The sequence below is a fragment of the Coregonus clupeaformis genome, unplaced genomic scaffold (assembly GCF_020615455.1).
Source record: "Coregonus clupeaformis isolate EN_2021a unplaced genomic scaffold, ASM2061545v1 scaf0603, whole genome shotgun sequence".
Lineage (NCBI taxonomy): Eukaryota > Metazoa > Chordata > Actinopteri > Salmoniformes > Salmonidae > Coregonus > Coregonus clupeaformis.
The window spans coordinates 86,125-158,213 of NW_025534058.1; positions in this window are offsets into that span (position 1 = coordinate 86,125).

Sequence of the window (72,089 nt, forward strand, 5' to 3'; positions counted from 1 at the left end):
ACGTGACACTACTTTGCAACAACTTAGCATGTTAGCTAACCCTTCCCCTAACCTTGACCCTTTTAGCTAACTCTTAACCCTAACCCCTAACTCTACCCCTAGCCTAGCTAACGTTAGCCACCTAGCTAACATTAGCAACAACAAATTGGAATTAGTTTATCATACGTTTAGAAAATTCGTAACATATTGTATATTTTGCAAATTCATAATATATTCTACGAATTGCAATACGTAACATATTGTACAGAATAATACGAAATGCTCTGAGGTTGGTGAGAGAGAGTATGTCTGTTTGTCCTTTGTTCACTGCACAATGAAACAAAAGTTAAGTCTTCCCTTTGCACTGCAGACGTGATTTTCAGAGTTTGGGTTGATTGTGTTTAGTTCTGCTTGTGTAAGCGGTAGTGAGTGTGTGTGTGTGTGTATAGTTAAGCAAGTGTGTGTGTGTGCCCGCGCGCGCAGTGTGCATTGTGTGTGTTTCTGCTTGTGTAAGTGGTCGTGGTGGTGTGTACATGTGTGTGTCTTGGGGTAATTGGCCTAGGCTCTGGCCAGGGAATGTTGCTGACACAAAGAGAAAAACAACCACTTTTCTTCTCTTGCAACAATCAGCATGGCAGCACTTGTACCATCAAACTGTGGTGGGGGGAAGGAAGGAGGTAGAGGGGAGGGGGTGGAGGGGGGGTGGAGAGGAGGGGGTGGAGGGGACTGGTGGAGAGGAGGGGGTGGAGGGGACGGGTGGAGAGGAGGGAGGGGAGGGAGGGGTGGAGAGGAGGGGGTGGAGGGGACTGGTGGAGAGGAGGGGGTGGAGGGGACGGGTGGAGAGGAGGGTGGAGAGGAGGGAGGGGAGGGAGGGGTGGGAGAGGAGGGTGTGGAGGGGACGGGTGGAGGGGGTTGAGGGGGAAGGGTGGAGGGGGGGGAGGGTGGAGAGGAGGGAGGGGAGGGAGGGGTGGAGGGGGAAGGGTGGAGAGGAGGGGTGGAGGGGAGGGAGGGGTGGAGGGGAAGGGTGGAGGGGTGGAGAGGAGGGAGGGAGGGGTGGAGGGGAAGGGTGGAGAGGAGGGGGTGGAGGGGACGGGTGGAGAGGAGGGGGTGGAGGGGAAGGGTGGAGAGGAGGGGGTGGAGGGGACGGGTGGGGAGGAGGGGGTGGAGGGGGATGAGGGGAGGAGCCTTCAGAGCGATTATAGCGTTCAAAGACTCCTGTGTTAAGACTGTGTTGGTGCATATTGAGTTAGGCTGGACTCTAGATCTAAATGATGGAGAATCATCAATTCGGTTGTTCTATGTGTCAGAGAATACTATGGCGTCACATAGCCCTATGACAGAACACTCAGTCCGAAATATCATACTTTCATACAATAGCAATAGGGTGTTTTTAGAGGAAGATGACCTGCAGTGAAATGTAGACTGTCACCCAAGGGACAGAGAATGCTGGGAAAATGGCTCTATTTTTAGTGAAGCTCTCTGAAAGCATCTGTAGAGCATCTGTAGAATCCTGTAGACCTATGTGTATATCTCTGGAAGCTCGATTGTACAACGAGACCAACCCAGGATCATATCAACAATCCTGATTTGTAATTCTCATAGTCAGAGAGAGTCTACCTCTGTGGAAATCGATTATGTTTGCATGGCGTAAGCATTTATGTGGTGATGGCGTCCTTCGAGAGACAGACAGTAAACCATGAATAAAGAACACCAGGTTCTAATCTAGTTGTTTTTATTTTCCCCTAGTTTCCGTGGTGTCACTGGTGACCACGGCGACCCCTCTTCATCATGACCACACCAGCCAGCGTAGGGTATCCTCCAACTCTGATTCAATGGCAATTATTTCCCCAAACGCAGTTCTAATCACTAATCAGGGGAACGTCCAGGAGCGCAATTAGATGGCCCGTGTTTCATTAGAACTGGAATAGTCAGGCTGCAGTATGCAGTCACTTATTAGAGGACCGGAGATTGTATGCTGGGTGATGAGATTTGAGTTGGTCATTATGTTTGAATGGAAGACGGCTCTGATCGTTGCCTTCCCTCCGTGGATCAACTAATTGGCGATTATTTCTCAACATCGTGCAAGGGTTTTGTATTGGGACATTGGAATGAGATGAAGTGTGTATTTATGTTCTGACTTAATGTGTGTGATAGGCCTACAGCCGAGCACACTCAGAGCTGGTTTCCCGGACTCAGATTAAGCCTATTCCTCAACTAAGAAGCACTTGTAATGTATAATGTATCATTTTTACATTGACATTAAAGTAGTGACTGCACACCCTTTTCCAGGAGTAAGATGAATCTGTGTCCGGGAAACCTGCCCGCTGTGTTGATTGTGTGTCTGGTGGCACCTGGGCTGACTGTCTAAGACAAGAGTATTACCAGCCTGTGGCTGGTCTGTAGCAGAATAACATATTGACTGCTGAATCAATGCTGGGAGAGGCAGTCAGCCACTAGGCTCCCCGATGTCTCCACCCAGTTTGACTGAATATGGAATTTCCACAGAGCGGATGGCAACCCCAGCCTTTTCCCCCTTAGAGGATGCTGGATTTATTTGTTTATGATAATGGCCCTGAACAAAGGATAATCAAGCCATTATGAGTTATTGGTCTCTCAACATCAATGACAGTCCCTGTAGACAACCACATTAGAAGCAGCCGTGACTGAAGACACCAAACAGGGAGCGAGGAAGCCTCTGCCAAGTGGGCGTATGCCAACCTGTTAGGAGCCTTAAAGATTCGGCCCACCAAGACATTTATTGGGCAATTGAACTAATAAACAACAGTATAGACTCTCTCTTCTAGTTTCTCTCTCTCTCTCTCTCTCTCCCTCTCTCTCTCTCTCTCTCTCTCTCTCTCTCTTTGAATCTTTTATCCCCCCTTCTCTCTCTCTTTGTCCGTCAATGTCTCAGACGACTATCGTTGCTCATCTCATCTGGACTTCCTCGCCCTCGGGCCTCCGTGGTTCCTTCTCTGGTGGTTTAGGAAATTACACACTTGCCCTTTTTTTCTTGTGAAAGTGGGTGGTTGAGCGAGATGCTTTCCATTACAGTATCCATCACCACACGCAGTCATTTTGATGGCGGGCAGATTTCTCCCCTCTAACACATGCAAGCCACCATCAGGACTAAACACCAACAACACAGGAACAACAAGGGCTGGACGTTCCATGGTTTGTGCACGTCTGTGTTCCCCGATGAAGGAAGCCACAATTATTTGTAATAGATTATGGCCCTCTGGACTTCTCTAAGATTGGATAAGTACATCTAGTTAGTGATGGCATACAGGGTGTGTTTTCATACCCTTCTGTAGGTCAGTCCTATAAGTCAGCCATGTCAATCATTCAGCCCCGAATAGAGCTCCTCAAATACTTTTCATAAAGATTAGGGAAAAAACTATAATACATAGAAAAGTAGTGAATTCAGAAATTAGATATCTGATATTGCATTATATTATTTAGTACCTGATAGTAGAGGATATCTGCTATTGCGTTATATTATTTAGTACCTGATAGTAGAGGATATCTGCTATTGCGTTATATTATTTAGTACCTGATAGTAGAGGATATCTGATATTGCATTATATTATTTAGTACCTGATAGTAGAGGATATCTGCTATTGCGTTATATTATTTAGTACCTGATAGTAGAGGATATCTGCTATTGCATTATATTATTTAGTACCTGATAGTAGAGGATATCTGCTATTGCATTATATTATTTAGTACCTGATAGTAGAGGATATCTGCTATTGCGTTATATTAGTTAGTACCTGATAGTAGAGGATATCTGCTATTGCGTTATATTAGTTAGTACCTGATAGTAGAGGATATCTGCTATTGCGTTATATTAGTTAGTACCTGATAGTAGAGGTGTTTTTTGTCTTATTGTTTTTCAATCAAAGTCATTCCAGACATTTGCCTTCATAGAAATGGCTAAATGACTTTGACAACTCCCATCATTAACCATCCCCAACATGTCCACCACACATAGGACCACAACCCTCTGTCCTTCCATCCTGTTGAAGTAGTCCACTCTGACACCCTTTCCTCCTGTACCCATTCATCCCCCCCTTCTCCTCTCCTTCATCTACCCCCTCTCCTTCATCTACCTCCTCTCCTTCATCTATCTCCTCTCCTTCATCTACCTCCTCTCCTTCCTCTCTTCATCTAACTCCTCTCCTTCATCTACCTCCTCTACTTCATCTACCTCCCCTCCTTCATCTACCCCCTCTCCTTCATCTATCTCCTCTCCTTCCTCTCCATCTACCTCCTCTCCTTCATCTATCTCCTCTCCATCTACCTCCTCTCCTTCATCTACTTCATCTACCTCCCCTCCTTCATCTACCTCCTCTCCTTCATCTATCTCCTCTCCTTCCTCTCCTTCATCTACCTCCTCTCCTTCATCTACCTCCTCTTCTTCCTCTCCTTCATCTACCTCCTCTCCTTCATCTACCTCCTCTCCTTCCTCTCCTTCATCTACCTCCTCTCCTTCCTCTCCTTCACCTACCTCCTCTCCCTCATCTACCTCCTCTCATTTCTCTACCTCCTTTCCTTCATCTACCTCTTCTCCTTCCTTTCCAGGCCGCTGCAGAAAGTAATGAATGTAATTTGCATCCTCTCCCCAGCAGAGATAAGCTGTGTCCCAAATGGCACCCTATTCCCTACACAGTGCACTGCATAGTGCACCTAACACACGTCCCTGGTCAAAAGTAGTGCCCTATATAGGGTGTATGGTACATTATTGACGCAGCCGTACTGTATTGTTGAGAAGGTTTTGATTTATGCGGACACCCCAGGAGTTGGGATTATTGAGGAAAAGAGGGAGGGGTTCTGCAGTAGGGGAGGGAGGAACCAGAAGATGCTGTGTGTCATCCTAGCTCATAACAGGCACAACAGAGCATCCTGTGGATGTGGGCTTGACCTTTGACCCCGTAATCCGTCTGAGGCACGTTTCTGGTTCTCCTCCCCCTCCCTCTCTTCAACCTCAGTCACAGAGCGCTCAGCTATTGACGCTGTTGTTTGATGCATAATTTATTGAAGGCAGCTCGTTTGTAGAGCACACTACACACTACACACTACACACACATACACATACACACATACACACTACACACACACACTACACACATACACACTACACATACACTGCACATACACTACACATACACATACACATACACATACACACATACACAATACACACATACACACTACACACACTACACACATACATACACACTACACACACTACACACATACACACTACACACATACACACACATACATACTACACACGTAAACACTACACACGTACACACTACACACTACACACCCATACCGGCTGACTGATACTTGGAATTATTTTGGAGCCATTGCCCTCCGGGAGTGTGTGTTCGCTCAAGCGCTGTTCATCATCTGCCAAACACAGCCCTGTCTCCCATCACACCTCGACAGAGAGGTGGACCCCAATCTGTCAGGATCAGGTGTGTACTGCTGTGTCTTCTACACTACACCACCCCCTGAACAACAGGTCCTACATCTGTGGCCTGTTCTGTTCACCCGAGAGAAGCTGAACTACAAGCACAACCAGTAGACGGATCGGGCTTCTTCATGGAATGTTTGACTTTATGAATAACGGCCTTGTAATAAGGTTTTGTCAACAGGCGTAGTCGGAGGCATGTCATGTCTGGTAGACAGACCTCATGGAGCAGGGAAACGTACTCCCTGCGCGCCTGCACCAGGATTGTGCAATCCGTTTCGGCAGATAGTTTGTTATTTAAAGATGGTGGCTGTCATCTTTCTGCAAACCCCTGGGAAACGCTGCCAGAACCAGGAGAATGAAGTCATAAATCCTCAGACACATCCTTAATTAGCCAGGCTTGGAAACAGCTGACGTTGCCTTTGGTGTCCAATTTGTCCATTGATGAAAAGCAGCAATGGCTCCCAACCTTCCTCCCTCCTCGACTTGTCAGATTTTCCTTGTCGCACCCGTCTCTCTCCTCTCTCTCTCTCTCTCTCTCTCTCTCTCTCTCTCTCTCTCGCTGTCACACGCTTTCTCTCTCTCTCTCTCTCTCGCACTCTCGCACTCTCTCTCTCTCTCCATCTCGCTCTCTCTCGCACTCTCTCTCTCTCGCACTCTCTCTGTCTCGCTCTCTCTCTCTCTCTCGCACGCTCTCTCTCCCACTTACTTACTCACTCGCTCACTCTTTCATTCTCTCTCTAACATATTTGCCATGGTACTCATCTGGCAGGGAGAGCCAGCCAAGCAATTTGTCCTGACCTCGAGTCGGCGGCCATATTCGCCCTGCCACAGTTTCTGTTGGCAGAGGGGCAGGGCCCATCTGTGACAGGATGTTTATAATGGTGGCCACAAGGCGTCCGTCAACCATCTCCGTACAGTGTTTACAAGGCAGCCGTGTCATTTGGACGTGTACGGGGGACGCTGGTCATCGCTGGGGAAACAGCCGAAATCGTACCCATGTCCGTTCACTCACTCCCCCCGCTCCCATCCCTTTTCTCTGCACTGGAAAAAGCAACTAGCCTCCTCCGTGTTGTCTGCCTAAGCCCTGGGCCTCTGGGATCAGTGGAAGCTTGCTGTAGACACGTCCAAGTCCTCACTGTCACTGAGCCAGAGTGACTCCTACAGGGTTGGATCCAGACACTGAGCCAGAGTGACTCCTACAGGGTTGGATCCAGACACTGAGACAGAGTGACTCCTACAGTGTTGGATCCAGACACTGAGACAGAGTGACTCCTACAGGGTTGGATCCAGACACTGAGACAGAGTGACTTCTACAGGGTTGGATCAGTCACTGAGCCAGACTGACTCCTACAGTGTTGGATCAGTCACTGAGCCAGAGTGACTCCTACACAGTGGTGTAAAGTACTTAAGTAAAAATACTTTAAAGTACTACTTAAGTAGTTTTTTGGGGTATCTGTACTTTACTTTACTATTTATATTTTTGACAACTTCTACTTTTACTTCACTACATTCCTAAAGAAAATAGTGTAATTTTTACTCCATACATTTTCCCTGACACCCAAAAGTACTTGTTACATTTTGAATTCTTAGCAGGACAGGAAAATGGTCCAATTCACACACTTATCAAGAGAACATCCCTGGTCATCCCTACTGCCTCTGATCTGGCTGACTCACTAAACACATGCTTTGTTTGTAAATGATGTCTGAATGTTGGAGTGTGTCCCTGGCTATCCATAAATTACAAATCAAGAAAATTGTGCTCTCTAGTTTGCTTAATGTAAGGAATTTGAAATGATTTATACTTTTACTTTTAATACTTAAGTATATTTTAGCAATTACATTTACTTTTGATACTTAAGTATATTTAAAACCAAATACTTTTAGACTTTTACTCAAGTAGTATTTTACTGGATGACTTTCACTTTTACTTGATTCATTTTCTATGAAGGTATCTTTACTTTTACTCAAGTATGACAATTGGGTACTTTTTCCACCACTGCTCCTACAGGGTTGGATCCAGACCCTGTAGGGGTATTTCCACTGAGGGTTTTTGAAACACTTTTGTTCTAATATATCTCGGAGGGCTGAGAGGATTAGCTAAATATGTTTTGCAGTTTAAAAGCAGCATTCCAGTGCATTGGAGCTGACGATTCAATACGTGCTCTCCAAGTACAGGTGCAGCTCAATAAATTAGAATATTGTGGAAAAGTTAAGTAATTTCAATAATTCAATTGACAAAGTGAAACTCGTATATATCGTGGATTAATTACACAAAAAGTGAAATAGTTCAAGCCTGTATTTGTTTTAATCTTGATGATTACGGCTTACAGCTGATGAAAACCCCAAATTCAGTAGCTCAGAAAATTTGAATATTGTGAAAAAGTTCAATATTGTAGACTCAAGGTGTCACACTCTAATCAGCTAACTAACTCAAAACACCTGCAAAGGTTTCCTGAGCCTTTAAATGGTCTCTCAGTCCAGTTCAGTAGGCTTCACAATCATGGGGAAGACTGCTGACTTGACAGTTGTGCAGAAGACAGTCATCAACACCCGCCACAAGGAGGGAAAGACTCAAAATATCATTGCTAAAGAAGCTGGCTGTTCACAGAGTGCTGTATCCAAGCATATTCATGGAAAGTCGAGTGGAAGGAAGAAGTGTGGTAGGAAAAGGTGCACAAGCAACAGGGATAACCGGAGCCTTGAGAGGATTGTCAAGCAAAGGCCATTCAAAAATGTGGGGGAGCTTCACAAGGAGTGGACTGAGGCAGGAGTCAGTGCATCAAGAGCCACCACGCACAGACGTATCCAGGAAATGGGCTACAACTGTTGCATTCCTCGCGTCAAGCCACTCCTGAACCAGAGGCACCGTCAGAAGCGTCTTACCTGGTCTAAGGAGAAAAATAACTGGTCTGTCGTTCAGTGGACCTAAGTCCTCTTTTCAGATGAAAGTACATTTTGCATTTCATTTGGCAATCAAGGTCCCAGAGTCTGGAGGAAGAGTGGAGAGGTACAGAATCCAAGTTGCTTGAAGTCCAGTGTGAAGTTTCCACAGTCAGTGATGATTTGGGGAGCCATGTCATCTTCTGGTGTTGGTCCACTGTGTTTCATCAAGTCCAAAGTAAACTCAGCTGTCTACCAGGAAATGTTAGAGCACTTCATGCTTCCTTCAGCTGACAAGCTTTATGGAGATGCTGATTTCATTTTCCAGCAGGACTTGGCACCTCAGATCATACGTTTCCTGTAGGTCTTGACCAGGTTTGCACACACTGCAGCAGGGATTTTGGCCCACTCCTCCATACAGACCTTCTCCAGATCCTTCAGGTTTCGGGGCTGTCGCTGGGCAATACGGACTTTCAGCTCCCTCCAAAGATTTTCTATTGGGTTCAGGTCTGGAGACTGGCTAGGCCACTCCAGGACCTTGAGATGCTTCTTACGGAGCCACTCCTTAGTTGCCCTGGCTGTGTGTTTCGGGTCGTTGTCATGCTGGAAGACCCAGCCACGACCCATCTTCAATGCTCTTACTGAGGGAAGGAGGTTGTTGGCCAAGATCTTGCGATACATGGCCCCATCCATCCTCCCCTCAATACGGTACAGTCGTCCTGTCCCCTTTTGCAGAACAGCATCCCCAAATAATGATGTTTCCACCTCCATGCTTCACGGTTTGGATGGTGTTCTTGGGGTTGTACTCATCCTTCTTCTTCCTCATAACACGGCGAGTGGAGTTTAGACCAAAAAGCTCTATTTTTGTCTCATCAGACCACATTACCTTCTCCCATTCCTCCTCTGGATCATCCAGATGGTCATTGGCAAACTTCAGACGGGCCTGGACATGCGCTGGCTTGAGCAGGGGGACCTTGTGTGCGCTGCAGGATTTTAATCCATGATGGCGTAGTGTGTTACTAATGGTTTTCTTTGAGACTGTGGTCCCAGCTCTCTTCAGGTCATTTGACCAGGTCCTGCCGTGTAGTTCTGGGCTGATCCCTCACCTTCCTTATGATCATTGATGCCCCACGAGGTGAGATCTTGCATGGAGCCCCAGACGGAGGGTGATTGACCGTCGTCTTGAACTTCTTCCATTTTCTAATAATTGCGCCAACAGTTGTTGCCTTCTCACTTGCCTATTGTCCTGTAGCCCATCCCAGCCTTGTGCAGGTCTACAATTTTATCCCTGATGTCCTTACACAGCTCTCTGGTCTTGGCCATTGTGGAGAGGTTGGAGTCTGTTTGATTGAGTGTGTGGACAGGTGTCTTTTATACAGGTAACGAGTTCAAACAGGTGCAGTTAATACAGGTAATGAGTGGAGAACAGGAGGGCTTCTTAAAGAAAAATTAACAGGTCTGTGAGAGCCGGAATTCTTACTGGTTGGTAGGTGATCAAATACTTATGTCATGCAATAAAATGCAAATTAATTACTTAAAAATCATACAATGTAATTATCTGGATTTTTGTTTTAGATTCCGTCTCTCACAGTTGAAGTGTACCTATGATAAAAATTACAGACCTCTACATGCTTTGTAAGTAGGAAAACCTGCAAAATCGGCAGTGTATCAAATACTTGTTCTCCCCACTGTACATGCGTACCACTTTGAAGATGCAAAATATTTTTTATTGTGAAACAAACAAGAAATAAGACAGAAAAACAGAAAACTTGAGCGTGCATAACTAGTCACCCCCCCAAAGTCAATACTTTGTAGAGCCACCTTTTGCAACAATTACAGCTGCAAGTCTCTTGGGGTATGTCTCTATAAGATTGGCACATCTAGCCACTGGGAGTTTTACCCATTCTTCAAGGCAAAACTGCTCCAGTTCCTTCAAGTTGGATGGGTTCCGCTGGTGTACAGCAATCTTTAAGTCATACCACAGATTCTCAATTGGATTGAAGTCTGGGCTTTGACTAGGCCATTCCAAGACATTTAAATATTTCCCCTTAAACCACTCAAGTGTTACTTTAGCAGTATGCTTAGGGTCATTCCCAGCTCCATCCCAGTCTCAAATCTCTGGAAGACCGAAACAGGTTTCCCTCAAGACTTTCCCTGTATTTAGCGCCATCCATCATTCCTTCAATTCTGACCAGTTTCCCAGTCCCTGCTGATGAAAAACATCCCCACAGCCCGATGCTGCCACCACCATGCTTCACTGTGGGGATGGTGTTCTCGGGGTGATGAGAGGTGTTGGGTTTGCGCCAGACATAGCATTTTGCTTGATGGCCAAAAAGCTCAATTTTAGTCTCATCTGACCAGAGTACCTTCTTCCATATGTTTGGGGAGTCTCCCACATGCCTTTTGGCGAACACCAAACATGTTTGCTTATTTTTTTCTTTAAGCAATGGCTTTTTTTCTGGCCACTCTTCAGTAAAGCCCAGCTCTGTGGAGTGTACGGCTTAAAGTGGTCCTATGGACAGATACTCCAATCTCCGCTGTGGAGTTTTGCAGCTCCTTCAGGGTTATCTTTGGTCTCTTTGTTGCCTCTCTGATTAATGCCCTCCTTGCCTGGTCCGTGAGTTTTGGTGGGCGGCCCTCTCTTGGCAGGTTTGTTGTGGTGCCATATTCTTTCAATTTTTTAATAATGGATTTAATGGTGCTCCGTGGGATGTTCAAAGTTTCTGATTTTTTTTTACAACCCAACCCTGATCTGTACCTCTCCACAACTTTGTCCCTGACCTGTTTGGAGAGCTCCTTGGTCTTCATGGTGCTGCTTACTTGGTGGTGCCCCTTGCTTAGTTGTGTTGCAGACTCTGGGGCCTTTCAGAACAGGTGTATATATACACTGAGATCATGTGACACTTAAATAAAGTCCACCTGTGTGCAATCTAACTAATTATGTGACTTCTGAAGGTAATTGGTTGCACCAGATCTTATTTAGGGGCTTCATAGCAAAGGGGGTGAATACATATGCACACACCACTTTTCCGTTATTTATTTTTTAGATTTTCTTTTAACAAGTTATTTTTTTTATTTCACTTCACCAATTTTGACTATTTTGTGTATGTCCATTACATGAAATCCAAATAAAAATCAATTTAAATTACAGGTTGTAATGCAACAAAATAGGAAAAATGCCAAAGGGGATGAATACTTTTGCAAGGCACTGTTGTGCTCTACATTGAGTTCTTAATGTTTTTCGAAACATTGTCCGTATCAATATTTAGTGAAAATTACTCCTGCCTTTACAGAGCATTTGGTCGAGATGAAAAAATCAAAAACATATTGCAGAGGGTTATTTCTTTCCACACCAGAGTATTGTTTAATGGCAAACAAATGACAGTTCAAATAGAAGAAGGACTGTTTATTCCCTTTGGTTTTTACATTTTCCTATAATAATGGCCTCTTTGATGATCAATCTTGCTGCGGGCCTATTTTGCAACTCATTAATACGAGACTGTTGACACAAGGAAAAACGGACGTCAGCGAATCCAAGGCCACACGGTACATAATTATCTTCTGTTTCCCCCTGATTTATCCTCTGCCCATCTCGTTGCATCATTATGGTTTTCATTTAAGAACATCTGCAACCTATCGCTTTGAAATCACTCGTCGTGCAATATCGAATTGAAAGGGTTTGCTTTCGAGAACTTTCAGCCCCAACGGACGCATAGGTGTGGAGATTCACCCCGCTGGGCCCAGATGTCATTTCAACGTCTATTCCGCGTTGGTTCAACGTAATTTCATTGAAATGACGTGAAAACAACGTTGATTCAACCAGTATGTGCCCAGTGGAACTCGTGTTCTCTCATTAAATGGTAATGAAAAAAGAAGATGTGTTTAAGCTCTGCGCTTCAGTGCCCCGAAGTAAAGCCTTGTGAGAGCCTGTGGGTTTCTGTGAGGCATGAATGATGTAATCGTTAAGTGTGAGTTATCTGCACGCAGGATGACCTCATCTCTATCTCTTCAAGAGCGGAGTGAGAGTGGGCTGGTATCTCTGGTGGTGGCACAGATAGTGTGTGTGTGTGTGTGTGTGTGTGTGTGTGTGTGTGTGTGTGTGTGTGTGTGTGTGTGTGTGTGTGAGACATTTTAGTTTACGGGCACAGGCCTCTATATTCTCTCTCCCTAGATGCAGAGCTAGCTAGCCTCAGTAGAGACACCCACTCACATACTGTATAGGGAGAATCTCAATTGCATTGCCTTGATAACTCACGTCCTCTATCCTCGCCTCCTTCTCAAAACCCATTGGATGAGAAGGTCAGAGGTCCCTCCCCTCTGACCTTTTCGTCCAATGGTTTTTGAGAAGAACGTGAGGAATCAAGGAAATGCAATTGAGATTCTCCCCCTGATGCCAGTCATGATTCAGTCTTTGATTTCTATTCTGATGCATGTAGCACAGTGGCATCAAGGTGCAGTCTCCAGAGACACCAGTGAAGCACTGAGGATGTCATCAAAGCCAGAACCCAGTATGGCGGGGCTACAGCGGTGTAAGTTGTGTGTTGGGTGTGTCAGGGTATTAGGGAGCTCACTCTGTAATGTTATTGTGTGCCATGTTACTCGAGCGAGTGTTAATACTCTGTAATTGCATTAAACCGATTTTGAGGGACAAAGTCACTGATTTAGATTAATTTCACACCGACGTTCTATGTCGTTAATAATCATGGCACAATCCTCTTTGGGTAAGAGATTAATCATTGAAATTTCCGCTCAAACACGGTTAAGTATGTCCTTGATGGTTGTTTATCATGTAAGCCTGGAGAGTTAGTAATGGCATTAATATCAGGATTCATAGACTGCGTAGCTCAAAGTGCACATTCATGGCTAGTTCATATCTCTGCGGCACAAACTGTGGCAAACGAAGTCCAGTGTGTTGTAGAGCGGTGCTTGTTCAGAACCAAAGACGACAGCATAAGAGGATGTCTAATACCGCCACACATTCCCTCAGTTTGAGTAGTCCACCCACTCTTTGGATATTTAAGTGTTTTATTGCCAGAGACTCTACCTAATTAGCATTGTTGCATATTTCTCTCCTTTTAAAGAATCAATAGTATTCAGAGTCTTGCTCTCGCTCTGGTCGAGCTCCTAGCTGAATCCTGCTAGTCAGATCTATTCAGCACCAATGTGCTGTGTTGCAGCTTTGAAGGAAAGGCCATGTCAGCTGAATATCCTCCCCTGGCGTCCTGCTGTATGAAACCTGTACAAATTCCCTCGTAACACACCGGCCAATCCGGCGATGTGGAGCAATGATCTTGAGTCTGTCATAGGCTGATTCAGACTTGTACTGTAATCTGTGTTTCCCCCAAGCATTTTAAAGAGATCTTTTCTTTCACGGTTTCCAAGGACGTTGGAAGTCCTTTGTGGGCTTTTGACTACATATATTAGTGATGCTGAGGCTCCACAATGGGGCTTTTAATGGATTCCCAGGCAAGCCTCTCTGCTGAGATTGGAGGCTTCCTATATCTAGTAATACACCACTGACATGAGATCCACCAATAAAGCAAAGCAATTTGTTCAACCCTCGGCAGAGGACAACACAAGGGGTGGAAATGTGTGTATTTTTATTACAGCAGTGTCTGAGGACATCCAGCCGTATCTATATCCAGATGCTCATTTGACCCGTCGATGAGAAGTGATGTCATTACCACGCGTCATCAACGCCAGTTTCCTGTTGTCGACAAAGCAGTGTAACTCCTTTTATAAATCCCTATAGCTTTGCACTTGCTGTTACAATGTAAAAAACAACAACCCAGTACTAATAGATGGTGGAGCAAGACAAACAAAAGCCTCTCATTTACTATGCCTTCCGTTTGGATCGCTGTGGTAGATAGCGTTGCACGATCGATACGGCACCCGGCACCATGCTCTGGTCTTTCCACACAGACACACAGACAGACTGCATGTCTACGGCTGACTGGAGCGAGTAGACAGACAGACAGACACATGAGCCCCGTGTGTTCTCCTCCTGGCATCACTATCGGACAGCCTGGAGGACCCAGCCAGCGACGGATGGGTTTGCCAGACCCACTGAGATAGTGGATGGTGGATGATGGAGATGGCTGGCGTGTTCAGTAGCCAGGGAAATGAGAGGCCAAGGCCTTTAAGTGTGATATCTGGCTCAAGGCTGGAGCTCAGGAGGAGGGCTTGTGCCACCGAGAGAGACTCGTTCATCATAACAGGGACTGTAGAGTAGCAGACGGAGCTGGCGGGGAAGACGAGACGTCTCCAGACTCCCAGTCAATGCGGTTTTCTATTTGTAGAGCTGACGTATGCATTGTGTCCCAGTGCCTCCAGCCCCATGCACTGGGGAGTTGTCCTCAGAATGACACAGATTTGCGTCTGCTCAGCACGAGGACAATTGACTGGAGAATTAGGTCAGATATTGTACCTTTTCTCAGTCAATATAGGCCTAAGTAAGGGTGGGTTAACTAAATGATTAGGAGTGTTGCTTTTCTTCATCCGAGGCTGGAGTTTTGTCTAATTCAGTCAGTTTCATTTCTTCTGAGGAAGAAAAATGGGGGAAACTTCAGTTTTTTAAAAGTTTAGACAGGTTTTTTTGAGGGGCAGGCCGTGGAGCAGGGCTGGTTGTGGGGATTTGAGAAACCAATTTTTCCTAGGAGTCATTAAAACAAGCCAGTCAACCATAGGCACTGGATCTAAGCTGGGATGCAGTGAAATGACAGGCCACAGTCAATGTCCCAATTTCCTCTCAGAAAACCCATGCGCTGGGCTTGTCCTTCATTTGTGATGCTTGGGATCAAAACAGGCTGTGCTTGTTAGAGATGGTAGCCAAGACTTATGGCTAACTCCCCTGCACCCCCCCCCCCCCCATAGATTAATGTGTGACGACCACAGACCTCGATTTAGATGAACTGATATGGAGGTAATAAAAAAACAGCTTTGATATGGTTTTGCCGTTTTTATTACTTACACCGAGCCAATCACATAGGCAGCATCTTGCAAAAATAAATGTCAAGGCAGAAAACATTTACGAGACCTTTTTAACTTCACCTACTTCAGGTTTCCGGTGGAGGCAGCGGCCTGACAGGGACTGCTGAAAGGTCATGCCCGAAAGGACAGGCGCAAGTAATGAAATAAACATTTGCGCCACGTAATTACTTTGAAGTGCTGGGGAGAGTTCAAAATGATCACGGTTGGAGTAACTCAACAGCTGCCCCTGTCAGGTTTTAACGATGCGGCCGCGGCGGTTAGTTGCGGAACACATTCTCACACTTCTTCTCAAACCTGGAGCTGTGGTTTGGGAAGGAGAGGGGGATGTTGGGCGGGGGGGTCACCATGGTTACAGGCAGGTTGGTCGTCTCTCTCTCTGGCAGGCTCTTCTACACACGGCGGGCGATAGCTCCAGCTCATCGAGCGTCGCTGATGATTTACACAGTGACACGCCGGTGGGGGGGGGGGGGGAGTGGTGTGAAGAGGAGATGGTGAGGATAGTGAGGAAGGTGGTTGGGTTTGTCTCTGTCTCAGCAAGCCTCCCAGAACCAAGCCATGCCATGCTAACACACTGATTGGACTTTCCATGATTAAATGGGGAAACCGTAGGAGGGAGTGCACTGCATGGAAGCCCAAATGTGTTGCTGGAACAGCCTGCCCTCTGGGTTGATGTAACGGTCTCAGATGGTGGCCCTCCCTCTCCTTGTCATGTTGTGTCTGTGTCAAACACATGACCCTGCAAGGGTACCTGGTAAGATGATTGTGTGCAGTCTTCCCTGTGTGGTTTCAACAGGCATGCCTTGATTTAGTGATGGCACCTCTCTTTGAGTGATCCAATTGCCTCAATATGAGGACTGCAGATTGTTCACTTAGATTTGCGTAAGAGCTCCCCACATAGGCCCCCTGTCAATGTGGTTGCAACCAACATCCCTCTAAACATAAGTTTGTTTACACATCTGAGGGTGAGAGCAGGGGAGGGAGGGGGAGAGTGAGAGTAGGGGAGGGAGGGAGGGAGGTGGAGGATGAGAGCAGGGGGGAGGAGGGGGAGAGTGAGAGTTGGGGAGGGAGAGGGTGGGTGAGAGTAGGGGGGAGGAGGGGGTGGGTGAGAGTAGGAGGGGAAAGTGAGAGTTGGGGAGGGAGGGAGGGGGGAGAGTAGGGGGGGAGGAGGGGGAGGGTTAGAGAAGGGGAGGGAGGGGGAGGGTGAGAGTGGGGGGGAGAGTGAGAGTAGGGGAGGGGAGGGAAGAGGAGGGTGAGAGCAGGGGGAGGGTGAGAGTAGTGGTGGAGGGTGAGAGCAGAGGAGAGAGGTGGAGGGTGAGAGCAGGGAGGGAGAGTCCTATCCCATAGAATTAGGAATTAGAATACTAGAATGGACATGAACCTTTTTAAGATGGTCCCAAGGTCAGCCATGTAGGCCCACCCACTTGAGAGCCAGGCCCACCAACTGGGGAGTCAGGCACAGCCAATCAGAATGTTTTTCCCCACAAAAGGGCTTTATTACAGACAGAAATACTCCTGTTTCATCAGCCGTCCGGGTGGCTGGTCTCAGACGATCCCGCAGGTGAAGAAGCTGGGTGTGGAGGTCCTGGCATGGCGTGGTTACATGTGGTCTGCGGTTGTGAGGCCGGTTGGATGTACTGCCAAATTCTCTAAAATGACGTTGGAGGCGGCTTATGGAGGAGAAATTACCATTAAATTCTCTGGCAACAGCTCTGTTGGACATTTGTGCAGTCAGCATGCCAATTGCACGCTCCCTCAAAACTTGAGACATCTGTGGCATTGTGTTGTGTGACAAAACTGCACATTTTAGAGTGGCCTTTTATTGTCTCCATCACAAGGTGCAACTGTTTAATCAGCTTCTTGATATGCTACACCTGTCAGGTGGATGGATTATCTTGGCAAAGGAGAAATGCTCACTAACAGGGATGTAAACACATTTCTGCACAAAATATGAGAGAAATAAGCTTTTTGTGAGTATGGAACATTTCTGGGATCTTTTATTTCAGCACATGAAACATGGGGCCAACACTTTACATGTTGCGTTGATATTTTTGTTCAGTATATATGAAAATATTTTAGGTTGATTATAATTATATTACACACTTTCGAATGCATCCCATGCTTTACTTTTATTTTCCTGCATCAGTAAAAGCAGGAAATGCATCACTTATACCTCTACTGCCATTCATTCCAATTAGACTGGTTTTGGATTTCTCCCTGACCAAGATGGCTACCATTTTCAGCCCATGATGTAAATGTGAGGGTTTAGGACATAGCCCCTCTAGTAATTTAATACGACCGCTATGGCCTATCCTAGCCTACAGCCCAGGGTCCCCCAACTGGTGGTCTGATTTTATTTGCCCCAGACATGAGCTAATATATATATTTTTAGTTAAAAGACTGTAAAAACACCAGCTAAAACAGTGAATCCAATTTGATTTTAATTTTGGAAATCTGTTCCAAAGTATTCCCACTCATAATAGAGAGATACAATATATGTGATCGCATACAAATATAAGCAAGGTTTGAAATGATTGTTTTAGTCAAATATTACATCTGTTTGGGCTTCTTGAGGTCAATTTGCAGTCTACAAATGATCTGTAATTATATTCCGTCCCCCTGACAATCCGCTCAAGAAAACAATGGTCACGCGACTAAATCTAGTTGATGATCCCTGCTATAGTCCATGTTCTATTTTAAATGTGTGTTCCATGAATCAATTGACAGTGCTGGGATTTTGTCTCCATCAGCGGCTCCGCCTGTATAGCCAGGCTGGTGACAGTCTGCAGCAAACACAGATTGAGGTTGTGTCCCAAATGACACCCTATTCCCTATGTAGTGGACTACTTTTGAACAGGGCCCATAGGGCTCCGGTCAAAAGTAGTGCACTATATAGTGAATAGGGTGCCATTTGGGACACATCCGGAGATTGGATTCCTCTAAACAAACAACCCAGAAACAAACAACCCAGATAAGATTTGAAACCCAAGACGCTTCTCTCTCTCTCTCTCCCAGATGTCAGTGTAGTTTTGTTTTTGTTGAAGAGGAACTCAAGTGCCAGTGGGGAATTGCAGCCTGTAAAGTTTCAAATCGAATCAACTGAGATGGTGGTTCTCTGTTTGGAATGCCCGGTGTAGGCTTTACAATGTGACACTCAATGTCATCTGTGGACACATTGGCGGTCTCAGAATGACACAAGCACTCAAATTCTCATGTCTGGAAGCTATAGGACAGAGAGAGACAAAATAATGAAGTCCCTTCCTGGTTCAGGAGGACTATTGGACACTTGTCACAGTATGTGGACATTTTGATGATGAAATGCAGTCAGAACCCTTCGCTGTTCAATAAACTCAGTCCATCTCTAGCCCAGTGGCCCTGCCAATCTAAATTGGTCATTGCGATCGGGCACTGTGACCAACAGTGTTTTACCCCCTGTCTCTCTCTGATAGCTGTTCTTCAAACTGGCGCCGTGCCAGCGTGGGTCAACGTATGGCATCGGTATACCCAACAGCAGGGAATTATCATAGGACTATTAGGGCTGCGTCCCAAATGATTCCTATGGGCCCTGGCCAAAAGTAGTGCACTACATAGGGAATAGGGTGCCATTTGGGACACAGCCTCTGATTGTAATGTGCCCTATACACAGCCGGCTATAACCGTCCTCATCAATGGCTAGCGCCATTCTCCTAGTGTTAACTATCTTCAGATTCCAGCAATATAAATGAATTAAAATAAAATAAATAAAGTTGGTTAAATAGACTCTTAACTACGGTCCTTGCTCTGTGATCCATCTGTTGGAAGGGGATTATGTTGGAGGTCACGGTGGGAGAGGACTGTTCTCAGCAGCTGGATGCGGAGGGATGCAGCCGAGCAAAGACACATTTACTCGATTTATGAGTATTAGGAATGACAAACCTCGGTGTTGTGCTATTGGTGCCATGTCACATTGTTTGGCTTGTTTGCCACCTCCGCTGAGTTGACGCCTCTCCATATCGTGGCGCTATCTGTTGAATGATTCCTCTCTTCACACCGCTCCCCGGGCCACAGTCCCCTGGGATTGACTGAGGGATTAACATATGCAGTACTTGGTGACCCCGCAGAGCATTGGTCCACCGCCCTGCCCCAGTCTCCTCCTGAGGTTTTTTCAGTCCTCCCTTTATTTTGTTGCACTGGCGGAACGGATGCGGGGCGAGGTCACCCTTCTACCACCTAATGATGGTTTACGACCCCTGAGGCCGTCTGTGGTATTGCTGGAGTAGGGTGATGTTTTGGCCTAGACACTGATCTTTGGTCAGTTTACTGTTTTCTAATGGTAAAGTTAGGATAGTGGGAGGGGAAGCTGATCCTAGATCTGTACCCAGGGGTAACGTCACCCCTAAGCCCCTCAATGGTATTGCTGGTCAGACTCCCCTCGCCCTCTTTGTTTCCGACCAGGTATGGAGCACAATGACAGGACCCTGACTGGCTGAAACAGACTACTAATTGGACTGTCACATTTTCACACTTGGAAATAAAAGAGGATGAAGAAATATGTTTTGCATGTTATACCACGGCTACACCCCCTCACCCCCACCCCCTTTTCTCCCTGCAATCCACCTCTCCTGCCATCAGCTGCCCAATGTGTTTTCGTTCCATCTCACTGGCCAGAGCTTAAATCCTAATCTTCTCCATGGAGCATGATAAGAAAGGTTGGCCCTCCTTTGGATCGATACATCCCCCCTATCGGGAGGAGCTGCTGCATCTCTAAGACCTGGATGCCACAATTCTGCCCTTTTTTCTCCAATGGCTGCTTTGAGAGCCATATACAGTAAACCCCCACCAGACAGTGGAAGGTCAGGTCAGCAAAGCGAGAGTGAGACGGGTTGCAGTGACAAAGCAGATATAGTCGACTGGGACGTGGCACATGCATGTCTCCCACATCCGTGTAAGGTTCAGTTAATGAGGCGGGGGAGGTGAAGTAATCCTTTCTACCTGTGTGTGTGACTTAGAGAGTGTGAGAAGAGAGGGAAATCACCCTCTGTGTGTGTGTGTGTGTGTGAGAGAGAGAGAGAAAGTGTGTGTGTGAGAGAGAGAAAGTGTGTGTGTATGTGTGCGTGTGCCCAAATTAGGTAATTTTGTTTGCTCTGATACAGGACCCTCACAGTTGTAACCCAGCCTTCGATATGCTGGCGGATCAGCCCCCTGAGTAGTATTGTGGAACTCACCAGTTCTATTTCTGCTCACTCCACCATTCTGACAGGCGTCTCTCAGCAAATACCTCTCACCTTTTGAGGATTATTGTCTCCCTGGGGGTTGAGTGTGTGGACACCTTCACTAGCTGGAGATCAAGCAGGATGATTTCCCCATTCTCCCCTGTGTCAGCACAGTGGTGTCACAAAGAACAGAGCTGACAGTTCTGCTACCGGAGGCTGTGTGATGGGACTAGAGGGGGAGAGATGGGGCTAGAGGGGGGAGAGATGGGGCTAGAGGGGGGGAGAGATGGGGCTAGAGGGAGGGGAGATGGGGCTAGAGGGGGGAGATGGGGCTAGAGGGGGGAGAGATGGGGCTAGAGGGGGGAGAGATGGGGCTAGAGGGAGGGGAGATGGGGCTAGAGGGGGGGAGAGATGGGGCTGGGGGGGAGATGGAGCTAGAGGGGGGAGATGGAGCTAGAGGGGGGAGAGATGGGGCTAGAGGGGGAGAGATGGGGCTAGAGGGGGAGAGATGGGGCTAGAGGGAGGGGAGATGGGGCTAGAGGGGGGAGAGATGGGGCTGGGGGGAGATGAGCTAGAGGGGGGAGATGGAGCTAGAGGGGGGAGAGATGGGGCTAGAGGGGGGAGAGATGGGGCTAGAGGGGGGGAGAGATGGGGCTAGAGGGAGGGGAGATGGGGCTAGAGGGGGGGAGAGATGGGGCTGGGGGAGATGGAGCTAGAGGGGGGGAGATGGAGCTAGAGGGGGGAGAGATGGGGCTAGAGGGGGGAGATGGAGCTAGAGGGGGGAGATGTGGCTAGAGGGGGGAGAGATGGAGCTAGAGGGGAAGAGAGACGGAGCGAAGAGTGGGGGAGGATTATTGCCTGTAGTGGGGGAGGGGTGTCATGATCATCCGCAGGGCCTGGGGTTGATAAGAGGCAGCAGCTCTAATGTAATCACCGGCCGCTCACTTACGATGCCTGGCCACCTGTCATGTGGTTATGGAGCCGCTCCCTCACCACAGGAGGAGCTATCTTAAAGGAACATGGCTGCTCACCAGTGAGATTATCTCTAAGTGGAGTGGATTAGGGCAGGCAGGTGAGGAGGACCACTATGGGTGGAACACAGTGTAATGATGTGGAGTAATCTCCTTGCACTGTGGGGACGGCTGTATGCCTGTATGATCTCATCTTCTTGTGAATTGGGAACTTTGATGCAACCTACCCCAGCCATCCGAAAGGGGATTTTCTTTTAGACTTTGGCTGGGAGGCCTAAATACAAGATTACGTGGATTTTGGGGTCTTTGTAGATTTGTTCATAGTGGTTGGATTTCACAAGATACATTTTGTTGCCTGCAGTTCCTTCCTACACATGTGAGTGAAGATGCAGTACATGATTCTAAAGAAGATTCAATCTATGATTATTATGTAGCTGAGACATTGTTTCACATGTATTTGGAATAAACATTACATTTATATTTGAATATGTGAAACAATTAATCAATTAGTAATACATTATAAAAAAATGTAATATTGAAAAATGTATGTGAAATAATACCAAAATAGAGTCCATTCTCAGTGAACCTACATTTCACCAGCCAGCCGACAGTCTGCACGGAGGAGACAGTTTGGCTCTGTAATGGCCACAGGCCCAGACACTCTGTTTTTACGTGCACAGGCAGACCCAATGTGGTCTCGCTGCGCTCTCAGCCTGCCTGCTGGCTAATGTACATCTAATGTTCTCTCTCTGTGTACTTAAAAGCACATGGTGAAATTGTCACAGATGATTGCCTTCTCCATATTGTAGGAGGTGGGATGTAAACGGATTTGTTAGACTGCTCATGTATCTGTCTTTCAGTGCTCTCCTCCCTGATGTATCATGTCCTATATGATGACACTTGGTTTGTGTTCACTGCGGCGCTGTTTCCGATCGCAGAGCACGTCCTCGGAAATGTGTTGTACCCCAGTGTGTGTCAAAGTTTCATTTCCTGCAACAAGCCCTGAGCTGTTTTGACACTTACGTCAGGGCTGGTTTCAAGCCTCTGCGTTTTGTTTGAACATCGCTGAAAACACACTGAAGAATATGAGTCAGCATGGCATTGTTTGTGTTTGAGCTTAGTGAGGTGTCTGAATCGCTGACAATGGCAAAAAATTACCACGCTGTTTATCCAGCAATTAATTAATGTTAAACACTTTTGTAGGACTCAGATTTGTATGGCAAATTATTTCACTGTTTTCTCTCATTTGAATAATCTTCATGTTCATGTTGCCACCATGGCTGTGATAATTGTTCTTGGAGGTAATTACATGCTGCAGGACACATGAAAGGGGAAGCTGTACAGAGTCTGGATATTCATATGGTGTCATAGCGGGGAACTCCGTGGAATTGGGGTCCTTAGGCGACCTCCAAGGAAAGCAAACAGAGACAGTGGGCTGGAGAAGGCGGGGCACGGGCGCAGCCTGGATTGATGAAAGATGCAGTAATGGCTTCCGCATGTGATTTTTCACTGTGTGTGTTCAGGCTCAGGATTTAGAACAATGGCAAGCCAGACAGCCAAAACATTATATTGCTTTTTCAACGTTCTACCCCTAGAAGATGTTCTTATTCTCTCCTGTTGTTTCTAAGAGGATTCCAACACCGTTGTCATCAGTTTAAGAAACCGCCCTGTGGTGGTCAGGATGAGCAGGTGAAGAGAAACACCGACTATGACCCCACCTCTGAGGTCCAGAGCAATACAGGGAGGGCAGCATGTTATTTACTTTTAATCTTACCCTGTGATGTCACAGAGAATCATTTTTTAGGACCTTTTCTTCTTATCTTTTTAACCACAGATCATAGAAACGCACCGTTTTCACGTATGTAGACACAAGGTTTAAAAGTGGCGGAATTGTCCTTTAAGCACTGATGATAATTTGACGGTTTGCTGGTAGATGGAGTCTCCGGTTGTGGATCGTTAGCGAGTCAAACTGGACTTGATGAAATATGGAGGACACCTGCACCATGAGCCACTCCACGATCGAAGTGTCTGTGATTAATCAGTCTCTTCTTGACAGATAATTGGCTCGGGCTTGCACAGAACCCCATCACAGATTAGCTTATTGTCTGGACTGCAGGCCAGGGGGATTGTGGGGGAAGGAAGTGTGAATAAATTCCCATAAACCCCAGCAGTATCCCAATGGACGTCCGCCTCGGTGCCTCTAATCCAAAAGGACAATTGGAACGACAACCTGTGACTGCTAGGCCCCGCATCAAATTAACTGGTTGGAATTCCCATTGACCGTTGGACATCCAAGCCTTGGACTCCCTGCTCCCAGGGTCTGGTGGAAATGGTAATGTGGTTGGACAAAGACCCCTGATGTAGGAGCCAGATCTAAGACATCAATATCCGTTTTTGTACCATTTTGAATAGCCTCTGGCCGTAGAGTGTTATTTTTCCTCCAACCTCGTTGACGGGATCCATCGTGGGGCATTTTTTTCTTCTTCCTCCGACTTGATGGCATCGAAGCGGTCAGCGCCGGCATCCTGTAAAGCCTACGTCGTGTTTGCCAACGGCGTTCCCAGGAATTCTGTTTAAAGTTCCTAGGGGCAGCTTGTGAAGAGTGGCTCTCGGCTGCGGCACATGGATATCCATTCATCATGTCTGCCAGTCTGTCGTCGCATGTTGGTTTTTGTGACTTCCTGCTTCCTGCTGTGGTGCTTGCCCTGCCTCTTCAGCGAAGAGTCATTCAACCTGCATTGTTCGTCGGTCTGTCTCTTTTTATATTTTTTGCATATGGGCCATGTTGCGGTGGGTTATTTTGGCAGGCGATACAGGAGCACCTCTTGTGTTTTATGCTGTTTGAAGTAGGTCAGCTTTGGCTGTTGTTTATGAACGACCTCTTCTCTGGATCATCAACAACAGTCCACTGAATGTCAACAGCTCATACTCCACTGTGATGTCAGAATGGCAGTTCAGTTTACAGCAGAAACATTCCTCTTCAGCACAATAAGCCAAATTGATTATTTTGATGATTTCAACATGATTGTTTTCAATTTCATCCTAGAGTTTTGGACTCGTTGTGAGGTGACTGACATGGGGTGAACAGTACACGTTCCACCCAACGGTGGTGGTTCGGCCCAGAAAGGAGCCATCTCTCACCACCTGCCCGTCGGCTTTCTCCTCACTGATGTCCGTCCACATTCTGGAGACTGAGAAATTGATGATTGGGCTTTACCTCTCTAATTGGTCATTTCCACGCCAACCACTCTGAATGTTTGACTTCATTGCTGGCCTGCTTCCTTTGTCCTCTCCAGTTTCAGTGTGGTCGACTCTTAAGACCAAAACCGACTCTTTAGGCTTTGCACGCTTTTTCCACCACTTTCTTTTTGCCTTTGCGTGAAAATCAGAGCGGGAGGCGATTCAAAGAGCTATGCGGAATTACTACATCTGGGAGGGACAGTGGAGTGAATCTGTCAGCAACTTACTGCCGCCACGGCTCAAAGCTCCCACTATTTCAGGCCAACTTGAAACAGAGAAAAACCTCAACAAACTCATGAACCCCTTTCTTCTCTCTCTGATTGGTGGAAAGTCTCAGTTTCTCAGTGTGCATGGCACGTTACTGTTTGCACGCTCAGATCAGATTGTTGCCCTTCCTATTTCGGTCGGGGCTTTGTGAGAAAGTTCCCATTATGCTCAGAGAACAAAGACAGCGAGGAAGGTGAAGATGAATAGTTCCTGCCATTTAAGCAGGAAACTGTTTTACATGAGACTGGACTGGGACCGTAGGGGAGAATTGCTTTGGCCTTCTTGGCAGCTTCAGCGGTATTGATGGAATGCGATGCTTAGTATGAGATGGAGGGTTTGGTTTACATTTATGTGCCTGTGTGAGTCTTTTTATTTTACTACATCGACATGTTTTCTTGTTCACCAGCTGTTTCGTATCATTATAATCAGGTTATAAAACTGAAATGGAGACACCCAGTGAAGGTGAGCCTGAATATGGAAGAATGGTGCTTGATTTACTGACAAATGCCAACACCTTTGGTTCCTATTTTATATAATTAAATGCAGATATAAATCCGGTGTGTGCTATTTACCTTCTTTATCACCCACACACACATTATTGACTCTCCAAACAAATTGTAGACAGCATTGCTGGCCTACCGTCAATACAAATCCTCATGCTGAATGGGAATAGTTTCACAGAAGACGACAACTGTTGCGTTTCACATTATTATTGTACCTGACCGATGCATCGTTGTTGGCTCTCTAAACATGCTTACTTCTATTGTTGCCTCCTCAAGCTCTCTCCTCAAACCTGTTTTCCTTCTCCATTGTCTGGCCCAGGGTGAATCTCAATGTACCTGCAGCCATTGATGGGAAGGGAGCATTTATTCACAGTGGTTTGATGTACTCAGATGTTGCTCTCTGGACATTATTACGATCGTCTATTGTGCCTGGTGGACGTTCAGTCTGTTTCTTGCAGCGAGGGACGTAAGTACATGCAATATGCATGAGGCCGTTGGACAATGGAGGAGAAGAGAACTAGAGGAGGAAAAAATAAAAGGGTATTTTTTATACAAATGGCGATGGACTGCCACGCTGGACGGCGAGGAGTTAGTAGCCCAGCGCCAGAGGCTACTTCCATCTCTCTTGGGATGATGGTGCTAGATAATGTACTCTAAACCTAAAGGGCCCGGTCTTAGAGATGCTGAAGTACCTGGTGTAGCCTAGCTTAGACTAGCGTAGCCGGCTACCGTATCAAACGCTGCTCGAGTGGCAGCAGTGTGGTGTATCTGCCACTGGGGGTTAGAGGTCAGCTTTAATTGCCTCTGTCTGTGTGGAAACTCCGTTTTAGAGCTCAGGTTCTCTTGTATTTGTGAATTTAATGTTGAAAGTTGCATAATAACATGACAGGGATGGTTTGTATGATAAACGACACCTTGTAGGTAGTCTGTAGTAATGCAGTCTGTGTGGTCTTTGATGCTCAGCATGCCGCTATATTCCATTTTAGATATCCATATGGCTTGATGTTTACACCTCCCTCCAAATGCAATATTGAACCGGCGAAGAAGCTGCAAACATTTTGCTTTCTTTCCTCCCTGTGAAATCACTCTGCACATGCTTGTAAACAATCCTCTTCCCTTTCACCCCTCGCCCCTAGGTCTTAAGGTGCGTCCCAAATGAAATGGCAGCAGGTTAGGAGTAGCAGGTTAGGAAATATACTTTTTAAAGGGATTTTTTTACCGCTTCCTGTCCACATTTTTGGGGGGTATTCTGGGGCTTAAAAAAAAATAAAAATGAGAGAGAGAGAAAACATTTATTGAAAGTTCCTGTAATTTTGCAACCCTACTCTCAGCACAAAAGCTACCCAGATCCTCACAAAATGTGAATGTGGTTTTTGACTCTGTTTAAAACTGCCAGTTAGAATGTCACATCCTATTCTCAGAGGAATAGACTTGTTTCATTCAGGAGGCTCAAACGCATGTAGGCCACGATGTTCTCCACATCGATTTGCTTCTCTCTCCTCTGAATTCCAGTTCATGTAGAACTTCTTTTTTTGTTGGGGTGTGTCCAAAATGACACCCTATTCCCTATATATTATATATTATTATATATTATATATTACTTTTGACCAGGGCCCATCCAAAGTAGTGCGCTATATAGGGAATAGGGTGACATTTGGGACGTAGCCTTGGTGAGCTAAACCCTGTTCCACTGATTTTGGGACACTTTGCAGCCTGAGCTAGAAATAGTCTGGGGGGGGGGGGGACAGTGGCAAGGGTGTAACTTCAATACCCACAATGACTTAACTCCTCTTCCCTTTCACCCCTCGTGTGTGTGTGAGGAGAGAGTGAAGTCACCCTCCCTGCCACGTGAAGCGTGAACACACCAGCTAGCCTGCAGAGGCTGTGCGCCCCCCGCCTTAAACAATGGACTGTAATCACACTGACATAGGCAGACAAATCAGCTCCCTTTTTCTCCATAGCTGCTACTCCTGTCGCTGTCCTTAGCCAGAACTACATCATTCTCCTCACATCATCATCCGCGTGTGACTCTGTCTGCCTCTCAAATTACACACTATTCCCTAGGGTGTCATTTGCGATGCGGACCTAGTGAAATTATTGTGCTTGATTAATGGAGTGCGCTCGTAATCAAAACGCTGGACAAGGGGCCGCTGGAGTGGTCCAACCTCCTCTTCAGCTGTCCAGGAAAACATTACTGGGTCACCTGCTACTGCACTGGAGTCTCTTACTAGACTGTTTGTTGTTGCTGCGCTGTCCCGCTATTGACTGGACAGGACTGACCTGTCCTGAAGCTCGCCTCCCTCTGTACATTTTCTCCCTCCACCACCTCCCTCCCTTCCTCCACTGGCTGGTCAGGGAGGCGTTGGCAGTGAGTCAGGGTCCGCGTCCCAAGTGGCACCCTATTCTCTTTTATAGTGCACTTCTTTTGATCACGGCCCCTAAAGTAGTGCACTATTAAGGGAATAGGGTGTCATTTGGGACGTTGACAGGGAGCCGGGAGTTGGACGTCGGGGATGAAACTGTCTCATTATCACAGGCTTCCTCTTGGCTCTCCTCCAAGTCTGGCCTGAGTCTGGCTCTCTCTGGCTCCTCCGGACACAAGCTGGAGCGCCTCAGCTGTCACCTCTTTCTCTCCCTCAGTCTCTCTGTCTCTCTCCTCCCTCTCTCTCTTTATCTCTCTCTCTCGGTCTCTCTCCTCCCTCTCTCTCTTTATCTCTCTCTCTCTCGGTCTCTCTCCTCCCTCTCTCTCTTTATCTCTCTCTCTCTCGGTCTCTCTCCTCCCTCTCTCTCTTTATCTCTCTCTCTCGGTCTCTCTCCTCCCTCTCTCTCTTTATCTCTCTCTCTCTCTCTCTCGGTCTCTCTCCTCCCTCTCTCTTTATCTCTCTCTCTCTCGGTCTCTCTCCTCCCTCTCTCTCTTTATCTCTCTCTCTCTCGGTCTCTCTCCTCCCTCTCTCTCTTTATCTCTCTCTCTCGGTCTCTCTCCTCCCTCTCTCTCTTTATCTCTCTCTCTCTCTCGGTCTCTCTCCTCCCTCTCTCTCTTTATCTCTCTCTCTCTCGGTTTCTCTCCTCCCTCTCTCTCTTTATCTCTCTCTCTCTCGGTCTCTCTCCTTCCTCCCTCTTCTATGTCTGTCTCTCTCCTCTCCTTCTCTCCCACTCTTGTTCTTTATCTCTGTCTGTCTGTCTGCCTCCTCTCTCTCTCTCTCTCTCTCTCTATCTCTCTCTCTCTCTCTCTCTCTCCCCCCCCCCCCCCCCCTCTCTCTCTCTCTCTCTCTCTCTCTCTCTCTCTCTCTCTCTCTCTCTCTCTCTCTCTCTCTCTTTCTCTCTTTCCACCAGTACCAGAGACTGGCTATAAATGGCTCTGTGACTTTGGGCCCTCTGTATGCTGGCCAACCACCAAAGACACGATGGAGGACAACATCTCCCGAATGATTCAGAATGACAGCTCCCCAACAAACTTAAAAATCATCCCAGACAGGCTCCCCTTAGGAAACTCCCAGTGCTTATTTACACATTAAAAGCATTCGTACGGGAGGATCCCGCTCAACACCCCCAAACACTGTCATCACACACCAATTAAAAAACACTCAGTCGCTTTTTATAAAAACCTTCTGTGCCGATCGCCCACATTTCAAAACATTCTGAGAAGGAAAACATGGCTCCCCTTACAACCAGCCAAATTAGATTGGCTGTCAGATGGAGTGTCCATTATGTTAAGCCGGATGTTTAAAATGAACTTGGTTAAACAAACCGATGTAGCTCTCCTGTTGTTAGCAGGTTGGTCCTGATTAAACAAGGGTGGTTTGTTGTCCTCAGACCTGGGTTGATTACCGTATTTTCCGCACTATAAGGCGCACCGGATTATAAGGCGCACCTTCAATGAATGGCCTATTTTAGAACTGTTTTCATATATAGGGCGCACCGGATTATAAGGCGCATAGAATAGAAGATACTGTAGTCAAACGAATTGACTGGGGTTGCGTTATGCATCCACTAGATGGAGCTGTGCTAAAAGGAATGTCAACAAAACAGTCAGATAAAGTCAAACTTTATTAAGCGTTCTGACAACTCCGTTCACTCCCATGGTAATGTTGTTCAAAGCGTTAATGTGCATATTAACAATATCTCCCAGCCTTGCTCACTCTTCTCCCAAACGTGGAGGGGAACCTTTCCCTGATTCAGTAAACACGTAGTAAAAGAAACAGTCTGATACCACTAAATCAAACGTTAGTGCATAACTCAACATTGTTCAGTTACATATAACACGTAAAGCTCACTTTTTTCAGTTCATTCCCCATCCACGAACCCCTCGAATTCTTCTTCTTCAGTGTCCGAATTGAACAGTTGGGCGACTCACGGCATCCAACCTGCCCGGCTCCCTCTCGTCATTATCCGAGTCAGTGTCGCTGCTGTTGCCTGGCAGTTCAGATATTATTCCTGCCTTCGTGAAAGCTTTGACCACAGTTGAGACCGATATATCAGCCCAGGCATCCACGATCCATTGGCAGATAGTGGCGTAAGTCGCCGGCGCTGTCTCCCCGTCTTGGTGAACGTGTGTTCGCCTTCTGTCATCCACTGCTCCCACGTAGCTCGCAGTCTAGCTTTGAACGCCCTGTTGACACCAATATCTAGCGGCTGGAGTTCTTTAGTTAATCCACCCGGAATGACGGCAAGCTCCGAATTAGTTTGCTTCACTTGTTTTTTGACAGCATCGGTGATATGGGCGCGCATTGAGTCGTAGATCAATAGGGGACGGAGCTGTGTGGAAAAAAGCCACCCGGTCTCTTGACGTAAATTTCTCTCAGCCACTCACTCATCTTTTCCTCATCCATCCATCCCTTCGGGCTAGCTTTGATGACGACGCCGGCTGGAAAGTTATCTTTTGGCAAGGTCTTCCTCTTGAAAATAATCATGGGTGGAAGTTTCTGGCCATTAGCCTGGCAGGCGAGAACTACAGTGAAGGATGACTTCTCATTCCCTGTGGTACGTACAGACACCGTACTGGTCCCCGTTTTCTCCACAGTGCGGTTCACGGGAATATCAAAGGTGAGTGGAACCTCGTCCATGTTGGTGATGTGCTCTGGCCGGATCTTCTTTTCAGTGATCTTATTTTTGCAGTATGCGCGGAAAGTGACCAGCTTTTCTTGGTAATCTTTTGGCAGTTGCTGCGAGACGGTAGTTCGTGTGCGGATGGAGAGATTACGTCTTTTCATAAAACGAAAGCACCAAGAAGGACCGCCTCGAAATTCATCGATTGTCATGTCCCGTGCTAGCGCTGTTGCCTTCATTCGAATAGTGACTGTAGAGACGCTTCTACTTGCTGCTCTCTGTTCAACAACCCACTGTTCGAGTTTGTCCTCTAACTGTGGCCATCTCGCTTTGTTCCCGCGGAAACTCTGTTTAGTCTTCTTTACTTGGCGCAGGTCATCTTCTTGCTTCCTCCATTTCCGTACCATTGATTCATTAATGTTGAATTCTCTCGCTGCTGCTCTATTCCCATATTCTACTGCATGACCGACAGCCTTGAGCTTGAACTCTGCGTCGTAAGCGTGTCTCTTGAAAGGTGCCATTTTGGGGTCTTTATACACACAAGTGGTGTGGGACTGTGAGTAAGCACAATACCGGTGTGTACTGGCTACCGTAATGCTGCAAGTGGTGCGGCTTTGTAGTTTACCAGTCGTACTGAAACATTTCATTATTATTAAATTGTTTTTATTGGTTTTTCATACTGAAACATTTTGACAGAGCACCTTGAGCGCCGTGTACAACCAGTATGGATCAACCAATTAACCAATTGATCCATACATAAGGCGCTCCGGATTATAAGGCGCACTGTCGTTTTTTGAGAAAATGAAAGGCTTTTAAGTGCGCCTTATAGTGCGGAAAATACGGTAAATAAGGGTGGTTTGTTGTCCTCAGACCTGTGTTGATTAAACAAGGGCGGTTTGTTGTCCTCAGGCCTGGGTTGATTAAACAAGGGTGGTTTCTTGTCCTCAGACCTGGGTTGATTAAACAAGGGTGGTTTGTTGGTTTGGTGGGTGGCTCAAATACAATTAGAAATCTTTGAAATATCTGAAGTGTTTGCTCTAGCCTGTCTGGAGTGCCAGATGGGCAGGGTTTGCAGTTTTGAGATTATTCTATTGGTATATTAACCGTTGTCCTAGGGTCAAAATGACCCGCCACTGTGTTGAACCAACTTTATTTAATTTTTATATTTTTTGGATCATTTGTATAAAAAAAATATATAAAAATTAAATAAAGTTGGTTCAACACAGTGGCGGGTCATTTTGACCCTAGGACAACGGGAGGGTTAAGCCAGGAAAGTTCAATTAAGCACAGATAAAGTATTTTAAAGGTAGGCTCAGCATTATGACATTGCCACGAGCAGCACCGCAGATATTGAGCTGAGTGCAATGCAAGACTTTGCTATCACACAGAGCATCTCGGGCTCCCGAGTGGCACAGCGGTCTAAGGCACTGCATCACAGTGCTTTAGGTGTCACTACAGACCCCCTGGTTCGATTCCAGGGTCTGTAGTGGACAACAAACGGTATCACAACCGGCTGTGATTGGGAGTCCCATAGGGCGGCGCACAATTGGCCCAGTGTCGTCTGGGTTTGGCCGGTGTAGGCCATCATTGTAAATAAGAATATGTTCTTAACTGACTTGCCTAGTTAAATAAAGGTTAAATTAAAATAATCTGCCCATGTGCACAAGACACTTCATACTGCTTCAACGTGGATCTACGGTACCAAAACCGTGCAGAAGTTTAGCCTTGCGCTCTTAGTTGTTGCGGAAATCGGCCCGATATTGTGGTTTCTATCATGCATCGCTGAGTCTACATTTATAGTATTTGAACTCAGGTCTGGTTGTCCTTTATGAACGGTGTATGACAGCCACTCTACTCTACTCTACCCTACTCTACCCTGCTTTGATCTGCTCTACTCTACTCTGCTCTGCTCTACTCTGCCCTACTCTACCCTACTCTACTCTACCCTACTCTACTCTACCCTGCTTTGATCTGCTCTACTCTTCTCTGCTCTACTCTGCCCTGCTCTACCCTACGCTACTCTACTCTACCCTACTCTACTCTACCCTGCTTTGATCTGTTCTACTCTATCCTGCTCTACTCTGCTCTGCTCGACTCGGCTCTGCTCTACTCTGCCCTGCTCTACCCTACGCTACTCTACTCTACCCTACGCTACTTTACATTACCCTACTGTACTCTACAGTACTCTTTTATGAACGGTGGATCATGGCCATTCTACTCTACTCTAATCCTTTATGACCGGTGCATGATAGCCACTCTATTCTACTCCTTTATGACGGTCCATAATAGCCATACTACTCTACTCTACTCCTTTATGAACGGTGCATGATAGCCACTGTACTCTACTCTACTCTACTCCTTTATGAATGCTACATGATAGCCATACTACTCTACTCCTTTATGAACGGTGCATGATAGCCACTCTACTCTACTCTACTCCTTTATGAACGCTACATGATAGCCATACTACTCTACTCCTTTATGAACGGTGCATGATAGCCACTCTACTCTACTCTACTCTACTCCTTTATGAACGGTGCATGATAGCCACTCTACTCTACTCTACTCTAGTCCTTTATGAACGGTGCATGATAGCCATACTACTCTACTCCTTTATGAACGGTGCATGATAGCAATACTACCTTACTCCTTTATGAATGGTGCATGATAGGCATAATACTCTACTCTACTCCTTTATGAACGGTGCATGATAGCCACTCTACTCTAATCTACTCCTTTATGAACGGTGCATGATAGCCACTCTACTCTAATCTACTCCTTTATGAACGGTGCATGATAGCCATACTACTCTAATCTACTCCTTTATGAACGGTGCATGATAGCCATACTACTCTAATCTACTCCTTTATGAACGGTGCATGATAGCCATACTACTCTAATCTACTCCTTTATGAACGGTGCATGATAGGCATACTACTCTAATCTACTCCTTTATGAACCGTGCATGATAGGCATACTACTCTACTCTACTCCTTTATGAACGGTGCATGATAGCCACTCTACTCTACTCTACTCCTTTATGAACGGTGCATGATAGCCACTCTACTCTAATCTACTCCTTTATGAACGGTGCATGATAGGCATACTACTCTAATCTACTCCTTTATGAACGGTGCATGATAGGCATACTACTCTACTCTACTCCTTTATGAACGGTGCATGATAGCCACTCTACTCTACTCTACTCCTTTATGAACGGTGCATGATAGCCACTCTACTCTACTCTACTCCTTTATGAACGGTGCATGATAGGCATACTACTCTAATCTACTCCTTTATGAACGGTGCATGATAGCCATACTACTCTAATCTACTCCTTTATGAACGGTGCATGATAGCCATACTACTCTAATCTACTCCTTTATGAACGGTGCATGATAGGCATACTACTCTAATCTACTCCTTTATGAACGGTGCATGATAGGCATACTACTCTACTCTACTCCTTTATGAACGGTGCATGATAGCCATACTACTCTAATCTACTCCTTTATGAACGGTGCATGATAGGCATACTACTCTAATCTACTCCTTTATGAACGGTGCATGATAGGCATACTACTCTACTCTACTCCTTTATGAACGGTGCATGATAGCCACTCTACTCTACTCTACTCCTTTATGAACGGTGCATGATAGCCACTCTACTCTAATCTACTCCTTTATGAACGGTGCATGATAGCCATACTACTCTAATCTACTCCTTTATGAACGGTGCATGATAGGCATACTACTCTAATCTACTCCTTTATGAACAGTGCATGATAGGCATACTACTCTAATCTACTCCTTTATGAACGGTGCATGATAGGCATACTACTCTAATCTACTCCTTTATGAACGGTGCATGATAGGCATACTACTCTAATCTACTCCTTTATGAACCGTGCATGATAGGCATACTACTCTACTCTACTCCTTTATGAACGGTGCATGATAGCCACTCTACTCTACTCTACTCCTTTATGAACGGTGCATGATAGCCACTCTACTCTACTCCTTTATGAACGGTGCATGATAGGCATACTACTCTAATCTACTCCTTTATGAACGGTGCATGATAGCCACTCTACTCTACTCTACTCCTTTATGAACGGTGCATGATAGCCACTCTACTCTAATCTACTCCTTTATGAACGGTGCATGATAGCCATACTACTCTAATCTACTCCTTTATGAACGGTGCATGATAGGCATACTACTCTAATCTACTCCTTTATGAACAGTGCATGATAGGCATACTACTCTAATCTACTCCTTTATGAACGGTGCATGATAGGCATACTACTCTACTCTACTCCTTTATGAACGGTGCATGATAGCCACTCTACTCTACTCTACTCCTTTATGAACGGTGCATGATAGCCACTCTACTCTACTCCTTTATGAACGGTGCATGATAGGCATACTACTCTAATCTACTCCTTTATGAACGGTGCATGATAGGCATACTACTCTACTCTACTCCTTTATGAACGGTGCATGATAGCCATTCTACTCTACTCTACTCCTTTATGAACGGTGCATGATTGCCATACTACTCTACTCTACTCAGAGTCATTCTTGGCTGCTCACCAACCTCTGATTTATTTGGTCCATTTAGATATGCACCTCCAGTGCCGCTGTTGTGAGAGGAGGCTGATTAAATGCTGAAAGGTGTATCTCTTTGCTTTGCCATTAGTAATCTTGAGGTAGCTCTGATCTGTGATAAGCGCAGACAGTGTCTCGGCTCTCTAAGTCACACCCTGTCTTAGACATTTGTTTCTCTAGATTCTGCAGCCAGCAGGTGAGGCTATGCATCAGAGAGGAGGGAAAACCAGACTTGGGTTCAAATACTGATAAATACTTTAAAATACTTTATCTGGGTTTGATTGAGCTTGCCTGGCACAATGGAACCATTAGAATATTGACAAGAAGTGCAAACCCCGACCATCTGGCACTCCAGGCAAACTACAGCAAACGTTAAAAGAACATTTTTGATCCCAGGTCTGGGGAAAACAAAGCGTTCAGAACTGTTCCCTTTCCTGTCTGCGGTTAACGACACATCACACCGCTGCTTATCTTCCAGGGTCCAGAATATTGGCGAAAAGTAAGAGGTTTTTAGAGGAGAGTACAACAAGAGATTGTCCTCTGCTCTCTGTGAAGAAGGGAGAGATGTGCAAGGTCGCTGTGCTGGCGTGCACAAGGACGGCACTCTTCTTTTCAGCCAGCAGTGGAGATGACGGAATGCAGAAGTACTTATCTACTTCACATAGTGTACACACACACACACACACAAACACACACACGTCCAAACACACCAAAGTGTGATAAAAAATGAGGGATGGGTTTTGGAGGATGACTGAGTTGTCGTTTCTCCCCTTATCGTTTGTGTTCCATGCTTCATGTCTTCATGGTGGATAATATCTCTTTGTTTCCTGGGAAGGTGTGCCATCTGTCTGGACCCGTGGCACACATCACACACCCAGAGTGGGGCTTAGTGAAACCTCTTGACAACAGAGGTCAGAGTAAATGGGCATCCTCCTGAACTAGACTAGATGAGCAACCAGGAACATGGGCTGCGTCCCAAATTGCACCCTATTCCCTATATAGTGCACTACTTTCGACCAGAGCCAACACTACATTTGACCAGAGCCCTATATAGGGAATAACAGGAGTAGTGCACTATAGGGAATAGGGTGCCATTTGAGAGGTATTTCATGTGGCCCTAAACCTCACTACTAGCCTCACTGCTGTATATGGACTCTGTCACATCTCCTGTTATCTCTGTCCTGTCTGAACAAACCTGCCATGTTTATAGCCTTGGCACAGCAGCCATGTGTACAGGCTATCCATATCCCTCTCTGACATAATAATATAATAATATATGCCATTTAGCAGATGCTTTTATCCAAAATATTTGATATGCTTTTATCCAATACATTTTATGTATGGGTGGTCCCAGGAATTTAACCCAATATCCTGGTGTTGCAAGCACCATGCTCTATCAAAGCTGGTGGTGTTTGAGGAACAGCAATGCTCTTTGATTTCAGAGATGCCAAACCTCACCAAAGGGATGGCTGCGTCCTATGGTGTTTGTGTCCAGTGCTTGAGTGAGTGACTGAGTGAGTGAGTGAGTGAGTGAGTGAGTGAGTGAGTGAGTGAGTGAGTGAGTGAGTGAGTGAGTGAGAGAGAGAGAGAGAGAGAGAGAGAGAGAGAGAGAGAGAGAGAGAGAGAGAGAGAGAGAGAGAGAGAGAGAGAGAGAGAGAGAGAGAGAGAGAGAGAGAGAGAGAGAGAGAGAGAGAGAGAGAGAGAGAGAGAGAGAGAGAGAGAGAGAGAGAAAGAACGAGAGTGGGAGAGAGAGAGATAAAGAACGAGAGTGGGAGAGAGAGAGATAAAGAACGAGAGTGGGAGAGAGAGAGAGAGAAATGATGCACCTGTGACTGATCCAAACTTAAGAAAAGCTTTGACTATGTACAGACTCAGTGAGCATAGCCTTGCTATTGAGAAAGGCTGCCGTAGGCAGACCTGGCCCTCAAGAGAAGACAGGCTATGTGCACACTGCCCACAAAATGAGGTGGAAACTGAGCAGCACTTCCTAACCTTCTGCCAAATGTATGACCATATTAGAGACACATATTTCCCTCAGATTACACAGATCCACAAAGAATTCGAAAACAAACCCGATTTGTATAAACTCCCTTATCTACTGGGTGAAATACCAGTGTGTGTCACGCCCTGACTCTGGGGACTCATATTTGTTGAGTCAGGGTGTGCATTTTCTATGTGGTGATTGTCTATGTTGTATATTCTAGTATTTGTATTTCTATGTTGGCCGGTGTGGTTCCCAATCAGAGGCAGCTGTCGCTCGTTGTCTCTGATTGGGGACCATACTTAGGCAGCCTATTGGCACTAGTGTGTTGTGGGATCTTGTTCCGTGTTAGGTATGTTGTTTGTGTACCTTGGACTTCACGTTTCGTTTCTTGTTTTGTCGTTGTGTTTATAAGTCTAATAAACATGTATGCATATCACGCTGCGCCTTGGTCTGACCCGTTCATGAACGAACGTGACAGAAGATCCCACCAAACGAGGACCAAGCAGCGTGCTCAGGAAGAGCGAATTGCCATGTCACAGGTGGGCAAATGGTGGTCATGGGAGGAGATAGTTGTGGGGAAAGGGCCATGGGCGAAGGTAGATGCCCAGGCAGGAGAGGAGCAACGGCAACACAGAGGACGCCGGTCGAGGAGGAAGCCCGAGAGACAGCCCCAAGAAAAAAAAATTTGGGGGCTAAAAGGGTGGTTGGCGGAGCCTAGCGTTAGAGCAGAGCCAACTCCCCGTACTCACGCGAGGAGGCGTGTGACTGGGCAGGCTCCGTGTTATGCGGAGCTACGTACTGTGTCGCCAGTGTGCCGGCACAGCCCTGTACGTCCTGTGCTAGCACCACGCACGTGCCGTGCGAAGATGGGCATCCAGCCAGGACGGGGTGTGCCGGCTCAACGCTCCTGGTCTCCAGTACGCCTCCTCGGTCCCGCATATCCTGCGCGGTTCTACGTACTGTGATCGCCAGTACGCGTGCACAGCCCAGTGCGTCCTGTGCCAGCGCCCCGCACGTGTAGTGCGAAAGTGGGTAGCCAGCCAGGACGGGTTGTGCCAGCTCTCCGCTCCAGACCTCCAGTCCGCCTTCACAGTCCGGTCCGGCCCGTTCCTGCCCCTCGCACCAAGCCAGTGGTGCGCGTCGCCAGCCCGGTCCGGCCTGTTCCTGTCCCTCGCACCAAGCCAGTGGTGCACGCGGCGTCGCCAGCCCGGCCTGGCCTGTTCCTGCCCCTCGCACCAAGTCAGTGGTGCACGCGGCGTTGCCAGCCCGGTCCGGCCTGTTCCTGCCCCTCGCACCAAGCCAGTGGTGCACGTCGCCAGCCCGGTCCGGCCTGTTCCTGTCCCTCGCACCAAGCCAGTGGTGCGCGTCGCCGGCCCGGCCTGTTCCTGCCCCTCGCACCAAGCCAGTGGTGCGCGTCGCCAGCCCGGTCCGGCCTGTTCCTGCCCCTCGCACCAAGCCAGTGGTGCACGTCGCCAGCCCGGTCCTGCCTGTTCCTGCCCCTCGCACCAAGCCAGTGGTGCGCGTCGCCGGCCCGGCCTGTTCCTGCCCCTCGCACCAAGCCAGTGGTGCGCGTCGCCAGCCCGGTCCGGCCTGTTCCTGCTCCTCGCACCAAGCCAGTGGTGCGTGTGTCCAGTCCGGCACGGCCCGTGCCTGTTCCACCGGTGCCTGGTTCGGCACCGGTCAGCTGCTCTACTCCGGAGCCAGAGCAGTCCGCTCCACCGGTGCTCAGTTCAGCTCCGGTCAGCTGCTCCCACTCGGGCCAGAGCAATCCGCTTCACGGGGTCCAGTCCAGCTCCGGTCAGCGGCTCCACTCGGAGCCAGAGCAGTCCGCTCCACCGGTGCCTGATCCAGCTCCGGTCAGCTGCTCCACTCGGGCCAGAGCAGTCCGCTCCACCGGGGTCCAGTCCAGATCCGGTCAGCGGCTCCACTCCGGAGCCAGAGCAGTCCGCTCCACCGGTGCCTGATCCAGCTCCGTTCAGAGGCTCCACTCCGGAGCCAGAGTAGTCCGCTCCATCCGGTCAGCGGCTCCACTCCGGAGCCAGAGCAGTCCACTCCACCGGTGCCCAGTCCAGCTCCGGTCAGCGGCTACAGTCCGGAGCCTGAGCAGTCCGCTCCACCGGTGCCCGGTCCAGCTCCGGTCAGCGGCTCTAGTCCAGACCCAGACGTCAGCCCCTCTCCAGGTTCGGGGTCTCCCACACCAGGGTCCAGACAGGGCTTGGAGTATAGTGGGAGGAAGGAGAGGGGAAGCAATGCACCGAGGTCTAGACCAAACCAGGGGCGCAACAGGGAGGCGAAGAGTGAGAGGTCGTCACGCCCTGAGCCGGATCCGCCTCCGAGGCGGAATGCCCACCCGGCCCCTACCCTGTTATGTATATGTTGTGCGGTCGGAGTCCGCACCTTTGGGGGGGGGGTACTGTCACGCCCTGACTCTGGGGACTCTTATTTGTTGAGTCAGGGTGTGCATTTTCTATGTGGTGATTGTCTATGTTGTATATTCTAGTATTTGTATTTCTATGTTGGCCGGTGTGGTTCCCAATCAGAGGCAGCTGTCGCTCGTTGTCTCTGATTGGGGACCATCCTTAGGCAGCCTATTGGCACTAGTGTGTTGTGGGATCTTGTTCCGTGTTAGGTACAGTGGGGAAAAAAAGTATTTAGTCAGCCACCAATTGTGCAAGTTCTCCCACTTAAAAAGATGAGAGAGGCCTGTAATTTTCATCATAGGTACACGTCAACTATGACAGACAAAATGAGAAAAAAAATCCAGAAAATCACATTGTAGGATTTTTAATGAATTTATTGGCATATGATGGTGGAAAATAAGTATTTGGTCAATAACAAAAAGTTTCTCAATACTTTTGTTATATACCTTGTTGGCAATGACACAGGTCAAACGTTTTCTGTAAGTCTTCACAAGGTTTTCACACACTGTTGCTGGTATTTTGGCCCATTCCTCCATGCAGATCTCCTCTAGAGCAGTGATGTTTTGGGGCTGTCGCTAGGCAACACAGACTTTCAACTCCCTCCAAAGATTTTCTATGGGGTTGAGATCTGGAGACTGGCTAAGCCACTCCAGGACCTTGAAATGCTTCTTACGAAGCCACTCCTTCGTTGCCCGGGCGGTGTGTTTGGGATCATTGTCATGCTGAAAGACCCAGCCACGTTTCATCTTCAATGCCCTTGCTGATGGAAGGAGGGTTTCACTCAAAATCTCACGATACATGGCCCCATTCATTCTTTCCTTTAACGGATCAGTCGTCCTGGTCCCTTTGCAGAAAAACAGCCCCAAAGCATGATGTTTCCAACCCCATGCTTCACAGTAGGTATGGTGTTCTTTGGATGCAACTCAGCATTCTTTGTCCTCCAAACATGACGAGTTGAGTTTTTACCGAAAAAGTTATATTTTGGTTTCATCTGACCATATGACATTCTCCCAATCCTCTTCTGGATCATCCAAATGCACTTCAGACGGGCCTGGACATGTTACTGGCTTAAGCAGGGGACATGTCTTGCACTGCAGGATTTGAGTCCCTGGCGGCGTAGTGTGTTACTGATGGTAGGCTTTGTTACTTTGGTCCCAGCTCTCTGCAGGTCATTCACTAGGTCCCCCCTGTGGTTCTGGGATTTTGCTCACACGTTCTTGTGATCATTTTGACCCCCGGGGTGAGATCTTGCGTGGAGCCCCAGATCGAGGGAGATTATCAGTGGTCTTGTATGTCTTCCATTTCCTAATAATTGCTCCCACAGTTGATTTCTTCAAACCAAGCTGCTTACCTATTGCAGATTCAGTCTTCCCAGCCAGGTGCAGGTCTACAATTTTGTTTTTGGTGTCCTTTGACAGCTCTTTGGTCTTGGCCATTGTGGAGTTTGGAGTGTGACTGTTTGAGGTTGTGGACAGGTGTCTTTTATACTGATAACAAGTTCAAACAGGTGCCATTAATACAGAGTAACGAGTGGAGGACAGAGGAGCCTCTTAAAGAAGAAGTTACAGGTCTGTGAGAGCCAGAAATCTTGCTTGTTTGTAGGTGACCAAATACTTATTTTCCACCATAATTTGCAAATAAATTCATTAAAAATCCTAAAATGGGATTTTCTGGATTTTTTTTTCTCAATTTGTCTGTCATAGTTGACGTGTACCTATGATGAAAATTACAGGCCTCTCTCATCTTTTTAAGTGGGAGAACTTGCACAATTGGTGGCTGACTAAATACTTTTTTTCCCCACTGTATGTTGTTTGTGTACCTTGGACTTCACGATTCGTTTCTTGTTTTGTCGTTGTGTTTATAAGTCTAATAAACATGTATGCATATCACGCTGCGCCTTGGTCTGACCCGTTCATGAACGAACGTGACAGAGTGCCATCACAGCAGCAATATTTGTGACCTGTTGCCACAAGAAAAGGGTAACCAGTGAAGAACAAACACCATTGTAAATGCAACCCATATTTATGTTTATTTCACTTTTGTTTAATATCTACTTCACTTGCTTTGGCAATGTTAACATACGTTTCCCATGCAGAGAGAGAGAGAGAGAGAGAGAGAGAGAGAGAGAGAGACTATCAGTCCAACCTGCTAAGCCTCCATTGATTTCCTATGGAGTGCTACACCATGTTGAGTTCAAAGGTTGATCGTATGTGTTTGAAGGGATTTGTTCATGGGCTTGGCTCTGTTTGCTTTAATCACCAATTAAGGGGAAAAGAGTCCAATATGTAATGTAAAATGCAGTGGCAGATGTATTGAGATTTCCCGCTCATTGTGAAGGACAGATTCTGTATTTGTTCGAAACCTGTCTCCAGTGAGATGCATTGCATTCATTGTCTTCATATCACTTCTGTCGAATAAGCCATACCTTCTTCCCAAATATAACCCTATTCTCTATCTAGTGCACTACTTTTGATGAGGGCCCATAGGGCTCTGGTCAAAAGTAGTGCACTATATAGGGAGTGGGGTGCCATTCGGGATGCACAATATTCATGCAGAAATGGGCTCCCACCTTCGCATGGGACCAGTTGTGAGAGATCGCAGTGAAAGTCAACAGATTGCAGGAGGAGTGTGCTGGTATTAGTATGTTTACCCTGCATATGTTCACTCATCTCAGATTACCCAGGATAGAGGGCAGCAGTCTGGAGGAGGAGAGACCACTGCTGTCTCCTCTCCTTTCTTTCTTACTTTCTTTCTTACTTTCTTTCTTTCTTTCTTTCTTTCTTTCTTTCTTTCTTTCTTTCTTTCTTTCTTTCTTTCTTTCTCTTTCTTTCTTTCTTTCTTTCTTTCTCACTATCATCGCACGTTCTTTTGCTCAACACTTCACACACTAATCACTCTCTCTCTCTCTCTCTCTCTCTCTCTCTCTCTCTCTTTCCCCCCTGCCTCTCCCTTTCTCTTTCCATCTCTCCTAACCCCCCTCCCCCCACCCCCGGCAGCTCTCACCTTGAATTCAAGATTGCGCAGTGGCGTTAATCGGCTATAAATTACAATCATCGCAATAAGTTGGGATGAAATAGTAGGCCGGAATGTTTAAAAAAAACGAATGACCTACCACCACTACCCCCCATGCAGATTCATTGAACTTAACTGTGTTTACCTACGAGGTTCATTCTCATTCTGTAACATCTTCCTGGGCATCTAGTTTTTGTAAATCTCATCCCGAGTCTGGAGGTTTTTATTTCGGGCGGCTAAGAAATAGTGGAGTGCTAAGCACAATCAATTGGTCTATTTCACAGTGTCACAGCGACGTGTATGCGGTAGGCGAAGTCAAGAGCAGGACACCGAGCTACTGGCAGAAACTTTACTGGATGCAGTGCAAATACAAAGGCAACCTCAAACAGCGAGGAAATAATAAGACCCGCACACATGGGCAACTGCCGCAAAGACAAAAACAATTACGCACAATACACAATGAGAAACAGAGGGTTATAAAGGGAACACAATAAAACATAATGGGAAACAGGTGTAAACAATAAAGACCAAACAAGACAAACACCGAAACATCGATCGGCAGCAGCTAGTACTCCGGGGATGACGAACGCCAAAGCCTGCCCGAGCAAGGAGGAGGAGCAGCCTCGGCTGAATCCATGACAGTACCCCCCCCTTGACACGCGGCTCCAGCCGTGCGCCGACCCCGGCCTCTGGGACGGCCAGGAGGACGCAGGGCGAGTCAGATGACTCCGGTGGAAATCCCTCAACATGGAGGGATCTAGGATGTCCCTCCTAGGGACCCAGCACCGTTCCTCCGGACCGTACCCCTCCCACTCCACGAGATACTGCAGGCCCCCCATCCGACGCCTCGAATCCAAGATGGAACGGACTGAGTACGCCGGAGCCCCCTCGATGTCCAGCGGGGGCGGAGGAGCCTCTCGTACCTCACTCTCCTGGAGTGGACCAACTACTACCGGCCTGAGGAGAGACACATGGAACGAGGGGTTAATGTTGTAATTAATGGGCAGTTGTAACCTATAACATACCTCGTTCAATCTCCTCAGGACTTTAAATGGCCCCACAAACCGCCGACCCAGCTTCCGGCAGGTCAGGCGAAGGGGCAGGTTTCGGGTCGAGAGCCAGACCCGATCTCCCGATGCATACACCGGAGCCTCACTGCGGTGGCGATCGGCGCTCGCCTTTTGCCGCCTGATCGCTCGCTGTAGATGGACATGCGCAGCGTTCCAGGTTTCCTCCGAGCGCAGAAACCACTCGTCCACCGCAGGGGCTTCGATCTGGCTCTGATGCCAGGTGCCAGGACCGGCTGATAACCTAGCACACACTGAAAAGGCGTAAGGTTAGTTGAGGAGTGGCAAAGTGAGTTTTGGGCTATTTCTGCCCAGGGGATATATTCCGACCACTCCCCCTGCCGGTCCTGGCAATAGTACCTCAGAAACCTACCCATATCCTGGTTCACTCTCTCCACCTGCCCATTACTCTCGGGGTGAAACCCTGAGGTAAGGCTAATCGAGACCCCCAGACGTTCCATAAAGCCCTCCAGACTCTAGAGGTGAACTGGGGACCCCGATCAGACACTATATCCTCAGGTACCCCGTAGTGCCGGAAGACGTGTGTAAACAGGGCGTCAGCAGTTTGTAGGGCTGTAGGAGACCTGGCATAGGAATGAGACGGCAGGCCTTTGAAAACCGATCCACAACGACCAAGATCGTCTTATTCCCCTGGGAGGGGGGAAGGTCCGTGACGAAATCCACCGAGAGGTGAGACCACGGTCGTTGTGGAACGGGTAGGGGTTGTAATTTCCCTCTGGGTAGGTGTCTAGGCGCCTTACATTGAGCGCACACCGAGCAGGAGGAAACATAAACCCTCAAGTCCTTAGCCAAAGTGGGCCACCAGTACTTTCCACTAAGGCAGTGCACTGTCCGTCCAATACCAGGATAGCCAGAGGAAGGTGACATGTGAGCCCAATATATTAATCGATCACGAACCTCGAGCGGCACGTACTTCCAACCCTCTGGACACTGTGGGGGAGTAGGATCGGTACGTAATGCCCGCTCGATGTCCGCATCAACCTCCCATACCACCGGTGCCACCAGACAAGACTCCGGAAGTATGGGAGTAGGCTCAATGGACCTCTCCTCTGTGTCATATAGTCGGGACAGGGCGTCTGCCTTAGCATTCTGTGACCCTGGTCTATAGGTGAGCGTAAATACAAATCGGGTGAAAAACATAGCCCACCTAGCCTGGTGAGGGTTCAGCCTCCTCGCCGCCCGGATGTACTCCAGGTTACGATGGTCAGTCAAAATGAGAAAAGGGTGATTAGCCCCCTCAAGCCAATGCCTCCACACCTTCAGGGCTTGCACCACAGCTAACTCCCTGTCCCCCACATCATAATTGCACTCCGCCGGACTGAACTTCTTAGAAAAGAAAGCACAGGGGCGGAGTTTAGGTGGCGTACCCGAGCTCTGAGTCAGTACAGCACCGATCCCAGCCTCGGACGCATCCACCTCAACTTGGAACGCCAAAGAGGGATCCGGATGTGCCAGTACCGGAGCCGAGGTAAACAGGTCCTTCAGATGCCTAAAAGCCCTGTCCGCCTCAGCCGACCACTGCAGACGCACCGGACCCCCCTTTAGCAGGGAGGTAATGGGAGCTGCTACCTGCCCAAAGCCCCGGATAAACCTCCGGTAGTAATTGGCAAAACCCAAGAACCGCTGCACCTCCTTCACCGTGGAGGGAGTCGGCCAATTGCGCACGGCTGAAACGCGGTCAATCTCCATCTCCACCCCTGACGCGGACAACCGGTGTCCCAGGAAGGAGATGGACTCCTGGAAGAACAGACATTTCTCCGCCTTTGCATACAGGTCATGCTCCAACAGTCTACCAAGCGCCAGACGAACCAGGGACACATGCTCTGCGCGGGTAGCGGAGTATATTAGAATGTCATCTCATGTTATAGTAACCAGGGTTACAGCATCCCTATAGTAACCAGGGTTACAGCATCCCTACCAGATTATAATGAACAGTACTGTATGGTGTACCTGCAGGTTATAGTAACCAGGGTTACATCATCTCTACCAGATTATAATGAACAGTACTGTATGGTGTACCTGCAGGTTATAGTAACCAGGGTTACAGCATCCCTACCAGATTATAATGAACAGTACTGTATGGTGTACCTGCAGGTTATAGTAACCAGGGTTACAGCATCCCTACCATATTATAATGAACAGTACTGTATGGTGTACCTGCAGGTTATAGTAACCAGGGTTACAGCATCCCTACCACATTATAATGAACAGTACTGTATGGTGTACCTGCTGGTTATAGTAACCAGGGTTACAGCATCCATACCTAATGAACAGTACTGTATGGTGTACCTGCAGGTTATAGTAACCAGGGTTACATCATCTCTACCAGATTATAATGAACAGCACTGTATGGTGTACCTGCAGGTTATAGTAACCAGGGTTACAGCATCCCTACCAGATTATAATGAACAGTACTGTATGGTGTACCTGCTGGTTATAGTAACCAGGGTTACATAATCTCTACCAGATTATAATGAACAGTACTGTATGGTGTACCTGCAGGTTATAGTAACCAGGGTTACAGCATCCCTACCAGATTATAATGAACAGTACTGTATGGTGTACCTGCAGGTTATAGTAACCAGGGTTACATCATCCCTACCAGATTATAATGAACAGTACTGTATAGTGTACCTGCAGGTTATAGTAACCAGGGTTACAGCATCCCTATAGTAACCAGGGTTACATCATCTCTACCAGATTATAATGAACAGTACTGTATGGTGTACCTGCAGGTTATAGTAACCAGGGTTACAGCATCCCTACCAGATTATAATGAACAGTACTGTATGGTGTACCTGCAGGTTATAGTAACCAGGTTTACAGCATCCCTACCTAATGAACAGTACTGTATGGTGTACCTGCAGGTTATAGTAACCAGGGTTACAGCATCCCTACCTAATGAACAGTACTGTATGGTGTACCTGCAGGTTATAGTAACCAGGGTTACATCATCTCTACCAGATTATAATGAACAGTACTGTATGGTGTACCTGCAGGTTATAGTAACCAGGGTTACATCATCCCTACCAGATTATAATGAACAGTACTGTATGGTGTACCTGCAGGTTATAGTAACCAGGGTTACAGCATCCCTACCACATTATAATGAACAGTACTGTATGGTGTACCTGCAGGTTATAGTAACCAGGGTTACAGCATCCCTACCAGATTATAATGAACAGTACTGTATGGTGTACCTGCAGGTTATATTAACCAGGGTTACAGCATCCCTATAGTAACCAGGGTTACATCATCTCTACCAGATTATAATGAACAGTACTGTATGGTGTACCTGCAGGTTATAGTAACCAGGGTTACATCATCCCTACCAGATTATAATGAATAGTACTGTATGGTGTACCTGCAGGTTATAGTAACCAGGGTTACAGCATCCCTACCAGATTATAATGAACAGTACTGTATGGTGTACCTGCAGGTTATAGTAACCAGGGTTACAGCATCCCTACCAGATTATAATGAAAAGTACTGTATGGTGTACCTGCAGGTTATAGTAACCAGGGTTACAGCATCCCTACCAGATTATAATGAACAGTACTGTATGGTGTACCTGCAGGTTATAGTAACCAGGGTCAGACAGCTGGAAGCCATATAGACCATGATGCCTCTATTGAGTCACACCCTATAAAAGTGCGGACTGTCCCCCAGGATGTCTCTCCTCCATGGAAATGTCTGTTATTTTTTCAGGTTAACTTTTTACTGCAGTAAGCAAAGTCAGGGTCACACAGAGTGTTTCTTGGTAGTCTTAAACAAATCTACTTTGAAACAAAAGTATACACCTCACACACATGGTTATGGGTTTACAAAAAAGAAGACACCTGCACCATGTCAGATATAGAGTTTAAATGTATTATATTTTGAGTTTGCGTCCCAATATTACACTTTATATACATAACAGAATAATGAAATATTACAAAACCGCTTGACATAGAAACACCAGATTTTTGGCGGGTTTTTAAAATAATGTTTATTAATATTGAAATTATGAAAAATAGGAATAACATTCTACCCATGAGGCCACTAGGTCATTTGACATCAGGAAAGGGCTACACAACTAATTGACCAACGTTTGTTCAATTATTTGAATTCCTTTCCATTCCATTCCTTTGTATATTTATTTTTTTGTGAACTCAATGCACACATCACACAGTTTCTCTAGAGATAAATCAGATCCAGCATGAACTGTGCGATGTAGTAGGGAGTTGTAGTTTCCAACAGGCCAATATTCTACATAGCTTAGCGCAGAAAACATGGTAATTAACTACAATGACCATAATCCATTGCGCATCTACTTGTCCGGTCTGTGTGCATGATCGTGAGCAGCGTTTGCTTCGTGAGGTATCTCTACCTGAAAATACATGACCTAGGTGATTGATAGTTGGTATTCAGCAGTCATAAAAGTATGCTTTTATTTACTTTGAAGAACTACTAAAATAGTGATTTTGTCAGACAGCATAGGCAGCAGCTCTATAGAGATGAGATGATGACTTGGAATGAAATAATAAAGTCATCAAATGAAATAAATGTAATATACACAACAACTGAAATATTTTATTGAAGTGAAGTAATGTGAATAAAGGATGGTTAATATGTGATAAGCAGTAATGGGCAGTCATTACCGTCATGGGACTTTTATTAATTGTTTTATTCTGTGTTGTTACAGCATTCAACCCACCATAAAAACCGTGATAATTCTTTTAGAATCGAACCGAAACCGAACCAACCTCAAAAAGCATGAATCGCTCAGCACTACTCCCCCAGGGTCCTAATGTAACGATCCCGGCAGTCTGAGTCGGGTCCTGTCTGTGGACTAGTTTTTCTGCTCGGGATCTCCAGTTTCCCGAGGGTTCTGGAACGCTCCGGGGAGCTCTCTTGATTTCCGCACCTGCATCCCATCAGCAATCTGCACACCTGGTCCTGATCATCACCCTTCTTAGGCTCTGGCCTAACATCCATTCCCTGCCGGATCGTTAGCCATGAACATCACTCGTCCGGAACCTTCACCCTACCTCTGCCTGATGGTCGGCGGCTGCCGAGCCATCATTGGACCAACAACTGCACCCTCAACAACTCATCCACGCCGCCCGCTCTGTTCCCTGGATTATTCAGCATCACTCTTGAATTTGTAATAAACACTCACCTTCGTTTCAACTTACCTTGTCCTGGTCTGCTTCTGGGTTCTGGCTTTGTAACTCGTGACAGAACGATCCGGCCAGTAATGAACCCAGCGGACCTGGACTCTGTTCGCCATGCCATTACCCATCAGGAGAAGATGTTGGGCCATCATAGCACGGAGCTACAGGAGATCGCGTTGGCAGTTCGGAACCTTTCTACCGGTCTGACGGAGGTCCAGAACCAGCGCAAGTTTCCGGTGGAGGATCCACTACCGGTTTCACCCATCTCGCCTGCCGCGTCTGGAGCGGTGTCCTTCCGTGAGCCCAAGGTTCCGGCGCCGGATAAATATGAGGGGAGCTGGGAAGATGCCGTTCTTTCCTTATGCAGTGTGGGTTAGTGTTCGATCTACAGCCCTACTCTTATGCCACAGACAAGGCTAGGATAGCCTTTGTGATTGAGTTGCTGCGTGGTCGAGCGCTGGAGTGGGCTTCAGCCGTTTGGGAACGACAAGACCCCTGCATGGCTTCATACCAGGGGTTCACGGCCGAGATGAGGAAGCTTTTCGACCATTCCGTCCGAGGGAGGGACGCAGCTAGGCGCCTGTTTTCGCTTCACCAAGGAACTTCGTAGCGTGGCCGACTTCGTGATCGAGTTCAAGACGTTGGCTGTGGAGAGTGGGTGGAATGAGGAGTCTCTGCAAGCGGCCTTTTACCAGGGTCTGTCGGAGCAGCTCAAGGATGAGTTGATCTCCTATCCGGAGCCTAGTGACCTGGACAGCTTGGTAGCCTTGTCTATTCGGGTGGATAATCGAGTCCGAGAGCGAAGGAGGGAGAAGCAATGGGGTCCGTCCAATCGATCAGCTTCTCAGTTCCCAGTCGGGTCGGGTGGTGGACCAGAACACGTCGATCATTCTCCACCACAAAGGATTAGTGGAGAGGTCCTCTCCCGATTCTGAACCCATGCAAGTGGGGGCGGCACGGGTTAACCAAGGAGGAGCGTCAACATAGACGTAAGACCAACTGCTGTCTCTACTGTGGTAGCTCGGGACATTACATCTCCACTTGTTCCCGGCGGTCGTCAAACTGCCCGGCTCGCTAAAGTTGGGAGGACTTTTAGCGAGCCAGTTTCAACCTCTCAGTACCTCTGTCAGACCCCGTTTCCCGGCTACCCTTGTGAACAGGAATCAGAGCTTAGCGATTAACGCTTTGGCTCGATTCAGGTGCCGATGGAAGCTTTCTTGATGCCGAGTTGGTGGAACAGCTGGGGCTTTCCAAGGAGCAATTGCCGGAAGCCATTGAAGCGACCACTCTGAACGGCAGTAGTCTGGCACGATCACGATGAGGACTGAACCGGTTAAGATGCTGTTGTCGGGGAATCATTCGGAGATGATTTCATTCTTCATTCTGCCGTCTTCCCATGTTCCTCTGGTCCTTGGATACCCCTGGCTGAAGGAACACAATCCCACGTTCGATTGGGTGACGGGCAAGGTAACGAGTTGGAGCCTTGATTGTCATGCTAACTGTCTCAAGACTGCCTGTCCCCATTCGGTTCCCAGTCAGGTGATTGAGGCTAAACCCCCAGATTTGTCCCTGGTTCCCGAGACATATCACGATTTGGGGGAAGTGTTCAGTAAGCAGAAGGCTCTGTCACTCCCTCCCCACCGACCATATGATTGTGCCATCAACCTGTTCCCTGGAGCTGTCTACCCCAAGGGAAGGTTATACAGTATCTCCCGCCCTGAACGTGAGGCTTTGGAGACCTACATCAAGGAGTCCCTAGCTGCTGGTCTCGTTCGTCCCTCGTCATCACCCCTGGGGTGGGATTCTTCTTTGTGGGTAAGAAGGATGGCTCTCTTCGACCGTGTATTGATTATCGGGGTTGAATGACATCACGGTCAAGAACAAGTATCCCCCTGCCCTTGATGAGTTCTGCCTTCGACTCCTTACAGGGTGCTACGGTGTTCACCAAGCTAGACCCTACGCAATGTCGTATCACATGGTCCGGATCAGAGAGGGAGACGAGTGGTTGACGGGTTTCAATACACCGATGGGTCACTCGAGTATCAGGTGATGCCGTTTGGACTGACCAATGCTCCAGCGGTATTCCAGAGTATGGTGAACGACGTCCTGAGAGATATGATCGGTCTCTTTGTGTTTGTTTACCTGGATGACATTCTGATCTTCTCGAAGGAACCTTCCGACCACGTCCAGCATGTCCGGCAGGTTCTGCAGCGATTGTTGGAGAATCGCCTGTTCGTGAAGGCCGAGAAGTGCGAGTTTCACGCCCACACGACATCCTTTCTCGGGTACATCATCTCCAGGGGAGAGATTAGGATGGACCAGGAGAAGGTTAGAGCGGTTCTGGAATGGGCCCAGCCCGGTACGAGATTGCAGCTCCAGAGATTTTTGGGGTTTGCAAATTTCTACCGCAGATTCATCCGGGATTACAGCCGTGTGGCCGCTCCGTTAACTGCCTTGACTTCCAGTATCAGGAGCTTCAAGTGGAATCCGGAGGCGGATCGAGCGTTTCTGGATTTGAAGAGGCGATTCACCAACGCACCGATTCTCTCTCAACCGGACACGGCCCGTCAGTTCGTCGTTGAAGTGGGACGCGTCTGATGTGGGAGTTGGCGCCATCCTGTCGCAGCGATGCTCCACGGACAGTAAACTCCATCCCTGCGCCTACTACTCTCGTCGCCTTTCGCCTGCGGAGAGGAATTACGATGTGGGTAACCGGGAGCTTCTCGCGGTGAAACTTGCCTTGGAGGAGTGGCGCCACTGGTTGGAGGCGGAGCAAACCGTTATTGTCTGGACTGACCACAAGAATCTTGCTTACGTGCAATCGGCTAGACGTCTCAACTCCCGTCCAGGCCAGGTGGTCGTTGTTTTTCGGACGATTCAATTTTTCCCTGACGTTCCGACCTGGATCTAAGAACGGCAAGGCGGACGCCTTGTCTCGGATGTTCTCCAAGACGGAGGAGAGTGGGTCCAAGACCGGAGACAATTCTCCCCGAACTGCGTCGTGGGAGCTGTTAGGTGGAAGATTGAGGAGGAGGTGATGGCGGCTCTTCGGACGCAGCCCGGTCCCGGTAACGGTCCACCCGGTCGGTTGTTTGTGCCTGAGTCGGTTCGTCCCTGCGGTCCTCAAATGGTCCCACGCCAGCAAGATGGCTTGTCGCCCTGGCGTGGCTCGGACGATGGCGTTTCTTCGCAGACGTTTTTGGTGGCCTGCCATGGCCGAGGATACTCGGGGTTATGTTGCTGCCTGTCCAGTGTGTGCGCAGAATAAGGGTACCAATCGGCCCAGCTCTGGACTACTTCACCCCCTTCCTATTCCCCGCGACCATGGTCGCATCTGGCCCTGGACTTTGTCACTGGGTTGCCCGCTTCTGAGGGGAACACGGTCGTTCTGACTATCGTGGACAGATTCAGCAAGTTCGCCCACTTTGTGCCAATTGCCAAGCTTCCCTCTGCCTCGGAGACGTCCGAGATCCTGGTTAGGGAGGTTTTCAGGGTCCACGGGTTGCCCAGTGATATCGTTTCCGACCGTGGCCCTCAGTTTACCTCTGCTGTCTGGAAGTCCTTCTGTTTGGCCATTGGAGCTACAGTCAGTCTCACATCTGGTTTTCACCCCCAATCTAATGGTCAGGCGGAGAGAGCCAACCAGAAGATGGAATCCACGCTACGCTGCCTGGCCTCTTCCAACCCCACCTCCTGGGTCTCTCAGTTGCCTTGGGTTGAGTATGCCCACAATACTCTCCCTACATCTGCCACTGGGATGTCTCCCTTCCAGTGCCTGTATGGCTACCAACCTCCCTTGTTCCCTTCTCAGGAGAAGGAGCTCTCAGTGCCTTCTGTTCAGGCCCATATTCGTCGTTGCCACCGGACCTGGCATCGGGCCAGAAAGGCACTCCTTAGAGTTTCGGACCGTTATCAGCTCCAGGCGAATCGTCGCGGATCCCGCTCCCACCTACACCATCGGAGATAGGGTCTGGTTGGCTACACGGGATCTTCCTTTACGGACTGAGTCTAGGAAGTTGTTACCGAAGTTCATTGGTCCGTTTGTGGTGGAGAAGGTGATCAATCCGGTGGCAGTTCGACTCAAACTCCCGAGGACGCTCAGAGTCCATCCCACCTTTCATGTCTCCTGCCTCAAGCCTGTTTTCCTCAGTCCTCTGTTGCCTCCTCCGCCTCCTCCTCCTCCTCCTCGGATGATCGGAGGTGGTCCTGCCTACACGGTGCGACGCATCATGGATTCCAGACGGCGGGGCCGGGGTTTCCAGTATCTCGTGGACTGGGAGGGGTATGGTCCTGAAGAGAGGAGTTGGATTCGCGGCGCCAGATCCTAGATGCTGACCTCATCCGTGACTTCTACCGCCTCCATCCTGGCGCTCCGGGAGTCCGCCCGGTGGCGTTCGTCGGAGGGGGTACTGTAACGATCCCGGCAGTCTGAGTCGGGTCCTGTCTGTGGACTAGTTTTTCTGCTCGGGATCTCCAGTTTCCCGAGGGTTCTGAACGCTCCGGGGAGCTCTCTTGATTTCCGCACCTGCATCCCATCAGCAATCTGCACACCTGGTCCTGATCATCACCCTTCTTAGGCTCTGGCCTAACATCCATTCCCTGCCGGATCGTTAGCCATGAACATCACTCGTCCGGAACCTTCACCCTACCTCTGCCTGATGGTCGGCGGCTGCCGAGCCATCATTGGACCAACAACTGCACCCTCAACAACTCATCCACGCCGCCCGCTCTGTTCCCTGGATTATTCAGCATCACTCTTGAATTTGTAATAAACACTCACCTTCGTTTCAACTTACCTTGTCCTGGTCTGCTTCTGGGTTCTGGCTTTGTAACTCGTGACACCTAAATACCACCAACACCGTTACCAACACCGTTCCTACCACAGAGACTGGAGCACCCTTCCCTTGGGGAAATGGCTCTGGTTAGAAAAGGTGTGTTTGATGGAGATGAAAACAGAAGGGCAACCTACAGGTTAGAGAAACATTATTTCCCCCAGCAGTTATTATCTGCATCCCAAATTGCACCCTTTTCCATATCGTGCACTACTTTTGACCAGGGCCCCATAGGGCCCCAGAGGGCCCCATAGGGCTCTGGTCAAAGGTAGTGCACTATATAGGGAATAGTGGGACATTTGGGATGCAATCATTATGACTGAGTCTCTTATGATATGAATAAGAGAATACACTTTTTTTTTCGTTGTCCAGACATTCTCCTTCTCTAATGTGTAACTGTAAGTTGATACTTTGTTGACCGTCTCCTTGGTTGTTTCCCGGGAGACTATCGATACCTCGACCTATCAAAAGCATTAATCAATTCAAACAGTAAAACGCACCGGAGCCAGATAAAGTGCTGTAGGACCCAAGTGTTCTGTTGAATGTTGAATGGGTGCCACAGTGAGAAAAAGGGCAAGACTAGCAGTGGTTAGTTTATTGTGATCCATGTCCTCATTGAATGCTTCTTGCCCAGTATGACACATGACTAATATTGTCTCTTTAATTAGCAAGGCTACCATAGTTTCCTCCTCTCTGACTGTTAGCATAGCATCATTCATTAGCAGTAGGCTTTCCGCATTGGTACCATAAGCTTGCACTATAACGGCTGAATACCAATTTGGGATTCGCATACATAGCTTCACATAAATCATGCATGGATGTCAATGGTAGATCTGGCCCTTAGTCAGACTGAATATGTACATGTCTCTGCAACTGGAGTGAATGTATGCACAGCTCTTCCCTGATCACCACTGTAGTAGGGGGCATGTAATCACTACTGCTGTGTCACGCCCTGACTCAGGGGACTCTTATATGTTGAGTCAGGGTGTGTGTATTCTTCATTTGTATATATTCTATGTTGTAGTTCTATTATGTGTAGATCTATGTTGGCTGGTGTGGTTCCCAATCAGAGGCAGCTGTAGCTCGTTGTCTCTGATTGGGGATCATACTTAGGCAGCCTATTGGCACTAGTGGGTTGTGGGATCTTGTTCCGTGTAAGGTATGTTGTTTGTGTCTACCTTGGACTTCACGTTTCGTTTCGATTATTGTTTTGTCGTTGTGTTTATTCGTTATAATAAACATGTATGCATATCACACTGCGCCTTGGTCCGACCCGTCATTAAACGAACGTGACATGCTGAACATGCCCTGTCACTACAGCATCTGCTATCCTAGTTCCAGAAGCCTTTAATACCAATTACTTCAACTTCCCTGTCAATACTCGGCCACTGCTAGGCAGACATACTGTTCGTTTCATAATCCATCGGCATGTCTGCGCATTAAACCGAAAACGGATCAGTCCAACACCACAACATCACTTCTTTAGCCAGGAGGCACCCAGGCCGACTCTGGTCGTGTCCCCAGCTCAGCACAGTGGCGTCGGAGGCGAATGAGGAGAGGAAGTCGGGTGGAGCGAGGTAGAGAGTGAGTGTCTGGAGTGGTGTGGTCGTGAAGGCTAGATGAGAACGGACAGGATCATTACACAGTGGTTTAGGAGGCGACACGCTGCAATGCCGCCTCCCCTCACCCCATTGTCTCTGGCTATCTGCTCAAGGACGACTGAACTGAACGTTAGCGATAACGATCTGCCCACCACCAACACCACCCATTTTAGCTCCACAGTTCAGTGCAGTGTGTCGTCGAAGATCAATGGTTGTCAAGCTGCAGCTGTCATTCCCTGGAATAATGTTTGCCCCATCAGAAGTAATCCAAGGGGTTGGGGGTGTCGATTGGGAGTGGGGAGTTGTTTCACACCCCCGACCAGCTCCTGTGCCCTTACCTTGGGACTAGATGGTAAAGGCTACCCATTGGGATTCAATCTGCATGCGAAGCGGAATTACCCTACTTTGTTGTTCCTGTTCAAAAGCCTCACCCCCCCAAGCACCTGTGCCTAGTGAGGAGACATGAGAGAGTGGGACTGGAAATGTGCAAATGCCGGGAAACCTGGCATTAAATGAGAGTTTTGTGTTGTGTTTGGGTCTGAGAGATGAAGCGTACGGAACCTACTGTAGACTGCCTAGAGAGGTGGTTAAAATGACAAATGTTCATTTACATTTTAGTCATTTAGCAGACGCTCTTATCCAGAGTGACTTACAGTTAGTGAGTGCATACATTTTCATACTGGCCCCCCCTTGAGAATCGAACCCACAACCCTGGCGTTGCAAACGCCATGCTCTACCAACTGAGCTACACAGGGCCTTTCTTCAAGGACAGATTTTCAATACATGATCACGCTCTAATGAAACATTATTGTATTTTGACTTGAAAGTCATTTGGCAAGGGGCCAGCACTAGTGCCCCTCCTAATGGCTTGATGAACACATTAATGGAGAGTTGTTTTGTTGCCATGACAAATATGGTCTTATCAGGGAACCTCCCATTTTGCTTTTTAATTCCACAGATCACAGAGAGAGACTGATGAAAGTCTCGGGAGGTCGGCTTCCCTCTCATTCCTTCCTCTTCTATGAACCGCCGAGCCTTTGATACATTTTTCAGTCCTCCCTTGGATGTTAATGTCCATTTATTTGTTCATTTGGAGCCAATTAACGTCAACGTTGTTTGTCAGAAAGCCAGCGTTGGGGGGCTCTTGGAGCTCCTCGCTGATTTACACACCCTGTCTGTCCTGGTAATTAAACCAAACAGTGAGCTGGAAGAGGTAATTGATTTTTCTCCTCTTTTGTGTGGAAAGCAATTCAAATGGAATACAGAGTGACATCAATAATGTCCATGTGTACCATTCTAGTGCGGCCGTCTCTCAGACCAATTCTCAATTCATATTCTGTTGCAGCAGCGGCGGCCATTATTGCCTCTTCAACTAATGGAGTGTTGCAGTGTCGAAACGGCCAAACAAAGACTGAAACTCAGAGGTAAAGCAGGGGAGGAAAATGGCAGCCCGGCCGCATCCCTTTGAAAGGTGCTCGCCGCTGTCCCCTTTAGGGCGTCTCTTCGATACAGGAGACACAGTGTCTCTCGTCATTATTTTCCTTCACATCTAAGCATCTTCCCCCTTTTCCAACAGCCGGGGTAGCCTGGCTAATATTACCCACAATGCATTTAGGTGGAATCGTGTGAAGAAGCTGCATGGTGAAATTTCCTAAGCAATCACAGGGGATTCAATAAGCATTTCACAGATCTGCTGGTTTCATAAATGTTTTATAGGGGGTGCAGAATGGACGGGATCCCCCTTCCCTCAAAGGGTCCATTTTAGATGCAGCTCCGGCCTGGTGTCACGGAGCTGCCACCACCCTTAATGGATGGCCATTACGGATCCGCCTGGCACCGGCTGGTAGTCTCTGGCCATTACGCTGTCAGGGATCATTGTGGCTAATGGTTGACTGACGGCACAGTACCCTGGTTCTGTGCTGGTATTTACTCACCCCCCAGTGCAGCGAGAGAGCGAAGGGAGGAAACACGTGTCAGCAAAATGTTAATGCTGTTTCTCATTACCGCACCCGAAGGAAATGGCACGTGAAATAAACCATCTCTTCACATTGTGGCCGCATTACGTTTCAAGCGCCGGGTTGTCAAGTGCTGTAAAGGACTTAAAATGTGTGATGATACAGTTGTAGGTAATGTCTAAAGCTCACGTCACGGTAGGCCACATTTCTCCTTCTTTCATCACAGCATGATGGTGTGTACCTTATACGAGAGAGAGAGAGAGAGAGAGGCACATACATTTGAAATTGAGGGATTGAGGATGGTGAAGAAGGGGAAGGGAGGGGGAGGAGAGGGTAGAGGAGAGAGGGAGGAGAGGAGAGAGGGAGGAGAGGGTAGAGGAGAGAGGGAGGAGAGGAAAGAGGGAGGAGAGTGTAGAGGAGAGAGGGAGGAGAGGGTAGAGGAGAGAGGGAGGAGAGGGGAGAGGGAGGAGAAGGAAGAGGGAGGAGAGGGTAGAGGAGAGAGGGAGGAGAGGGAGGAGAGGGGAGAGGGAGGAGAGGGTAGAGGAGAGAGGGAGGAGATATGGAGGAGAGGGTAGAGGAGAGAGGGAGGAGAGGAGAGAGGGAGGAGAGAGGGAGGAGAGGGTAGAGGAGAGAGGGAGGAGAGGGGAGAGGGAGGAGAGGGTAGAGGAGAGAGGGAGGAGATATGGAGGAGAGGGTAGAGAGAGGGAGGAGAGGGGAGAGGAGAGAGGGAGGAGAGAAGGAGGAGAGAGGGAGGATAGGGTAGAGGAGAGAGAGAGGGAGGAGAGAAGGAGGAGAGAGGGAGGAGAGGGTAGAGGAGAGAGGGAGGAGAGAGGGAGGAGAGAGGGAGGAGAGAAGGAGGAGAGAGGGAGGAGAGGGTAGAAAAAGTGAAGGTGGAGAGGTTAGAGGAGAGAGGGAGGGGGGTAGAGGAGAGAGGGAGGGTAGAGGAGAGAGGGAGGGTAGAGGAGAGGAGAGAGGGAGGGTAGAGGAGAGAGGGAGGGTAGAGGAGAGGAGAGAGGGAGGGTAGAGGAGAGAGGGAGGGTAGAGGAGAGGAGAGAGGGAGGGTAGAGGAGAGAGGGAGGGTAGAGGAGAGGAGAGAGGGAGGGTAGAGGAGAGAGGGAGGGAGGGTAGAGGAAAGAGGGAGGGGAGGGGAGGGTAGAGGAGAGAGGGAGGGGAGGGGAGGGGAGGGAGGGGAGGGTAGAGGAGAGAGGGAGGGTAGAGGTGAGAGTGAAGGGAGGGTAGAGGAGCGAGGGAGGAGAGGGTAGAGGAGAGAGGGAGGAAAGTGTTGAGGAGAGAGGGAGGAGAGGGGAGAGGGAGGAGAGGGTAGAGGAGAGAGGGAGGAGATATGGAGGAGAGGGTAGAGAGAGGGAGGAGAGGGGAGAGGAGAGAGGGAGGAGAGAGGGAGGAGAGAAGGAGGAGAGAGGGAGGAGAGAGGGAGGAGAGAAGGAGGAGAGAGGGAGGAGAGGGTAGAGGAGAGAGGGAGGAGAGAGGGAGGAGAGAGGGAGGAGAGAAGGAGGAGAGAGGGAGGAGAGGGTAGAAAAAGTGAAGGTGGAGAGGTTAGAGGAGAGAGGGAGGGGGGTAGAGGAGAGGAGAGAGGGAGGGTAGAGGAGAGAGGGAGGGTAGAGGAGAGGAGAGAGGGAGGGTAGAGGAGAGAGGGAGGGTAGAGGAGAGAGGGAGGGTAGAGGGAGGAGAGAGGGGTAGAGGAGAGAGGGAGGGTAGAGGAAAGGAGAGAGGGAGGGTAGAGGAGAGAGGGAGGGTAGAGGAGAGGAGAGAGGGAGGGTAGAGGAGAGAGGGAGGGTAGAGGAGAGGAGAGAGGGAGGGTAGAGGAGAGAGGGGGAGGGTAGAGGAAGAGGGAGGGGAGGGGAGGTAGAGGAGAGAGGGAGGGGAGGGGAGGGTAGAGGAGAGAGGGAGGGTAGAGGTGAGAGTGAAGGGAGGGTAGAGGAGCGAGGGAGGAGAGGGTAGAGGAGAGAGGGAGGAAAGGGTTGAGGAGAGAGTGAAGGGGTTCAGCACTGTGGTTTTGAATTATAGAGCAGGATCTTAATGGCAGAGTTTAATTCCTGAAACAAAGGTCAATGCCATCATGTTGCTCCTGTTATTAAGAGCAGGGATATTTAATTGGAACATTAGTGGGGAAGATAATGATACAATGTAACCCCTCTGCCACTGTGGGCCCCACCACACATCGATGCTGGCGCACCGCTGTCAAAATCTGCTAACTTAATCAAAACAGGCACAGGAAAGCAAGACAATTACTACATGCAGAGTTAACCTCAACCATATCATTATCATGCGATTTAGAGAAAAATAATTACGGTTAACATTATGCAGTCAACCAACTCATAACTCTGCCCCTGAAATTCAGCAGCCCCAAGTTTTCAGTCGTGATGCGTTATGGCATCGCCACGGGTGTAACTGTTGTCACGTCACCACTTAAAGTTTGATTGGACAGTCCTCTGATTCTATTTCCCCACAACTTAGCCTGGTCCCAGATCAGTATGTTACCTGACTAGAGGGCATGACAACGATAGTCAGAGGAGTTGGCTAAAGCACATACATACAGATCTGGGATCAGGCTATACATCCATCTCCTGTACGCATGTATATCTTCTCCTCGCAGATGATCAGACAGTGAGGTAACCTAAGCACAGCAGTGCCTCGGGGTGACATTTCCCCTAGGTACAGATCTAGGATCAGCTTTCCCTCCCCAAATCCTAACCTTAACCATTCGAAAATGCAAAACTGACCCAAGGTCAGCGTCTAGGGGCAACTTCACCCTACTCCGCAGCAGTCCCTCCCGTCCTCTTGTCTCCTGTGTTCTCCTCCTTTAGTTCTTATCTGAGAGGGATCTCTGGTGACTGGGAGAACAGGATCCTTTATCCAGGTCAGGAGAGAGGGATCTCTGGTTACTGGGAGAACAGAAGCCTATATCCAGGTCAGGAGAGAGGGATCTCTGGTTACTGGGAGAACAGGAGCTATTATCCAGGTCAGGAGAGAGGGATCTCTGGTTACTGGGAGAACAGGATCCTTTATCCAGGTCAGGAGTGAGGGATCTCTGGTTACTGGGAGAACAGGAGCCTATATCCAGGTCAGGAGAGAGGGATCTCTGGTTATTGGGAGAACAGGATCCTTTATCCAGGTCAGGAGAGAGGGATCTCTGGTTATTGGGAGAACAGGATCCTTTATCCAGGTCAGGAGAGAGGGATCTCTGGTTACTGGGAGAACAGGAGCCTATATCCAGGTCAGGAGAGAGCACTCTGCAGAGCTGCCCATGTGCCCAGACCTCACCACACTTCCAGGGCATGACGGCACACCACTGTTTTTAACCATGATGTCATCATACTTGCGTCCCCCCTCCCACTCCCTCAAAACATCATCTGTACTGCATAAATACTAGTCGGTACTGCATCAATATTCAGAGGGTGTTAGCCAGGCCTGTGTTGTCTATGTTCTTTATTTTGTATTTGAAAGGTTTCATCCATTCTAATGGCACTATGCATTATGGGATATTATGCATCTGGCAGGGAGACATGGGGTTTTTCCCATATTGCACCCTACCCTATTCCCTATATAGAGCACTACTTTGGACCAGAGTGAACTATATAGGGAATAGGGTTCTATTTGGGACAGATCCATGATGTGTGTGTTTGGAGGAGCTACTCCACTCTACAAACAGGTACGTAGATCAGTGGCGGCTCCTGAAAAAATTCTCAGGAGGGGCAATTTTTCTGATGATTTAGGTGACCTACACACATTTAAAAAAAGATATGTCCAGCAACAACATGAAGACAGGGGCAGCATATAAGTCAATACCAGAAGCATTTATTGACTGATCTCAAAAGTGTTGGCTTACCAGGGTTGGTGGAGCCCTCAGTTTCATCTTTGCCTCGCAAAGCTAACTCAAACACTCCGCAAAACTTCACACACTGGATTAGCCGGCTGAGGATGTGGCGGTTCTTGCTAATGTCGTAGTAAATATATTTGTTATAGTGAATATGGAATATGATATGTTGAGTAAAATGTTGTGCTAAGATCTATTTAGGTCAGGAGCTGGTTATAAGTTCTGTTCCTATCCAATAACAATGGACAAAAGGGTCCTATCTTGTCAGCCTTGTCAGCAGGTGGCCAAGGACAACACCCACGCCATAGGCCTCTCAGTTCTTCCAACTCACGAGTTCTTGCTCTGAGGACACACACACACACAAACACACACACACACACATCATCACTGTTAAACACACACACACACACACACACATCATCACTGTTAAACACACACACACACACACACACACAAAAATCCCCTCTCTTAGGCTGAACATTTGAAGACAGAGAACCCGACTCAGAGCCAATGCAACAGTGACAGTAGCCTGCAGGGGACCTCGCCCAACTCATCAGGACCAATCAGAAGATCAGAACTACTAGATTGAACCTACTTCATTTATTGCATAAAATGTCTGCACACAATGTTTCGGGGCTCTCTTCAGATAATAATAATAATAATAATAATAATAATAATAATATGCCATTTAGCAGACGCTTTTATCCAAAGCGACTTACAGTCATACATTTTTGTGTATGGGTGGTCCCGGGGATCGAACCCACTACCTTGGCGTTACAAGCACCATGCTCTACCAGCTGAGCTACAGAAAGTGGATACTCATGGATGCGCATTGCAATTGTAAAATGTCAACACAATTGGAGACACCACGTCATTTTTGGAGACATGTTATTGACAGTAAACTATTGTAGATGCGACTGCTAACTAACTAAAACATTTTAGCTGGCTAGCTAATCATCTTAGCTAAATGTGGGGCAAACAATTCAGTTATTTACCGTTAATTTGAGGGATTGGGGTGAAAGAAATCGAGTTACATAGTGATACTTTACGATATACTGTATTGACAATATCGCAATATTTTAGCGCTAGTTGGCTGTACCTGCATCAAAACACCATTATTGTTCCTTCATAGCTTGTTCTCAATCTTTTCACATTGGGAGCCAATTTGTTTTCAGCACTTTTATTTCCATGACTGATCAAAACTCGTTCTCATGGCTTTCTGATCCCTCTGCAACAGACATATGGTGCGCAATAAAATCACAGTATCGAATCGCAATACGTATAGAATCATGAGACTCGCAATGCTGATGCATATATCTTATCGTGAGGTTCCTGGCAATTCCCAGCCCAAGTTCATTTGCCACAACAAATCTCTTCGCTAGCAAACGCGATGTCTTCTCCAAAACGGCAATGTGTCTCCAGCAATGTTTACTTTTTTGACGTTCTATGGCATCTCCACTTTCCAAGCATATATGACCACATGTAATATTTTGGTAAGTGATGCAAATAGTGAACTATGTAGGGCCAGGATGTAAAATATATGTAGCTGCAGCAATTTCTCTTATCTGATATGGTAAGTAATGGGGCTTAATTTATAGCTCCCTAAGAGTTTGACGAACGGGTCCGTGAACGCGATTCCAGATATATTTACCTCTGAATAAACTGCCTTTATTACACCATATCCACATCCAGTAAACTTGTGATTATCAACACTAACCTCATCGTTGTGGCGGCGGACAGCTAGCCTGTATCCCTCGTCATCCAGTTGAGTGAGTGGCAATGTCTTTTTCGTTCGTACCAATTTTTTGGAAAATCCTCGGGTGTAGGACTTTCCGCCTTTAGTAGAAACCTGTTGAATTATTAAATTTGGTCTGGGAGGTCCTAATTGTTTCGTTGCCAATTTATCTTAATTTGTTCGCCGACAAAAAGGAACTTCTTTCAAACAATCCACTCTTTTCTCAGTTACGTTCATGGTTACGTAACGTATGACGAAAGCGCGTAAGTGCAAGCCCACAGACACCCATTGAGATTGTATTGAAGGCTCTGAAATTTGAAAAAAATAGATTTTACATGGGAGTCTATGACAGAAGTTCTGGGCGATTTTCAATCTGACTGAAATCGCCCCAAAAGGGGGTGGAGCCATTTGAAGCATGACTTTAGCCTGATTCGACATTTAGTGGCAGTGTGGCACTGTGGCAGATCAGACGTATAGATTACAACACTGATAACTACTGTTGCCGTGATATAATTGATTAGAAAAAAAATCCCTTCCTTTTCCCGTTTGGCAGTGCGTCGCCCATATCGCCCTATTGAACAGGCCGTCCCTGACGTAGATGGTGTGAAATTGTCTAAAGTGAAGGGAAATGAGGTGGTGTTATTTTGACTCTCACCCACGCTGTTTGAACACAAGCTTGAACAGTTCAGATGCCTGTGTGAGAGAGAGAGACTCTGAATATGAGCGATATAGTTTGTGTGTGCAGGGTAAGTAGGGGTAGCAATGATACTCGCCTCCGATGCTGTCACCAAGAGTTGAAATGCTCTCCTCTCTCAATTTATCCCTTTCTCCCCATCCCCATTTGAAGGCTTGGTAGAGAGTTGTTGGTGCCTTTTTTGCTTGGTGACAGGGATTTGACGAGGTGTGTGGCTGAGACCATATCTTCTCCTTAAACCCTCACTGATAGGTGGTGAGTTATTGCCCAAAACCAGTGGAGTTGTATACTCACAATTGATTGATTTTGGCTGGAGACTTCAGGGTACAAACGTGCCAAAAATAACTGGTTTACATCATGCTTTTCAGACTGATCTGAAGAAGATATTAGACTCTCAAATGTCTCGTCCACCCCCACTCATCTGAGCCCTGACCCAAAAATATTTTTCAGTGCAGTTTCTCCATGTCTCTGAGTAGTTAGTTAGTCAGTCCAGTAATTATGCCCTGGGTGGCTGGCTGGCTATCTGGCTGGCTGGCCTTACAAGGGAAGGTGTCCTGGCAGTCTGCTCTCACTGTGGCAGGCCTCACACCTCCAACCTCATCTGGGCCTCATTAACTCACACCTATCCACACCTGCATACCTTTCCCCAAGTCCGCCATGAGACCAGGGGTGTATTGCAATGGAAAACATTTAGCAACAAAAACAAGTGTTTCTTATTGGGCAAGTTCTGGTAGTCCCTCCCTGTTAAGCCTGTTTGCTTCTGGTTGGTTCCTAGTCAAAACGAACCCTGGGCTATGTTCAGGAAAACGTTGTGGAACTGTTAATATTATATATTTATTATAAATATATATTATTTTTCTACACGTTAGAGACACATGTTCGTTCTGCATACTATATTTCTATCTAAACAAGGTTGTGTCCAGCTGAACGCAGCCAGGGGTTGTTGCATCGGCCCCACACACCACATGGTAAATGGGCTGCTCTCAGAAATAGGAATTGTGGCCCCGACCAGAGCCAGATTAGATTGTGCATGGTGAACATCAATTCAATTTATCATAATTTAGCCAGTATAGTCCACTCAGTCATCACTGTTGTCCAAGGAAGTGCACAGGGAGGGTGTCTCGCGCCAGATAAATCAATCTGCTGTATTTGTCTTCCCTCCAAAGGAAATGTCATTAGAGCTGCTGGTTTCTTTGTGGACCTATTGAAGGTGTTTGCCTGTAAGGCTGTAAGCCAAAGCTTCTGTCTAAGTCATGTGATTTATGCTAAGTGCCCTGATTGGGTGACAGTTTCAACTGAGAGGATTGCGAACACCTGGGCCATGTTCAGTTGCCAAACGTTCTTGAACATTGCAGATAGAAATGCCATGAATAGAGCTGAGGTGATTCATTATTCAACATGTCAGAGAGTCATGTTTGTTCTACTTAGCCTATTTCTATTGGAACGTTCCAAAACGTTGCGTCCTTCTGAACGTGCCCCTGTAGCGGGTATTTCAACAGCAAAGCTATATTGCGTCACCTTATTCTGTTATCAGTGACACTGAACTGCTGAACTCTTATCAATAGCTATGACATTAATGGTAATTCAGCATCATACGAGGCCTACTATAGGATAATGGCTTATACATGTATCAATCCTATTGGAACACATGTATAACTTCTTCTGCCTTATCTGCTGGATAAAATGTTGAATAGGAAGCCTCGGAGCATGAAGACCTGGCACTACTCTCTTTATTGTCGTCTAACTCTCTCTCTCTCTCTCTCTCTCTCTCTCTCTCTCTCTCTCTCTCTCTCTCTCTCTCTCTCTCTCTCTCTCTCTCTCTCTCTCTCTCACTCTCTCTCTCATCCCTCTCTCTCTTTTCTTTGGCTCCTTCCCTGTTTCCTCTGAGTCTATTGTTCAGAGGGCCTTGATGTGTGTCATTTTCTCCATCTCATGTGTGAGTCAGATTTAAAAGGGTCAGCAGGTCCTCTGATGTGTGCGTGCAGTCTGTCCTCCCCAGACCTGCAGATAATGGCTCCCCCCACCCCCCATCAGAGCTGCTGTACGCTCCAGTATGGCCTCGCTCACCATAATTCAATTTCAGCCTTATCCAGCGCTGCCGACAAGTGAACCACCACCTTTGAATGCCTCACTCAATGTGGAACGGATTCTATTATTGACTTACCTTTTATCTAGAATCTCCAGTTGAAACTAGCTAGCCAGCTAACTAGCTACTTGCTATTAGCCACAGTTAGCGGTATTTCACCCAGAACATTGGATTTTTTTTCTGCGGGATTAATTTAATCACTGGATATTAATCACCGGATATTCGGCCAGTCTGCACAGCGCGTTATCGACCCAGAACATATCAGTTTTTCTGCCGGAATCACTGAATCACTGGACCTTTAACTCCAGATTCATCGCTACCAGCTAGCTTCAACTAAATGGACGCTGTGGTCTGGCTCATCATCCTGAGCTAGGCCCATCTCCCGGCTATCTACCTCTCTGTCAACCGGACGGGACCACCTAGTGTTGACACGGAGCCCCGCCGATCCTACACGACTGGTCTGCCGACGAAATTGTCTGATGTGGTTACGACGACGTCGACCACGAAGATTCCATCTGCTAGCCCCGGCCCGCTAGCACACGCTAGCCGTGGCCTCTTACCTGCTAGTGCTTTAGCAGCCTCCGAACTATCCTATTGCTGTTCACCGGACCTTATGATAACTCAGCTATACAGCTGATGTCTGCTAGACTGTTCCTTTTTACGGTACTACATCCTGTTTATGTTTAGCCTCAGCCCAAACATGGTTAGCTTATTGTTGTTTCGGTTATTTCTAATTGTACTATTTCACTGTAGATCCCCCAGCCCAGCTAAACCTGCCTTAGATAGCTCCTTTGTCCCACCCCCCATACACGCAGAGACCGACTCAATCGGTGCCTCTAGTGATACTATCTCTTTCATTGTTACCCAACGCTTAGGTTTACCCCCACTTTACTCATATCCTTCCATATCCTTGTCTGTACATAATGCCCTGAATCTTTTCTACAACACCCGGAAATCTGCCCCCTTTATTCTATGTACCCAACGCACTAGAAGACCAGTTCTTAAAGCCTTTAGCCGTATCCTTATTCTAGTCCTCCTCTGTTCCTCTGGTGATGTAGAGGCTAACCCAGGCCCTGCAGCCCTCAGTATCACTCCTACTCCTCAGGCGCTATCATTTGCTGACTTCTGTAATCGCAAAAGTCTTGGTTTCTTGCACGTAAACATCAGAAGTCTACTTCCTAAGTTTGAGTTATTCACTGCGTTAGCGCACTCCGCCAACCCTGATGTTCTAGCAGTGTCTGAATCCTGGCTCAGGAAGGCCACCAAAAATTCGGAAATTTCCATCCCCAACTATAACATTTTCCGTCTAGATAGAACTGCCAAAGGGGGTGGTTGCAATCTACTGTAGAGATAGCCTGCAGAGCTCTATCATACTATCCAGGTCTGTGCCCAAACAGTTTGAGCTTCTACTTCTAAAAATCCACCTTTCCAGAAATAAGTCTCTCACTGTTGCCGCTTGCTATAGACCCCCCTCAGCCCCCAGATGTGCCCTGGACACCATATGTGAATTGATTGCCCCCCATTTATCCTCAGAGTTCGTACTGCTTGGTGACCTAAATTGGGATATGCTTAATACCCCGGCCATCCTACAATCCAAACTAGATGCCCTCAACCTCACGCAAATGATCAACGAACCTACCAGGTACAACCCTAAATCCGTAAACATGGGTACCCTCATAGATATCATCCTGACTAACATACCCTCTAAATACACCTCAGCTGTCTTCAACCAGGATCTCAGCGATCACTGCCTTATTGCCTGCGTCCGTAACGGGTCCGCGGTCAAACGACCACCCTCATCACTGTCAAACGCTCCCTAAAACACTTTAGCGAGCAGGCCTTCCTAATTGACCTGGCCCAGGTATCCTGGATGGATATAGATCTCATTCCGTCAGTAGAGGATGCCTGGTTGTTCCTTAAAAGTAATTTCCTCTCAATCTTAAATAAACATGCCCCATTCAAAAAATACAGAACTAAGAACCGATATAGCCCCTGGTTCTCCTCAGACTTGACTGCCCTTGACCAGCACAAAAATATCCTGTGGCGTACTGCATTAGCATCAAATAGCCCCCGCGATATGCAACTTTTCAGGGAAGTTAGGAACCAATATACACAAGCAGTCAGGAAAGCAAAGGCAAACTTTTTCAAACAGAAATGTGCATCCTGTAGCACTAACTCCAAAAAGTTTTGGGACACTGTAAAGTCCATGGAGAATAAGAGCACTTCCTCCCAGTTGCCCACTGCACTGAGGCTAGGAAACACTATCACCACCGATAAATCCACAATAATCGAGAATTTCAACAAGCATTTTGCTACAGCTGGCCATGCTTTCCATCTGGCTACCACTACCCCGGCCACCAACTCTGCACCCTCCGCTGAAACTTGCCCATGCCCCCCGCTTCTCCTTCACACAAATTCAGACAGCTGACGTTTTGAAAGAGCTGCAAAATCTGGACCCCTACAAATCAGCTGGGCTAGACAATCTGGACCCTTTCTTTCTAAAACTAGCACGCGAAATTGTCGCAACCCCTATTACTAGTCTGTTCAACCTCTCTTTCATAATGTCTGAGATCCCCAGAGATTGGAAAGCTGCCGCGGTCATCCCCCTCTTCAAAGGGGGTGACACTCTAGATCCAAACTGCTACAGACCTATATCCATCCTGCCCTGCCTTTCGAAAGTATTTGAAAGCCAAGTTAACAAACAGATCACCGACCATTTCGAATACCACCGTACCTTCTCCGCTATGCAATCCGGTTTCCGAGCTGGTCATGGGTGCACTTCAGCCACGCTCAAGGTCCTAAACGATATTATAACCGCGATTGATAATAGACAGTACTGTGCAGCCGTCTTCATCGACCTGGCCAAGGCTTTCGACTCTGTCAACCACCGCATTCTTATTGGCAGACTAAATAGCCTTGGTTTCTCAAATGACTGCCTCGCCTGGTTCACCAACTACTTCTCAGATAGAGTTCAGTGTGTCAAATCGGAGGGCCTGTTGTCTGGACCTATGGCAGTCTCTATGGGGGTGCCACAGGGTTCAATTCTTGGGCCGACACTTTTCTCCGTGTATATCAATGATGTCGCTCTTGCTGCTGGTGACTCTCAGATCCACCTCTACGCAGACGACACCATTTTGTATACATCTGGCCCTTCATTGGACACTGTGTTAACAAACCTCCAAACGAGCTTCAATGCCATACAACACTCCTTCAGTAGCCTCCAACTGCTCTTAAACACTAGTAAAACTAAATGCATGCTTTTCAATCGAACGCTGCTGGCACCCGCCCACCCGACTAGAATCACCACTCTTGACGGGTCTGACCTAGAGTATGTGGACAACTACAAATACCTAGGTGTCTGGTTAGACTGTAAACTCTCCTTCCAGACTCACATAAAGAATCTCCAATCCAAAGTTAAATCTAGAATCGGCTTCCTATTTCGCAACAAAGCCTCCTTCACTCATGCTGCCAAACATGCCCTCGTAAAACTGACTATCCTACCGATCCTTGACTTCGGCGATGTCATTTACAAATTAGCCTCCAACACTCTACTCAGCAAATTGGATGTAGTCTATCACAGTGCCATCCGTTTTGTCTCCAAAGCCCCATACGCTACCCACCACTGTGACCTGTACGCTCTTGTTGGCTGGTCCTCACTACATGTTCGTCGTCAAACCCACTGGCTCCAGGCCATCTATAAATCACTGCTAGGCAAATCCCCGCCTTATCTTAGCTCATTGGTCACCATAGCAGCACCCACCCGTAGTCTGCGCTCCAGCAGGTATATCTCACTGGTCATTCCCAAAGCCAACACCTCCTTTGGCCGCCATTCCTTCCAGTTCTCTGCTGCCAATGACTGGAACGAATTGCAAAAATCTCTGAAGCTGGAGACTCTTATCTCCCTCACTAACTTTAAGCATCAGTTGTCAGAGCACCTTACCGATCACTGCACCTGTACACAGCCCATCTGAAATTAGCCCACCCAACTACCGCATCCCTATATTGTTATTTATTTTGCTCTTTTGCACCCCAGTATCTCTATTTGCACATAATCTCTTGCACATCTAGCATTCCAGTGTTAATAATATTGTAATTATTTTGCACTATAGCCTATTTATTGCCTTACCTCCATAACTTGCTACATTTGCACACACTGTATATATATTTTCTGTTGTATTTTTGACTTTATGTTTTTTACCCCATATGTAACTCTGTGCTGTTTTTATCGCACTGCTTTGCTTTATCTTGGCCAGGTCGCAGTTGTAAATGAGAACTTGTTCTCAACTGGCTTACCTGGTTAAATAAAGGTGAAAAAAAATAAAAAATAAATAAATAGGTTCAAATCTTCAAACATTTCTTTAACTTTCTCTTTTTTTCCCCTTCGGGGTTAAGGTGAATTTGATCTCGTGCTTTGTGTTGAAGGGAAACAGCTTGTCGGATGTGGAAATTGCCAAAGAATTACATTTATCTCCCGAGTGGCGCAGTGGTCTAAGGCACTGCATCGCAGTGCTAGCTGTGCCACTAGAGATCCTGGTTCGAATCCAGGCTCTGTCGTAGCCGGCCGCGACCCGGGAGACCCATGGGGCGGCGCTCAATTGGCCCAGCGTCGTCCAGGGTAGGGGAGGGAATGGCCGGCAGGGATGTATTTCAGTTGGTAGATCATGGCGTTTGCAACGCCAGGGTTGTGGGTTCGATTCCCACGGGGGGCCAGCATGAAAAATAAAAAAATAATGTATGCACTCACTAACTGTAAGTCGCTCTGGATAAGAGTGTCTGCTAAATGACTAAAATGTAAATTTAGGCCACCAATCATTGGCCAGCTAAACTAGAGGGCAATGCACACTGCAGAAAACAGAAACCGAAATATAATTCATAGGCAAAAAAGCGTTGCGGTGGAAATGAAATGGGAAATGTGTCCATACTTCATATATATTCATAGATACAGTGGGGAAAAAATGTATTTAGTCAGCCGCCAATTGTGCAAGTTCTCCCACTTAAAAAGATGAGAGAGGCCTGTAATTTTCATCATAGGTACACGTCAACTATGACAGACAAAATGAGAAAAGAAATTCCAGAAAATCACATTGTAGGATTTTTAATGAATTTATTTGCAAATTATGGTGGAAAATATGTATTTGGTCAATAACAAAAGTTTCTCAATACTTTGTTATATACCCTTTGTTGGCAATGACACAGGTCAAACGTTTTCTGTAAGTCTTCACAAGGTTTTCACACACTGTTGCTGGTATTTTGGCCCATTCCTCCATGCAGATCTCATTTAGAGCAGTGATGTTTTGGGGCTGTCGCTGGGCAACACAGACTTTCAACTCCCTCCAAAGATTTTCTATGGGGTTGAGATCTGGAGACTGGCTAGGCCACTCCAGGACCTTGAAATGCTTATTACGAAGCCACTCCTTCGTTGCCCGGGTGGTGTGTTTGGGATCATTGTCATGCTGAAAGACCCAACCACGTTTCATCTTCAATGCCCTTGCTGATGGAAGGAGGTTTTCACTCAAAATCTCACGATACATGGCCCCATTTATTCTTTCCTTTACACGGATCAGTCGTCCTGGTCCCTTTGCAGAAAAACAGCCCCAAAGCATGATGTTTCCACCCCCATGCTTCACAGTAAGTATGGTGTTCTTTGGATGCAACTCAGCATTCTTTGTCCTCCAAACACGACGAGTTGAGTTTTTACCAAAAAGTTATATTTTGGTTTCATCTGACCATATGACATTCTCCCAATCCTCTTCTGGATCATCCAAATGCACTCTAGCAAACTTCAGACGGGCCTGGACATGTACTGGCTTAAGCAGGGGGACATGTCTTGCACTGCAGGATTTGAGTCCCTGGCGGCGTAGTGTGTTACTGATGGTAGGCTTTGTTACTTTGGTCCCAGCTCTCTGCAGGTCATTCACTAGGTCCCCCCGTGTGGTTCTGGGATTTTTGCTCACCGTTCTTGTGATCATTTTGACCCCCACGGGGTGAGATCTTGCGTGGGAGCCCCAGATCGAGGGGAGATTATCAGTGGTCTTGTATGTCTTCCATTTCCTAATAATTGCTCCCACAGTTGATTTCTTCAAACCAAGCTGCTTACCTATTGCAGATTCAGTCTTCCCAGCCTGGTGCAGGTCTACAATTTTGTTTCTGGTGTCCTTTGACAGCTCTTTGGTCTTGGCCATAGTGGAGTTTGGAGTGTGACTGTTTGAGGTTGTGGACAGGTGTCTTTTATACTGATAACAAGTTCAAACAGGTGCCATTAATACAGGTAACGAGTGGAGGACAGAGGAGCCTCTTAAAGAAGAAGTTACAGGTCTGTGAGAGCCAGAAATCTTGCTTGTTTGTAGGTGACCAAATACTTATTTTCCACCCTAATTTGCAAATAAATTCATTAAAAATCCTACAATGTGATTTTCTGGATTTTTTTCCCACAATTTGTCTGTCATAGTTGACGTGTACCTATGATGAAAATGACAGGCCTCTCTCATCTTTTTAAGTGGGAGAACTTGCACAATTGGTGGCTGACTAAATAC